This window comes from Lagopus muta, chromosome 5, assembly GCF_023343835.1.
Source record: "Lagopus muta isolate bLagMut1 chromosome 5, bLagMut1 primary, whole genome shotgun sequence".
Classification (NCBI taxonomy): Eukaryota; Metazoa; Chordata; class Aves; order Galliformes; family Phasianidae; genus Lagopus; species Lagopus muta.
Genome location: NC_064437.1, coordinates 50334800 through 50396028, shown reverse-complemented (window position 1 = coordinate 50396028; position 61229 = coordinate 50334800). Strand labels below are relative to the sequence as shown.

General features: G+C 38.4%; 1 protein-coding gene across 2 annotated transcripts; it reads right to left on the bottom strand.

Annotated features, from left to right (window-relative positions):
- Positions 1-1554: 1554 nt before the first annotated feature.
- On the bottom strand, positions 1555-38554 carry HECTD2 (HECT domain E3 ubiquitin protein ligase 2). Of its 2 annotated transcripts, none has more exons than XM_048946954.1 (21): positions 37374-38554; positions 32517-32646; positions 27344-27482; positions 25072-25174; positions 24255-24344; positions 23642-23706; positions 22525-22570; positions 21326-21435; positions 19793-19941; positions 17616-17739; positions 15173-15269; positions 14171-14278; positions 13531-13663; positions 11578-11666; positions 9713-9871; positions 8253-8327; positions 7172-7259; positions 6810-6916; positions 5528-5643; positions 4857-5045; positions 1555-4032 (listed from the first exon to the last, which is right to left on the bottom strand). In XM_048946954.1, exons 1-21 carry the CDS (start codon positions 37569-37571, stop codon positions 3912-3914), a joined length of 2436 nt encoding a protein of 811 aa, XP_048802911.1. In that variant the 5' UTR covers positions 37572-38554; the 3' UTR covers positions 1555-3911. The 2 variants fall into 2 exon arrangements, with proteins under 2 accessions (XP_048802911.1, XP_048802912.1); XM_048946955.1 differs by having other exon boundaries at positions 4857-5000; positions 37374-38540.
- Positions 38555-61229: the final 22675 nt, after the last annotated feature.

Genomic DNA, 61229 nt, shown 5'->3' with positions numbered 1-61229 from the left:
CTTCCATGTCATCTGCCATTGTGTCGGATTGCCTCTCTGCTGTCATCTGTCACATGGCAACAACATGGAATGGAACAGTGTCAGAGAGGTTCATCTCACCAACATACACCTCTGACATCACGGGACAACATAATAATCTAGGAGGAATTACTTTCAGAGCAGCCCTCAAGTCTAGTTTGTAGAACAAATTACTTTTGAACCAAATATTTATTGTACAGTTATGAATGCAACTACTCCAGGAAAAAAAAAATAATCACACTACAATAACCCTTTGCTGCTCCTGTTCCCTTGTGATGTTTCAAATAAAGCCATTTGGGCTTAAAGATCCTAATCAGAATTTAATTAAAAACTTGAAACATGCACATCTCCAAGGGCCTATTTTTCCCTCATTAATTTAACAACAAAATGCACCTGAATATGAATTCAAACATTATTAACACATACAAGTGAGGCATCTGCAGAAGTCCAAGCATTCCCATTGTTATTGATCTGAACGCTATGAAACTGTAGAAGTAGAAAGAATTTCAGCATATACATCATCACTGATTCTGAAGGAAAAAAAAGTAAAATCAAACTAGAATGGAAAATTATTTTTTTTCCTATTGATCAAGCATCTTGGAAGGGATATGGGTGTCTTAGCAGGAAAAACAAATGCTCTTACAGTCTTGCTCCTTCTGACATGAAAGTGACCTTTAAGGGAGCCATGAGATCTTTCAGTGTTTTCAGGGGATGATTCTGAAAGAATATTAAATATATCTATGAAAAACAACAAGAAATACAAGATTTGCTTTTGGAGCAAGTCAGCCAGTATCGCCTCTGATTACAATTACTGAGAAAGATCCTGATTATTTTTGGCCAAAAAAGAGGGAAAAAACAAACACACACCACTACAGAAGAAAAAAATACCATTACGGTTCTAAGCTGTAGCACCATCCGTCTGACACCTATTTGGAATAAGACAAAGCAAGCTAAGCTTTCTAACCTCTTTCTAAATATCAGCCTTGAGGCTATCTGCTCTTGCTGAGGCTTTGTAAAAGTCTCTTATTTATCCCAGTACACACAGCAGAGACTTTTCATGGAAGGAGAATTTATTTTCAAGAGCCAGTGCTGGGACAGAAGCAGTTTCTTTTCTCTCTACCATCTTCATTTACTAATTTATACCTGCTGATTTTGTTAATCTGAAAAGACTAGTGACAAACGTATATGAAGTTACATTTAAAAAGTGATTTTCTTAAGAATATATTTCTTATCTACAATGTCTAATCTTAGTTAAGAAGAAAGTCTGACATCTCATTAAGTGATTTTGATCCTCCTCTTTGCTGCCATCTGTAGGTAACTCAAAGGAGACAAGTAGCAAGTTTAAATCTGGTCAGATGTCAGCCCTACAATAGGGACCTGCAGTGATGGGAAAGCACGCTGTCCTTGTTCCCTATTCTTCCTGATTTAAACATTTCTGAAGTAAGATAAAAAGAAAAAAGCACAGATGTAGATCATGCTTTCAATCTGATTATGATACATTCTAGAAATCTGAAATGAAACTAATAAGACCAGGAATTGAAATATTTGATTTAATGACTGCACAATTTTAATACATAAAAATAGATACTTAGGAATGAACAAGTTTATACAAACCAGATTTCTTTTGTATGTTACAAAACAATGATGGAGAATAAAAAAAAAGTTGCTGGATTACAGGCAAACAACAAAAGAACAAAAAAAAGAATCATTGAGGAGAAGTTTTAAAATGATTAGAGGCTTGTTTCATAAATACAGTGCAATGCTTTCATTTAACAAATACAAAAATTTACAATTTATCAACATCAGGAAATATATAAAATGTTATTGAGTGACCATCTTATTTAAAAACCAATGCAAATACAATAGCTTTTTTAGAATTCTGAGGTAATATTACACAGTAAAATCAAAAAAGCATTAATAAATAAAACTAAACCCAAGGCAAAGTGCAATTCAGTGAAAATAAAATAAAGCTTTTATTTAACAATAATAGATAAATAGTTATTAAAAGTGGGCTTCAGCCATAAAAAAATATTTTGGCTAATTCGCCACATTTTCAGACAAACTGTATAGATATTTATTCACAAACCAACATTCTGTAAGCCCAGTTCTATACAGAAGGGAAAGGGAGGGGGCGTTTGTATATTCTTGTTCAGCTTCCAGCAATTTTAAATTTCTGTCCTGATCATTCAGTGCAGCAGCAAATGCTTCATTTTTTTCTTGACGTGAAATACTGTCAATTCAAATTTATTTTAAATCCCCATTTGAGAGTAATAATGCAAAATGCATGAGTTTGAAGTGCTGCTTTTAAAATTCTCTGTGCTAACCTAGCTTTGTCCCAGGCTGAAATCAATAAAAGTTTTAATATCAATTTTAAGTAAAGCACAATAAACAGTGCCAAATATCATAAAATACTATTTATCTCTCCTTCAATAAAACTGTAAAATCATCCATAACTTCTCTAGGAAAGAGAATAAAATAAAATTCACGCTTAGCTGCTGAAGAAACTGCACAACAGCTCTGAAACTACAAATTAGGAAGATTAATTTGTGAAACTGTTGATTGTAGAAGAATAATGTACTCTTATTACAAATAAATAATTGAGCACAGACACTACAAGCTATTTAAGCGTCCAACTTCCAGCAGAAGTCAGCTGGGAAGACTGGCAAATTGGATGCCTAAATATTTTGATAGATCTGGGCCTTGATCAAATGAAAGAAAGATCCATAGAATACACAGTAGCTATTCATATTATGAAGGTTTCTATACTGCATACTGATAAATTCTCTCAATTTAATGAATAAAACCTAGACTTACAATTACACCTGCATTTTGGAACCAGTATCTTCTCCAACTCCTAACTTACTAATTCAGAACACTCGCACCAAGAACTGTTTTAAGGTAGCTGTGAAGTGAAAACCACAACAAATTGTCTTTAAATGCTGGCCTTCAGGCTAAAGAGATCTTCCACATTCTTCTGTTACTGTATGCACTCTTGCCGTAGCTCACTTAACACTTTCACAGAAGTTCCTGACAAAGTGATTGGCAAGTAGACTATGTATCAGCTTTCTGTGTGTTGCAGATTTCATTATTTTCCTGAAATTTTTCAGTGTATGTGGAATTTACTTTAAATATCTTTGCTTGACACTAGAGTAGATCTGATTAGTCGCCATCAGTTTTAAAGAATGAAATGGAGAAGTTGCTCAGTACCTGTAGCTTGGCCTTGATTCCCTCATGGTGAATAAAGTACCTCTTAACATTCTCTGTACAGTCGATGCAATTGATTTGTAAAAGCCAAATATAGAACATCTAAAACCTGTTATTAATAAAAAATATTTTTAGCAGTAAATGGGACTATCAAAACTGTTCACAGGCACTTATTTACATGCTTCTTACACAGCCTGTTCAACTGAGAGGGAAACCAGAATATTAAAACTGCATACAGTTTATAAAGACTAAAATTCCTATTTGCTGTTGAAAAAATATGGCTACATGCTGTAAGTTATATCTTTTCTACTATTTATGTCAATGGAAAACATACCCTCACTGGGACTAGCTTATGACTTATATTATTTCTCAGATGAATACACATGATATAAAGTAATTACAATTAAAGTGCCATTAAGAAAAAAAAATTGAAACAACATACAACTTAGAAATTTTCTTCGAGTTTCTTTTATGAAATAGGTTAGTTTTTAGTATGAAGAAAATTACTTTCTGTGACAAAGCAAGCAGTGAATGTATTGCCTTTAAGGAGAGAACCACACACTTAATACTGAATTAAAAAATACGTATGTTGGATAAGACTTGCACAGTACCAAGACAACAAAAGCTTAAAGGCACGATCAGAAGAGAGTGAGTGCTACATAACAATGCTGTTTTTGAAGTATTTTGTTTTATTCTAGGCCAAAACCTTCTGCATTTGAAATTCCAATGATCAACTTCTGCTTCAACTCTTTCTTGTTCTTGTAAGGAGGGAGACAAAGCTGGTTGAAACAGGTATGGGCCACAGGCAACCTAAAAGAAAAACAAAATCCATGTCTTATTTAATAACACAACAAAAGCAGGGCACTGTCATCTGCCAGCATATTTTTATTTAAACAATATTTAAGTAAGAAACATCACAAATTGCACTACTTGTATGCACCTCGAGTATTTGGATGAAATTTGCCTGCTTCTTCTTTCCCAACTTTCTTTCCCTGCCTCTTTAAAAAAAACAATAAAAATTGTAAACATATTTATCCAAGTTTTTCAGAGTCCAAGTAGCCATATGACTTGAAAATTCGTTCTTCACTATACAAAATCTGAGTATAATCAGAATTCACAACATGAGGGAGGAAGCTTGGACGCAGAGTTGGTATAAATAGAGCTAGATGAAACACAGTTACTCTAAGGACAGAAATCAGAAAGTTTTGTTAGGTAAAAGGCATCCTCACAGACATATGTCTCTGGGATGAGCACCGAGGAGCTGAGAGAAGCCCTGGAAAAAGAACAGTTCACAAGTTGTGGTATTAGACAGCAGCATTCTAAGTTGCAAGTGTCTTCTGAAAGTTGAGATCTGAATGTTGTCAGTAAGGACTAATTAAACAGTTTCTTTGAATTCCAGATCTCAAATGTAAACGCTGACTAAAAAGTTGAATCTAACATAATAGATTTATGCAATCTAATTCTAAATTCTAAAAAATGAATTTAATAATAGTTTGAAGATAAATTAATGAACATTGTGCATTAGTTTGCTCTTCTTTAAGAAGACATTCAAAAGCAATAAGGACTCACAGGATATAATTCAAAAAGAAAAAATTGAAAAAAAAAAAACCCACCAACAGCAGAAGACTACTTACCAATTAGTGGATGTTTCACTCTTTGAAATCTTGAAATTCAAATCAGCCATACCTCCCACAGGTACTCTATCACTTCCTGTAGCAAAATGCAGTAACTTTTTTTGAAGGTCAAGAGAAAATCCAAGTACAACATCCCAGAAGTATCTGTGCTCAGATGCAGGAGAAGAAAATGGTTTATGGTGCAACATCCTGACAAAGACATGTTAGGATATAATACAACAAAAAGCATTGACACTCATTAGAAATTATTTAATGTAATATATAGGATATTAATATTACCCTAGTATTCAAGGTTAAAAAATTTCCCAAAGACTTGAAAGGCACAAAGTTTCATTAATTTCATAGTAATGTATTGGCAAACGATGCCCAAATCTATTCTATTGAAGAACTAAATAAAACTGCTTAGTATGAAGTAGAATTGATGAATAATAAAATTGAATGAGAAATTTCTTTATAGGACTGAATAACAAAATTAAAGACTCAGGTTTCATTTTCAGGGATTTTAAGTTTAAACAAACAACCTCATATCTTCGTTTTCAACTAATTACATCATTTTAAAAGTTCCTTTCTAACATTTCTGATCCACTCTCAGATCACACAAGAAGATTATTCCAACAGCCTACATGCTATGCTGATTTCAAAGTTTAGAAAGAAAAAACCATTAAGCTTACCGTATAGTAACATCAGTTTTCTGGTAGCCCTCATATTGGGTACTTCGCTGTAAAGCAGACATATCCAGCTCAGGACTGCCACACACAAGAATTTCAACTTCTTCGGGACGAAGCAGCTGCCAGAATTAAAGTATAAAATACTTTATTTCCATTACAAATGAGAAATAATGCTTCTAGAATCAGATCAACTTTCTTGCCTGATTGAAAAATTAAAAGATTATTATTCAATACAATTTATAAGTTAAATGTATACATATTATTTTTATAGAAAAAAAAGCTTCAGTATAAATTGGAGGAATCTTTTATTATGGTATGCAGTACAAAATGAAATTAATGGATAACAAATTTTAGTATATTCCTTTTGTTCTTCTCTTCCTTTTCATTCTTACATTCATTGTAATAACTTGTCTTCTGATTAGATTTCAATGAGATCATGAAGAAAATAAAGTTTTACATCTGGAATTCAGAAAGAGAATCTTGATTTTTATTTTTTTTTAAACAATCTCCATTACACTTGCATTGAATATCCTGATGTAATTAGAAGCAGCTGACAGAATTTACTCTTAGTTGTACTTACTGCTGTGCAAAGCACGTAATCATAAATCGTGGTCTGCAATCACTAGTCTTACCACAGCAGAACCTATTTCTCATTCATTTACTTTATCATCTTTTAAATGCCTGAAAATAATTCATTGCACTTCAATGGATTATTATCATTCTTTCCTGAAACTTCCCTGCAGTAAGTTACGTTTCACTTTACTGAAAGTCTGCCATACTTGTTTAGCTTCCTAGGAATGTGGAAATTCTCATGAAAATTGTAAGTCCTCTTCTTTCTCCTTACTTCAGAAGGAACAACGTAAAATACAAAACCAAAAAAAATTCCAAAAGCCAAATACGACTGAATAAACAAGAATATTTAATCTCAATCTCATTGAAAGTTCTTTCTGCAAATAATAACGTGATTTTCAGAGAAGTCAGGACAAACAGACATGCTTGCTCTATTGCTCACAACTGTAGTAAGTGCAGACAAGTTCTGTAGACACACACGGCAGCCTTTGAATTGTCTGTGAATCTGATCAACATAATATGGAGCTTTATTTATCTGTAGTATTCTATGAAAAGCAGTTATCAGCTGATTGCCAACTTAATTCTCCTTTTCAACTATACCCATTGACTAAGATTCTTTACGAATCCTAAAGCCATCCAGCTGAGCTACTACGTTACACAATTCAGGTCATGATCACATATTTGAAGCAGAAATGATATCTTCTTTCATTCTTACCAGTAATGCATACGAAGCACAGACGCTATGAAATCCATAATAGAAAGCTGCAAATTGTTTGTAGATTGATTTGTTCAGAAGAAAATCAACATAAAGTTGCACGTACTCTAAAAAAGAGAAAAAATAATGTACTTTGTTAGATTGTAATCATTGAAATAGCCATTTGCAGTGCTCTTCAAAATTGTACTGAATTTTAAAAATGAATGTCTTTTGTTTTATATACTACTAAGTTGTTAGGCATACCACAAAAGACTACAGGAATTTTTTCCATACTTTGTTAAGCAAAACGAATGCTTATAATAAGTGAAAAATTGATAAACTTAATACTGTCAAATGCGTGCAGCTAACATGTATTGAAGTACCTTTCCTATTTTGATTTGTGACAGGAATTTTATCTCCATTTGGCTTTAGGTTGTAAGATTTTATAACACCAAATTCTTCCTGAAAAACCTGGAGAAAGAGAAAACTGAACTTCAGTACTTTAAGCGTTCAAATACTTGCAAATTACAAAGCTTGTATTCATAACTCTATGTCTTTCTTCTCTCTCTTAAGAACGTTTTAATCCTGTCAATTTTTTTTTTTCCAGTTAAATAATACAGTTTTCAACAAAGTGCTTAAGAAATCCCATTTACAAAGCAGAAAAAATGTCGCTGCTAAACAGTGACCTACCAAACTGCAAGCTGTGGATTCAAAACCAAAGTTTAAAAGAATACATTTCTAAGAACAATTTAGGAATATCAAATATAATTAAGAAGGTGTTTCTTCCACTGTAGCTCTCTAGGAACTCAAAAACAGCCACTTTACAAGAGTTCTCACATACTTTCATAATAATGAAATAGAAAGCTGAGGCAAAAAAAAGTCAATACGAGTCCAACACAAGTTCCTAAACCAGCATGAAATTTTGCTACATAACATGCATGCTAAAACAAAGAATAACTGAAAAAGCCTTTCTTGATTGAATAGAAATACACTCATTTCTTAGATACACAAGTCTAGCAAAACTATTATAACTTGAACAAGCAAGTATAAGCTGTGAGATTTCCTGGAAAAAGCATATAAATTAACAGGAGTAAATTCTGTCTACCACCAGAGTTAGTCAGAAAAGGGATTGTTTTGCATACAAATTCCAAAAGCAGATCACTGACTGCAAAGTCAATGTCAGAGCAAGCAAAGGGCTGTAATGGTACCAGTAGTTGGGCACAGGTGCCCGGCAGTCAGTGCTCAGGTCCACTTACACTGTCAGGGAACAACAGCTTCAAGCTCCATAATGAAGCCAGCCGCTACGTGCCCCAAGCACTAGACTGGTTCTTGAAGCAAACTTTAATGCTCATGTAGGTGTATTACAAAAAAACAACCATATAGTAATAGACCACTCCACTGCAGAAACATTGGTAAAATTAATGAACTAGTTTGAGAATCACTTATAGTTGAGTACTTAATGACCTGAAAGGTGGAGTAAAAATCCTCTTCAACATTGCCTTCATAGGACAGAAGTTCACTCAGTCCATGGGCTAATTCCTACAATACAAGTACAAGCTCTTTAGCAAACCCACAGAGCAAAATTGACATACTTGCAAGCACATGCCAAAATTACTCTCTATAAACTACCTTGGAAAAAGCTGTATATTCAAAATAAGAATGTAGAAAAACAACAAAAACAAAAATGCTTAATCAGAGTACTTAGAAGAGTTTGGTTTTTTTTTGTTACTGAATTTCATATGAACTTAACATTTGCCTTTTATCATGGAAAAGGTGTCAAAAATGACATATCAAATTTTGTTATTCTAACTTAAGCAAACCTACATAAGTTCTGCTCTGCAAGAAAACATGGAGAAGTTACATTTTCAACAGAAAAAAGAGAGACTTGCTGCACCCTCAGCAAGTTTGCTGATGACACCAAGCTGAGTGGTGTGGTTGACACGGTTGAAGGAAGGAATGCCACTCAGAGGGACCTCGAGAGGCTAGAAAGGTGGGCCCGGGTGAACCTGATGTGGTTCAACACGGCAAAGTGCAGAGTTTTGCACTTGGGCCAGAGGAATCCCAGGCATTCATACAGACTGGAAGGAGCAGTCCTTGAGAGCAGCCCTGTGGAGAAGGACCTGGGGGTCTTGACAGATGAAAAACTTAACATGAGCCAGCAGTGTGCCCTTGTGGCTCAGAAGGCAAATGGTATCCTGGGCTCCATCAAAAGAGGGGTGGCCAGCAGGGACAGGAAGGTGATTGTCCCCCTCTACTCCGCTCTTGAGAGGCCCCATCTGGAGTACTGCATCCAAGTGTGGAGCTCCCAGTACAAAAAAGACAGGGAGCTGTTGGAGAGGGTCCAGAGGAGGACCATGAAAATGATCAGGGGAGTGGAGCACCTCCCTATGAAGACAGGCTGAGGGAGCTGGGCTTGTTCAGCCTGGAGAAAAGAAGGCTGCGGGATGACCTTACTGCAGCCATTCAATACCAAAAGGGAGCCTACAAACAGGAAAGGAATCAAGTCTTTGAAATGGTTGATAACTGCAAGACGAGGAGAAATGGTCTTAAGTTGAGGGAGGAAAGATTTAGGTTGGATGTCAGGGGGAAATTCTTTACAGAGAGTGTGGTGCGGTGCTGGAATAGGCTGCCCAGAGAGGCTGTGAATGCCCCGTCTCTGGAGGTGTTCAAGGCCAGACGGGATGGGGCTCTGGGCAGCCTGGTCTAGTATTAAAAGTGGAGGCTGGTGGCCCTGCATGTAGCAGGGGGGTTGGAGATTCATGATCCTTGAGGTCCCTTCCAACCCTGGCCATTCTGTGATTCTGTGATTATATCAGTTGGTGAGAAAAATAAGAGTCATTCTGAAACAGCTTATAATTCAAGCATTTATTAAAAATAGAACAGGTTCTAAACAGGTAATTTATCCTCTAAGGCTTAATACTTACAGGCATGATCTGAAATAGGTCATCTAATGTGATGTCACAGATGCCCACAAGTGTGTTATGATCACAGGGAACAATAGGAGGACTCAACAATTTCTTGTAACAACAAGGCGGGAAACGAATATCCAAGGTGATGCTATTATAGACAGCAAGGCCCATAAGCTATACGTGTCAAATATTAAGGGCAAAATCCACACATATTTATCATGGTTAACATTTTAAAAAACTTAGATATTTACAATTTTTACTGAGCATACTCTAAAACACGGCAAAGAAACTGAAGGAATGGAAGTTATCTAAATTTTTTTTTGGACTGCTGTTATTTTAAACACTATTACAAAATTGTGTTTAAATAACAGTTAAAATGGTCAAACGAGGCACGTTGCCAAAACACTTGAAAATCTTTATCACATTCTCTATAAGCATTTCCTGAAGAAATTGTTCCAGCATACTGTTAGGAAAAAGCTTTTTGTTCTGCTTTTTAAAAGAGTACTATAGATATGTACGTCTTCAATCAAAAAACATCCAGAGAGATGTCAATATAGAAATTTTTATTTGAAATACATTTAAAAGCATAATGGCAAACCTGCATTGGCACAACAGCTCATCAGCTAGCACACTGAAGCATACCTGGTAAGACACTGGTATGAAGACAGGCTGAGAAAGCTGGGCTTGTTCAGCCTGGAGAAAAGGCGGCTGCGGGGTGACCTCATTGCAGCCATTCAATACCAAAAGGGAGCCTACAAACAGGAGGGGAATCAAGTCTTTGAAAGGGTTGATAACTGTAGGACGAGGGGAAATGCTTTTAAGTCGAGGGAGGGAAGATTTAGGTTGGATGTCAGGGGGAAGTTCTCTACAGAGAGTGGTGAGGTGCTGGAACAGGCTGCCCAGAGAGGTTGTGGATGTACACATACCTGGTAATTCCAGAATTTGGGAAGTGGGGACAGGAAGAGAGTTAGGCTATCACTCTCATTTAGAAAGACCTGCATATACTAGAAGCAGATCCTTCCTCTTAGGCTTGTGTTTGTTAATATCAGGTTTGCTATTACAGTCTTTTGTACTCATATTAATTAGTACTGAATAGCTTAATTTTTTTTTTTTTTTTTTTTTTTTACACACTGCACTTCATTAATTTTTATTTCATAGCAAAAACTATCCTCAGCAAGTCATTGCATACAGCCAAAGACTAGTCATAATAAATGAGAAAATGTCATCCATGTCCTTACGATATTTAAAACAAGGCATAAACACAAAAAATGACAATTACCTGAATTAACAGATCATAATAAAAACTTGAAATTATTATAAAAAAAATAGAAGAATCTGGTTCATGATTCAGCTTCCTGCTAGTAAAATGGAGGCATAAGACACCACGTTATCTTAGTGGAGTTATAGGACTATATCAGCATTAATCATTTGTCTGAGGACTCCATAAATTAGCACAACAGAAGATCTGGAAACAATTTTATGCTCACGTGGAAAACACCCAGTTTAAAACAAAACAAAACAAACAGAAGGTCACATATGTCCCAACAGGAACTTAAAGAAATTAAAAATTAACGAACCCAGGGACAATTATAGTTACTGAATGAAAGCCAGAAGTGAAGTACATAAAAAAATTACAACTTATACACAATAAGGTTGCATATGTAGTCCACTATTATCTAACTGTAAAATGTACCATGCACCCGTAACAACCATTTTCTTATCTTTTCTTTAGTCTACTTGCTTAAATGTCATTTTTCATGCATTTAAAATGGAACATAATTGTACATGTGTCAGAATGAGTTCTGATCAGTCCTTCATGTCTTACTATATTCCCGTAATTAAATCACTGCTTTAGCACTGTCATGAGGACAAAAGGATACAGCTCCAACTAGTCGGAATTCAGAATAGTTATCGCACTTAAAGCTGCTGAACCAATGGCAGTGAGAGTCCTTGTGGTATGTGAACATGCCTGCAGAAGAGGAGAGCTGCACTTCAAAAAGCCTTCTTCACACGCCTCATAATCTGTGCAGTCAGAAATGTAACTGACCAACTAACATTTATCCTGCTGCAATGTGAGTCAATCTCCTCCCCCCTTCCTGTTGCGACAGCAGATGACAATCATAAAGTGTTGGCATGAATCCCATGATACAGACACCACAAACTTTGCCATCTTAGAATTGAAAGCTGTAAAATTTTATCTTGTGAATGAATATATGAGCAAAGAGTATGCTTTGTACTTATCTATCCAAAAAGCATACTAGACTAATTTTAAAAAGCCACACCACAAATACCCTAAAAGCACCACCCACAGGGCTAAATTACAAGTTAGATCCCATCAAAATCAAAACTGTGAACTAGCTTGACTTATATTTGCTTTAAGTACAGGTTGTTCTGTTTTAAAGAAAGCAAAAACCTACACAATGAACCCACATAAAAGCTTTAAGATACCCAGGCAAGAAGCAGCTCTCAGACAAAAAAGACAGTGCACTCCAGGTTAAGAGTGCACTAACAGCTTCTGACAAGCATCATTTATAACTTAAAAAATAACAACAATAGACTATAAAGTCCCCTGCCCAGGGGATGAGAACATTTCTGAACTCTTCCCACACTTGGCTGATAGCCATATCAATGAAAGAATTTACATTTTAAAAAGAGGAAGCATGCCAAAGCTGATGAAAACTCTTGAATGTTTTCAAATTCATCACTTACCAAGTTCTACTGACAAGATATTCAAAGAACTGTCAAACATACAGAATTATTATTTCTCCACAGAGCCCTTTTCACTAGAGTAAGAACTTTAAACAAATAATGATTCCAGCAGACTTAAGCAGATACTTCTGAACCTCTAGAAGGAGGCCAATAAACAATCAAGCACCATGCATTTGAGGGACACAAACACTTCCAGACAAAGACACACAAGCTCTCAGATTCTACAAAGGACTATCAGAGGCGTCATGCTGAAGTCCCTGGAAATCAATGTTTCTAAATATAAGTCAGCTTGGGAACACTTTAACACATTATAACATTAGTAATGTATCCACACAGAGCTGAGGAAAGCTGACTCATTTATAAAAAATTAGTGTGGGAAAAAAAAACACCCAGTTCCACCTACAGCAATATACAAGTACCTTAAACTGCTGCTTTAAGAACGTTCATTCATATCTTTTGGCCTCCTATTTACTCAAAAACTCTCCTCCCTTCCCCCCTCCCCCTCCTTGGGTCTGCAAATACTTGTCTTACTCTGTAAAACAATGGATGGTCTTCTCCCATTGACCAGACACAAATCAAGACTGTTTCTGGATACAGCTGGAAACACTAACACAACAGATACACCAAGAGAAAAAAACCTCAAGAGAATATTAACTGCTACTCTTGAATCCACTCTCCTCAGTACCCAGTACGCTCACTAGCCTAGGGATACTAACAAACCAAAACCAATGAGTCTCTGATAACTGAAATAATATTTAGCATGATAGAAGTCTTAAAAAGTTGAATCTCAATTCTGCAACTCCGAATTGATTAGAGCTTTGTTCACCCTCTAATTTCTATGAGCAAACAGAAATTTCATGTTTTCAGCCATACTTGAACCTCCTTGTCAAAAACCAAGATCTTGCAATCTTTTCAGTACTTCTCACACTCTTCTGCTATTTCCTATTTCAAAAGCTCTTCCCATACTCACGACATAAAATTTTAACTTGCCTGCTTTCATTTTTTTTTTTTTTTTTACGTCATTTAGTAAATGATCAGCTTAGTACTGGAATAATGAATAATTCCTATCCATCACTGCTTTGGTAATTTAAAATCAATAAATTTTCATGATGTACTTAACTCACCATAGTCTGGGTGAAAAATCTGGCGAATGAGAAGAAGAAACCACTCTTTTGTCAGGCCACCCATATCAAGACCAGCTTCTCCTACAAACGTGACTTTCAACTTCTTTTTCAAATCTGCCCTCTTCCTTGTTAGCTACAATAAAATATGCAGGGGGAAAAATATAGAGGAGGTTTAACATACTACCAGTATTTCTATCCATAGAGAACATGCCTCTCTTTCTATATCACTCCTGCTTTGTTTAAACTAGTAATTTGCATCACAAACTCTAGATGACCAGTCTGCTATTTATGCTCCTATCAAGGATCTGGATCCTTCACAGTTTGATATTCATGCACTGCAGTCATAAGACAAAAATTGCAAACATACGCACACCTTGCACATGCCATGTAGTATTCAAACATATTTTCATTATAAGCTTAGTTACAGAACAGGTTAAGGAAAGAAAATAACGTTCTGATTTTCTAAATCTATTTTAGCAGCACTCCTACTGTGATGTGGTAATTCAGTTTCTTTTGTTTTGAATTACATAGCTGTATTTCCTGTCTTAGCACAGGAAGATTTAAACATGACTTACCAAACTGAATTCTAAGTGCAATAACAATTTTGCAGCAACACCCCATTTAATTTCATTTTTGATACCTCATCAAGTGAATCACTAACGAGGTGTGTCCTCCTCACTTTCACATTTAGGAACAACATATTCATGTCAGGTTTCTGCCTGCGAGAGACTTTATCCACAAGGCTTTGCTATTTGAATGAAAAAGAAACATGCATGTAACAACTTCATTTAAAAAACAAAGTGCCATTCTTGTTAAACATAAGAAGTCCTTATCATCTTGCATTATAGAAATTATCTTAATATGACAGCTGCTTCAATACATTCTGGGAGATAGAAAGCGATGCAATCTCTTTTCTAGTGCAAACAACATTCACATAATGTAAAACTATCAGGATACATAAGTAGGGGGTAATTGTATGGCAAACTTTTAAACTCCCTAAATAGTTAAAAACACCCATAGGAATCCAGAGAATGGCTTGCATGTCACTTAGCTATTCACAAGACACATCTAGCAAGCCAAGAAGGGAGATATGGTGCTGCCACATACCAAGTAAACCAGAAACTGCCAGCACCTGATGAAAGTTAGCACCTAGACAAGCAGACAAAGCCTCTTTCAATATATGAGGTTGGAGTACCTCTGCACCTTGTAAACATACAGCTGTGTCTTGGTTTTCCATAACAACACAGATTCACAGAATAAAATAGGAAACAGACCAAAATTCTCAGGGTATTTTTCTTCATAACTAGATCATTCACTTAGTATCATGGTTTCTTATCGAACTCAGAGCAGTATGTTGGTTCCTCCAAAAGAAAAATGAACCAAAAGAAAACCAACAACACTTTTAACTGCAACCCTTTCCCCCAACACTGGTATTTAAAAGCATCTTAAAACTGAGCCTATTAAAATGAAAATTGCTGAGATGATCTAGCAGGAACCTTTGTAGAATATTAGTTGTAAAATGGCTCACTTTTTTTTTTCCAGATTAAAAATTGTGATGAAAGGCTGTATAGAATATTTAGCTAAGAAAAATTTATAAGATGTCAATTGATTAGACAAACCCATTTATCACTAAATTACTTACCCGTGCAATACTTATCATTTGTTGTTCTGAATCTCTTTGAATAATAACTTTTTTTGCTGCTATAGAGATAATAAATGGGTGTTGACAGAAAGAAAACCTGAATGATGAGAAAAAAAGATAAAACATTCCCTTTTTAGCATCTAGCATAGTATTTGTTTTTTAAGAAAATATGAATGAATTTTTACATTATCATTCAGTATTGTGGATTCATAGAATGGCCTGGGTTGAAAAGGACCACAATGACCATTGAGTTGCAACCCCCTGCCAACCACTAGACCGGGCTGTCCAAAGCCTCATCCAACCTGGCCTTGAATGCCTCCAGGGATGAGGCATCCACAACCTCCTTAGGTAACCTGTTCCAGAGTGTCACCACCCTCTATGTGAAAAACTTTCTAACCTAAACCTCTCCTGTCTCAGTTTAAGACCATTCCCCCTTGCCCTATCACTATCCATCCTCATAAACAATCATTCTCCTTCCTGTTTATGTGCTCCCTTCAAGTACTGGGAAACCACAATGAGGTCTCCCCAGAGCCTTCTCTTCTCCAAGCTAAACAAGCCCAGTTCTCTCATCCTTTCCTCATAGGAGAGTGCTCCAGCCCTCTGATCATCTTAGTGGCCCTCCTATGGAACCATTCTAAGAACTCCATGTCCTTCCTATACTGGAAGCTGAGCAGAGGGAAACAATCACTTCTAATTTAGAATAATTTAGAAATAGTTGGCTTTTTTTTTTTTTAATTGCATGCATAGATAATAAATTAGAACTCACATTGTTTAGTTAGAAATGCTACTAGGAATTCTACTTTTGATAAACATTCTGAATAAAACGCTAAAATTGTTTATCAGTAGATCTAACGAATTTGAATTTCTTCCATTACAAATGTCAAGAAGTAACTTCTGCTTTAAATATTGATTTCTAATTGCTACAATGAATTGAGAAAAGTGAGAATATTTTATTAAATACAAGCTGGATCGTTATCTCAGTGTTAGCAGTCATAGGAATACAGGAGATGTATTTCTGGCTTGGCTTATTTGTCTCTCTGGTTTCCAAATGCACAGACTTTCTTCAGGTCCTTCTGATTTAACTTAGGGCTTTATAGCTCAGGACTTGAAGATCACATGACAGCTATATTCCACCGCAGTCAAAGAATTTTTAAAGCTTTCTGAAATCATCAGGATAAAAGACTTTTTGGTCACTTGCTATTCTATTAAGTCTTTTGCTGATTAGCTCACACAGTGCCTAACAAGTTCACATTGAGATATTGGGAGCTTGAGACTGTGTGCACCTTGACTTCAGAATGTGTGGGCACGGAACACTGCCTGTGAGGAGCTCTGCATTCTAATGTCTTTAGGAAACAAAGCAAAATGAAAAAAAGATTCTCAGTCTGCTGAAAATCCAAATACAGAATGTTTTATCAATAAGTGTCAAGATAGTTGGAAGAACTACGTATTCCAAAATATTTCATATGCAAGGTAAACCAGAACTTCTTCATACTCATCCCTCTTAATTCTAAGCATTCAGTCTTGATTGTGATTTATTTTTTTAAACAGAACAACATAGATTTAGATGTAAAATTGGAAGTTGTAACACAGTACAAGAACTTGCTTTAAATATAATACAGCTTGTCTGTACTACTTCCAAAACTACGCATCGTAAAAAATTTGTTTTGATATATACTGATTTTCCAGCATCCCAGCTAACTGAAAAGAAGCAGGTGGAAATCTCACAGCTCTCTTGTAAGTTTGGATGTGGATGCCAAAGCAGCCAGATGGTGCTCGTGTAATAAATAAATAAATAAATAAATCTGAAGCTCAGCAGTACGCAGCAGTATACAGATTCCAGCACTTTGACTGAGACTACACAAAGCCTGCTGTGCATTTACCGCTGTCATAGCCGTTTCTTCCTTCCTTTCCAAATAAATCTTAAAACTTAGCAGAAAGATTTACTGCCTATTTCCTCATTTCTAGATCATACTTCTGGCTGCCCTGAACTGGTAAAGACTGAAGTTTCATGTAACAGAAATAAGCATAACTGGAACAAATGATCAGGCACACATACACACAGGATATTTATCTACCATTCTTAAGTGTTAAGTATGCATATAACACTTTCTAGGAATGTGTCAGAAGTTAAAATATGTTTGTGATATCCTGCAATTAACAAACAGGCATCGCATAATCTACGCTAATAAACAATAAACTCATGTTATTATGAACATTTTACACCTTTTCTTCAGTTTGCAAAGGTAGAATTAAAATTATTACAGTCAACCTCACATTCATTCAGTTTCTGCAAGTAGAAGTTACATCTTTCCAATAAAATGCATTATTTAATATGGCTATGTGTACACGTATATGGCATGTATACCATGTATACAAGTACATGTGTACATGTGGTGCTTTCACATACTACATACATGTAAAGAAACAACCAAGTTTTCCTTACCTGTGAGAATTTCCATAACATTGCCAGTTATGATATTCTTCCATAAGATCAATATGATCAAGAGTAGAATTATAGAAATCCGTATATGAAATAATAGGAGGGCTGATCAGACTATTTGCAGCATCTACAAAGAAAATACAAGAGTCTTTCAAAGTGCTCCTTGGGTTGAGTACACACATGCTTTCTAAGCATTGGGAGCAACACTGAAAGAAAAGAAACTAAGACAAATGGGCTACCAGTAACTTGGTTTCAGTCTTAAATACAGCACTACAAATATGATATTGCACGTCATGACAACATACTGATAGCTGTAAAAGCAGTAATTGCTGAGATCAGTCTGATTATGATAAGAGAAATGTAATACACTGTATATTATTTCTAACCTCAAGATCATCTTTTCTATGGCATTTGAATCCACCCCACCTAATGACATGCACGAAGTTAAGATAAAGAATGATGTATTCTGCTGAAATCAACGAAAAATGACAGATTTCTTAAACATTTTCACTTAATATCAAACATACCAATGGATACAATATCTGCGTGCTTTCCATTTAATATGTTTGAATTTGATGTCTACTTGCAAAAAGGATGGAAATGGAGAAGCACAACAAATGATGTTTTTCCTCATTTGCCTACTATACCACAAGTACAAAAATTTAGTACTCAATAAATGAAGAAAGACTAATTCACACTTAAATAGCTTCACTATGTAAAATTCACATAACATGTAACTAATACGTTTTCTCTAAGTAATTTAATTTTGATCATTCAGGCAGGAAGCAGTGCATTTTGAATTACTAAATATCTTTATCACAGTTTTATGTGGACAGAAAGCAATAAGCAACTCTTTTACATATGACTACAGAACACAAAAGTCTTGGTTTTGGATACTGTTGAGCTTGCATGTTCAAGCTGCCCCTGTGGATAGGTAGGACTGTACAGGATTCTTGTACAGAAAAGTTGGGTGTTTTTTTTTTAATTTGTTTTTAAGAATCTAGGGATATGAAAACACTCTTGTCCCAATCAATTTTCTTATGCTTTCCCTTTCTCCTAGAAAGCGTGAAGTAAATAAGGGTTTTCTACCCCTCAAGAAAAGGGTACTGACCTCAGGCCTTCCATTTTCATAGTAAAAGCTCTGAGCACTGAACTACTGAGGGTTGGACAAAGAGAAAGTTTGCATCTGCAGTGGCCACATTTGCTGTGTTCAATAATGAACTGGACATAAAATTATTTTTTCCAGACTGTAATTTTGAACTTAGGAGGTATAAACATTGTTTAACTCACCTTGATGTTAAAAACATCCAGGAAGCTAAGAAATTCTAGCAATTGCACATTCAAAACCACTTCTTTTACAAATCTATGGGAAACTTTTTCCACTGCTTACCTCTGTGGATTTTTCTTTGAATGATCTCCTGTTGTTATTACAGGAAAATGATTCCAGAGCAATTACCGTTTACAAAAAAGTGAGTATGAGGGCTTGCTAATAGATGCCTTTGCCCTTTAAATTTTGGCACTCTTTTATATTGTAGTCCATACTGTGCCACCACCAACATCCAACCTTCCCTCTTGAAAAAGAGAGGTACAAAACACAGATCATAGCCAGAGAGCAGTGGTCAATGGCTCAATGTCCAGAAGGAAATCAGTTCCCCTCAGGGGTCAGTACTGAGACTAGTGCTCTTTAACATCTTCATCAACAACACAAGCAGTGGGAATGGATGCACCCTTAGCAAGTCTGCAGATGACCAAGCCGAGTGGTGCAGCTGACACATTCAAGAGACAGGATGCCGTCCAGAAAGACCTAGACAGGCTGAGCAGCGGGCACAGGTGAACTTTACAAGGTTCAACAAATTCAAGCGCAAGGTCTTCCACCTCAGTTGTGGCAACCTCCATTAAGAGTACAAGCAGAGGAATGTAAGGAAAGCACAGCAAAGACCTAGGGGTACTGGTGGATGGAAAGCTGGACATCAATCAGCAACGTGCCCTCACAGCCCAGAAAGCCAAGTGTATCTCGGGCTGCATAAAAAAAAAGTGTGGCCACCAGGGTGAGGGAGGTGATCAAGCCTCTCTGGTGAGACCTGACCTGGAGTACTACATCAAAAAACATACACATATATACATACACACATATATTCACGTACATACACATAAATACACAATTTAAGGAAGAAACCTACTAAATAAAGCCAGGACTTTGGTTGCTGATGGAATCCACCAGGTACATTTTACCATTGGTGGAAACTCTTCAGGTTTTGCAGGAAACAGGCGTAAAGAAATAAATTGCAGCAACCTGTCCACTACCTGCTTGAATCTTCTCTGTGCGATCCTAAAACAAACATGCTGCAATTACTCTCATGTGATCACTGCCCACAATGAAGCCTATATTATTAGATTTCAGTGTTATGTTCTGAAGAACAAAATCAAAATATCAAAATAAAATTCCAAATAGAAAGTTTGCAGAAGCATATTTTGAAATACCGGCATGCAGCAATACTTTTCAGTGCATCATTTAAACTTCTTTTTAATTTCTGTAATTTTAAAAAACTTTACAAAAGAATCAATACTTATTCTCCTCTTGCTGAGCAGAAGTGAACAATAAATCATTCCTTCACAACGCATTCTGGATAATAAAAGACCCTTACTTTTTGGTTTTGAGAAGCTTAGTCCTATTGAATCAACAGTGGAAAATACATCATGCACTTGTGACAATAGCACATGTAAAGTTATATGCTACACAACTTCCAGAATACAGCAAAAACTTCACATATATGCATAGATGTAAGCAGATGTATCAAAGAATCATTTTGTAAACAAAAGCTGTTCTCTTCAATTGTTTCAGATTTCTAATAGATTTTTCTAAGAATATCAACATATCTTTTGCATCCTTAACCAAGAGGGTTCACCTGGTTCATAAACACTGATCCAATTAAATAATAAATCACCAAAACTTTAAGCAAATCTGGACATATTTCAGGAAAATGAGAGAAATATATGCATTTTCAACCTTGCAGAGAATATAATCTGTAATTAGCAGATTCCCCAGAAGGTAAAAACGTAAATACAATTATTATTATTATCATTTTTTAAACTCTAGACTGAAACTTTTGCACAGTCATAAGGAAGGTAACATACATACAAACTTAAAAGCCCCTCTTTGGGCAGTTACCTCCAAATGGCCAATGGCTGGGTGCTATCATTTAAATCTGATACCTTAGCTGTACTTTGTAACCATCTGCATTACACTATGAGCAAGGACTTGATTTAATTTCACATAATACAGGAAAGCTGTAGTATCTTTTGGAAATAATACAAGAGAAAACTTTATAGAAAGGAAGTCACAAAGATGTTTGTATTAATAATACAATCTAAGCAAGTATCTAGAACATGTACATTCATAATTTTTTTTTTGCATAAGTTACATAAAAATAATTTACACAAGTTATTCTGAAATCAAAGCCTTTTGCATAAAGATGATAACTTTCATACATTTTTACATCTAGTTTGCATCTATAAATCAGTATCACTTAGTGGACTATGTCCAAATGTACTTCGAAAACAACAAAAACAATCTCTGTAGTCAATTAAGTTAACTTTAATTTATATATAATATAAAACAGTCAACATCAACGGAATTACAGTAACAATTGTAATCCTAAAAATTGAATTTTAAATTTTTTTAAACTTTTAAATTTTTTTTTTTTTTTTTTTACTTTTTAGACCAGTGCACTAGGAAATGATGGTCAGCTTCTGTTAAGGCTGCTATCTGTCTTAGCAAGTGAGCATAGATGACATAAGTAGAAGTGTTACTAAATTGAGGATTCTGAAAAAGATTAAAAAAATGTGTTAGGTTAATAAACTGTATAAGAGGAAAGAAGTCATTAGGACTGTTTCTTGTTTTTGCCAATACAGTTATGTAGGACAATTATGCTGTGACAGTGGTAAAACTATAAAAAAAATTATTTGCAACTTCTATTCAAGTGAAAAATACATAACATAACTTCTATACTGTAAAAGCATGTGGTCCTTTTTTTTGTGTGTTTTGAAAGAAAGTCCAAGGGTAACAGAGGCAGTATTCAACATATTATTTCTGGATTATCATTTACTGTTAAGCACAATTACACTCCTCTGCACAATGAGCTTTTAATTTCAGTAATAAAGATTCGCCTTTCTTTCCACACAATCCAAACTTATTTTCCCTCTTACATATGAGTTCAAATTCCAACTTTTCAGAAGTATTTATTCCACATAATTCACAACTAATACACCCGCCCCAAAGACAACGGCTACTATCTCCAGAAATTATATAACTACCTGATTTTTTCAAGTAGCAACAGACAGATCTCTCATGTGAAGTGGTGTTATCTACACACGCATATCTTAAAGGGGAAATTTGGTATGAATGCAGAACAATTTTAGTAGGAAATTTCACTGATTAAGACAAACAAATCAGCAATGCAGTCAACAGACTGATGTAGACTAGTAGTAGACTGCTGGATAAATTGCAACACTAGAGAAAGTTATAGTAATACCAAAAATTGCACATACTGAAACTTCCTGGGAAGATCAGCATTGCAGCACCTCAACAAAGGAAATCTGACAATAAATTGGAAATATGAACTCACAGAGACATTAGCCCTTTCAACATAGTGCTAGGAAACAATTACATGTCTAATGCTTCTTCGTTCATACTTCTAACGTACGCGGCCTTTACCCATTGGCTATCTGTCATTAAGTCATGCATACCCTATGCTTCTTCCAAATGTTAATATATTCTTATAATATTATATAAATAACAGGAAATTACATGTGAATTTTTTCAGTTATACTATCTTGTTTGCATAGTATACTGGTTTATAGATTAGGAATTGTGCAGACACGTACCTAAATAAAAATACTGCATTTTTCTTACCTGTAGAAGTATACAGTATGCTCTAAGATCATCTTTTGTCCGTGGTCTATGAATGAATGAAATAGTAAATGGAATATATATATATATATATAAAATATAGACATGATATAAAATATATACAGACTAATAGTCATGAAATCACACTAGGATTTAACTTTTTTTTTGTCACTATGTGTTGAATACCACATTCAGGAGCTTCACTGCTCTCAGGAATTGAAAAGGACACTTGAAGACCCAGTCTTTTGAAGACTGACTACTCTTTAAAGGCAGCTACCTGTTTTAGGATCTGTCTTTCACAGTACAGTAGAAGAAAGAAAGAAAAATAGATTGAAAAGCAGATGTTCCAAAAGGGTACTCCATACTCATTATCAGCGATAACGCTCCAGAAGAGTTTGATTGCCCCATCTATGGTATTTCTTGCTAGAATTCTCCACACATTTCTATCACTGCAGCCTCTCTGTTTCCTCTTGCTTATCTGCCTCAAGGACTTAATGTACCCACAAACACACATGTAGCAACAGCACAAAAACAGCAGGCAGTGCAGAGAAAGGAATAACTAAGGGCTGGGTCACTGATGAGTCACTACAAAGACCTGTCTCCTCCTATATCCTTTTTGAATCAAACTAGGCATTCCCACTTCTATTATTTCTTGTTAAAATCTTGCCCTCTCCATGCTTCCTGGCTAGCTCTTTCTCCATTCTGTACTGCCCTTCCAGTGCTGCAGCCACACAAATGATATTGCAAAATGAACTTCAGGTAAAGGCATTATCTAGGTTAAAGCCTGTTAGCTGAGGGCAGGGTGAACATGTTTTACTCTAGATAAACTACTTAATTCATCTTACAGCAGGGATGCCTGAAAGACAGCCCTGGCAAAAAGCAGCTGAGATTTTGTAGGGGTTTATGTGGCAAAGTCTGCCTCTCAGAGGTTCAGCATCAGCTTACAGAGTTTGGGTATATTTCAGCAGATTTGCCTCCCAAAAGGACACAAGCTCTCATGAGTCAAGTATGATATTTCAAAACAATTTCCTTCTTTGTCTAGAACAATAAAGTAAAAAACAAGAAGTATACCAATTGTAAGTGTTGAAACAGTACTAACGCAAACACTGATTACATTTACCCTTTCCATTCTTGTAGCAGACCATTAATTATTCCCTTTAGGACTGATTTCTGAACATCTTGAGGCTGTGGAAAAAGGAACAGGGAAAAAAAAACAACACACTTGATCAAATTGTATATACTCTATAAAAGATACTGTACAAAAAAGCAAGCTTGTTTTTCTTGTAATTCAAACCAGATATAAAGTCTTTGACTATGGTGCTGAGCTCCTTTGTACCTTCCCTCCCAAGGCTTTCAAAACTTTAAAAATCAATTCAATATAATTCCTATTCTGAGTTTATTAGGCACAGTATTTACTTTTTGCAACCCCAGACCTCACATTTTCCTTATTTCCTATCAGTCACGTCTTAGCTTTCAAACAGTCTTTGAGATCAACCACAGTATGAACTGCATAACTACTAACAAAAGTTTCCTCATCTTTTACTTGAATGGTTTTCGTGACTCTATGGCAATTCACAAGGGATCATTTAAAGGATGTTTTGAGAGATTCTTCAGAAATCGTACCTATATCAAAAATTTTTCTTAGATAAATTGCTTCTTTGAAAATCTCTTTGCTGAAGAGATTGTTACAATGTTATCAAACACGAACTCTACTTCTACTCTCTTCTACTTACAGTATTTAATAAGGCATCATAGACAACATTCACAAATTTTGCATTGATTCCAGAGTCTTCAGTTGTATTAAATGGAGAATTGGCATCTTTCTGCAAGTTAGATAATACATGAAACATTTTGGTTTTGAAATATTTTGAATATGTCTTTAAAAATTAAATATCCAACAGTAAGTTAAAATGAAACACATACACACAACTATTTGTTTTCCTTATCAAAACATGGGAATCTAAGTTCACTTTCATTAATATGTGAAAGATGAAACTAAAGCATACTAATATTGCACATTGGCAGCTGTTCTATTTTAAATTCTAGGAGGATCTCAAATAATGAAAGCACAGAACATTATCCCATCTTTGCCGCAGATCCCTCATGAGATAAGAACAAGGTTGTAAGTATTCAATATTCATTAAGCAGCTAAGAGTTCATGGGTTATTTTACCTAGGTTTTTGTTTCTTTTGTTTTTAAAAGGGCCAGAGAAGAACTTCATTTCTTGATTTTACCTGGACCTCTTTATTAGCTGCATAAGGTTGAATCTTTTTAAACTGTAGTTTCTGTAGGAAGCACTTTATGCAGCCACGGTGTCAGAACACAAACTAAACACAGGAATTTTAAAGCTTCACATTTGCTTGAAGTATACTTACATAAACTGGAATGAATAAATCAATGCCATAACAGATCATCTACTAAAGATGGTTAAGATGATGAGAAGATGATCTTAGTGGGTTTGAGTAACCAGCTGCAAGCCTTTAACTGAAGTTTAACTGCTTTGCAAATCCAAATCACTGTAACTACGGAATAATATTATGAGTTTTCCACCTTAAATGCAGCATTTATCTCCAGGAAAGAATCAAATGTTGTAGAATAAAACTCATGTATGGCCTTCCAATCTCCTGATGATTTTGCCTTTTCCATATCATCCCTAGAAAGAATGCATTAAAATATTAGTAATATAAGAGTTGAATCTTCCCAGTCCCTCAGACTTCAGACTGCACTACAACTCCATGGTTTTCTCACTCAGCACACTTACAGGCAGATAAGTATAATATCAGTACCTCCCCAACACCTTCCTTGTCATTGCACAATCATGGTATTGCAGGAGAACAAAAGCACAGTTTGCGTTTGATGTATCTGAGCAATGTCTCTTATTCAAAACGTTAATTCACAGTGTCACAGTTCAGTACATTAAGACAAATAATTAGCAGAACAGAATCATGCTGAAGAAACACTAACATGATAAAACTTCTGAGATTTACTTAAATTAAGTACATATGCTGCTGTTAAAGTAGTCAATTTCATTACCACTGTACTGAATCATCTCCCATTTAAAAAAAAAAAATTAATCTTTGTAGGGGACTCTACACATTTTTTGACAACAAAATCTGTATTTACCCTTGAAGTCCTTCTAAAGTACAAATCTGAAGTAAAAATATGAAGAAATCAATGGGACATTAAAACAATTCTCCTTGAAAGAATGAAACTCTTAAAAATTGCATCACAAGACGGCAATCAATAGATATAAAAATCTGAATGTGGAAAAAATCACAGCTCTTCAGAACACCTGAATGCCAGCTAAGGATTTTCCACCAAATAAGTACACTGACCAATAAACCAGCATTCCTATTCTTCACTGAATGCACAAAATTTCAAACATTGAAAAGAGCAATGAAACGTATATGCTCACATGCCTCCTAGAGCAACTGTGATTCTTTTTTTCCCCCACCTGTTAGAAAAACAGAAGAATCAAGCTTCTCCTTAGGAACACTTTTCCCTATTTTCTAGCTAAGATTATCCTACCAGTAAAACACTCAAGGATATTACAGTATCACAACGCTGTTTTGTAGGTGCTAATGCTAAACAACAAATAAACAAGAAAGAAACACTCTGCCGATCAATGTAGACAAGTTCACGAAAGCAGGCAGAAGCCCCCAGTGCAAAAACTTTGTGCCACTGTTTTATTCATTAAGTTACGCCATTTCTGCAAGTGACAGCATTGATTTCGTAATTTTGGTGCACACTGCTACGTTAGCTAGAAAAAAAAATGTACTCTTTATTCCCTTACATACAAAACAAACTGAGCAAAACCCGGTAAATTAGTGGTGCAGACCTGACATCAGGATTGTATTAGTTTGTATTTAACTAATACAGATTGTATTAGTTAAAAACAGTTCTGCTGGTTTCCCTGGGGACTTCCACAAGTCCAACTAAGCCAACCAAGCACCTTCTTCTGCACAGCATGATATTGCTGGAAGAAAGCGAACATAGATACAGTTTTGACTAAGGGTCTATACTGAACTTGAACAAACAGAAGTGCAACTGGATGCTATTTCAACTCATTCTAATTTCCTTTTAGCTAAATCACAGTTACAGGATAATAGCGTAAGTATTGTCTTCACACTCTTAAAACTCTCCTTATTGAAGACAAAATATAGTACTTTCAATAGAGAAGTGCTTAAATAGCCTACATATACATCTGCTTAAAATAGTGGGCACAAAAGCAATGATATATGAATAAAAAGTTTCTGCCATAAACTTAATGCTGAAAATTAATGTTCTTTTAAACATAATGCATAAATAAAGGTCACCTGCTTTTTTTTCTTTTTTTTTTTAAAGTTAGAATGCATAGTCCACATAGTTATCCCTCCAGTCCTCAATCAAATACAGTGTTACAAATTTAGATGTCATATGTGCATTGTTCTATAGAAGACTGAAAAAATGCTCAGGACACATCATAGCTGGCAGTTAAAAAAAAAAATACTTAGCGCTGAAGGGTATTTTCCAACCTACCATAAGCTGTATGTATTTGTTCTAAAGCCTAACACCTACTCCATGTTAGAAACAGAATTTCCAACTCTGAAGTACAGACTCTGCCAATTCTTGACCAGAACAGCAAGCTTATGCTAGAGAAATTCTTTTGGCACTTTTCGCAGCAACAGTTATTCATCACACCATTACAGCTAACCTAACTACTTCTGCTATTAGACAGTCTTACTGAATTACTCTCTCAAGATGAACAAAAAACCAAGTGCATGAATTAGAGCAAAAGTCAAAAGAAGTAAAGTTTACATTTAGGAACATCAATGAAACTTACTGAAAGTCTTTCACAGTCTTGGTTCGGATGGGAAGGGCAGGTTGAGGAGGGACCGGTGCTTTGAGTTCTTGGGGCAGTGTATCTATAGAGATGCGCTGTTTTTGCCTAACATCGAGGCAAATAGGTGGTAGGTCTCTCACTTAATTTAAAAAAAAAAAAAGCAAAAAATAATAAATACAAGACAATTATATACATAACAGTTAGCTAGCAAAACACAAATGTAGAGGAACTAGAGAAGAAAAACGAAAACTCATACTGGTTGATTATATTTCACTAAAGACCAGCTCATCCAAGTACTTTTTCTGCTCATCCCAGACAGGATGGAAACTTTCACTAATTGCAGTGAAATAAAATCATACACAAAAACCCCTCTATGTTGAGCCTGTAACTATATCTTTTTGAACAAAGTGCTCCCAATGCCAAGTGAGGAAGAAAAATCGGCCCCCTCTGACTCCTGCCTGGGGCCTTCAAAAAGAAGGGAGTTTTCACTACCGCATGAATGAACTGTTGGACCACGTGGCAAAAAATTATTTGTCCATTACAAAAACAAAGAAAATCACACTGGATTTTTCACAGTTAAGTTGCTAGCACATTGATAAAAAAAAACCCAAAAACCTGAACAACCAGTCAGTGGTGTTCCAACTCATTATAAGGGAAAATAGCAAAATATTTTACTTTCAGAAGACAGACTAGTAATACATCTAGTGCTACACAACAGCACATCATACAAGAAAACTCAAGTTGAAATGTAGTTTCATTTTCACGAGTGCTGCAGAATTTTCATTTGCAGACACAGATGCTTGACCTTCTGAACATTAAGCCAAGTACCTTCTGAAGTCAGACTGATAACGAACGTGCCTATTCTGAACATTACATCCATATAAATCTATGATGAACTCCAGGTATGCAAGTTAAAACACAAAACAGAAAATCAAACGATGTCATGGAATCATAGATATCCAGGGCATTCCTGGAATATTTACTGCATGAAAGCCAAAATGAGCAGCCCACAACTGACAGCTATGGACCAAAAACATCAGCACTGCCATTGTATTTGACTCAAAAGTAACATACAAAATGCAACAGTAGCGTTTTCCAATATCTATAAAAATGTGAAACTTCACACCGAACAGATCATTTTCTAACAGAAAACAACAAATTTTCTATAGTCATATATTATTTTAGCTAGAACTGACTGTAAATTCTCTACAACTTCTCAAAATAATGTTGGCAGTAAATTAAATGGACTGTGCAAGTCTTCTGCACCTTTCAGAGAATCACTGCTGAAACAGTACTACATTTAAACATTTCTACTTGATAAATTTGGTTGTCTAATACTAAATTAATAATACTAAAACTAATATAGCAGCACTTTAATGAGGTCTTCCTCTTCTATTCCTTACTTAATTTTATCTGAAAACTCTGTACGGGGTTTACGTGGCAATGTTTTGATTGGGATGGGATGCGGCAGTAACAGCTTCTGTGAAAAGAACCCTGTGCTGCTCTCACACCTGACAAGGCCACGTCCAGACAGCTCCAAAATGGACCCACTGTTGGCTAAGGCAAAGCTGGCTGAGCTTCTGTGGCAGGCAAACCAAAGCTGGCTGCACTCCACGTGCACAGAAGTTCCCTGCTGCCCAGAAGATGCTAGAAGCAGCATCATGCAGAGCAGATCTCCACATGCAGCCTGAAGGAGGCTGCAGCACACAGAGTCCCAACACTGAGCGGGGCCAGGATAGAGCTTCAGCCTGAGGCACAGAGCCGGCTGGAGCAGTGTTTGGAGAGCAGCAGAATCCATGAGAAATAGCCACAGTGCAGCAGCTTATGAATGGCTCTATCCTAATGGAGCAGAGAAATGTCATAAAGAACGAGTAGAGACAAAGTGTAATGAATTGATCACAGTCTCTATCCCCCATCCTTCTGCACTGCTGTGTGGGAGGAAGTAGAGACTTGAGTTTGAAACTGAGCCTGGGAAGAAGGAGAGGTGGAAAAAAAAGTGGTTTGGGTTTCATCTCTCATGATCCTACTCCATTTTTAATAAGCAAAAAACCCAATTCTCCTCAGGTCAATCCCATTTTAAATGAGCTCCCTGTCCTTGACCTCGACCCACAAGCTTTGTTTCTCACCTTATTTCCTCCTCATTTGCTTGAGCAGGGAGAGTCAGCACTTGGTAGGCACCTGACAGTCAGCCAAGGTCAAACCACCATAAACATGAAAAACAGATTGGGACATCACGTACAACACAAACCCCCATTTTAATGTCAATGTCTTCTCAAATATCCTTATCTATGTTGTTTTTCTTTTTTTCCAGTGTGACTTACACTGCATATTTTAAAAGTATTTATATGAGTTAAGTCAAATATATTGAACCAAAATTCTCTAAGAATTGTCTAAGAACCCTCTAAGCCTTTTCTCTATAATTCCAAGAGTTTCTGTTTGGTTTTGTTTGCTTGTTTTTCTCCTTCTAGATTGATCAGGTTTTTTTGGTGGTTTTTTTGTTTTTGTTTTTTCCTTACATGAGCTAACAAAACACCAAAGTAGTATCAGTACTCTACTGCCTACCCCATTTATCACAGCAGAGAAATATATGCTAGTAACATCCCCAAAGCACAAATGAGATTCCTTTCCCTCATGCTAATGATAGGGAAACTGTCAGTGTCATTCAAATCAGATCAATGTTATTCATCAGATCAGAGCTGTTCTCACTCCCAAGCATGGCTTTAATTACAGCTGCTGAACCCTGTCATTCTCACAGCTGAAATTTAAGACTATTAAAAGAAGAGTAGTAATACAACAACAGTGGACACGTACTCAATTAATTCAAGCCAAGGTGCCCAACAATCCCACTAAGTCCTAAGCTATTACAGATGGGCTGACTTACAAGAAACTAAGACTATGCATTATTTTTTCTATTCCAAGAAAAACAAGTCATTTTAATTTAACACTCATTCTGTCTCGTCAGTTTTTGAATGGACTAAACACTGAATTACAAACAGCTGAATACACCAAGGAAAATATTTCCTACATCTGCAGAAGAGACAATTGCTGACGGAAGCTGTTTCTCATTCCAGTAACTGAGGCTGCAGGTGCTAAGCCTGGTAAACTCCACTCTGACAGTGATGCAATTTGCTTTGAAATACGCTGCTTAAGTTAGAAATACTAAAACTGTGTTTTAATAATACATTCAATAAATACTGTCAACTTCAGTGCATTTCACCATAATTCCAGTGCATTTGTAAATAGATTTACTTGCCTAACATCCAAAAATATTCATTAAGATCCATCAATTTAATTCCATTGAAGACAAACTTCAAACTTATATGTACTGAGTTGACAAACAGCAACAATTCCCTATTACAAGACAAGAACTCGTAATCATTTCTGGCTGCTTGCCCAGTCATGTTACTAAAAAGACTCAGCAGTGTATGACTGCTTAGGAAACTATCAAAAATCAGTGAAGGAAATCTTGTTGATACAAAGGAGAATTGACTACTACACAAATCTAGGGTGAATGAATCTAAACCAGAGATATTTTCAGTGACCAACACAGCTACCAGCAGATTTTCCAAGTATTTATGAATTTCCTAAGTAGTTAAGGCAAACAAGACTTATTCACAATTGAAACATCAAAAAACTAAAAAAAAAAATCTAGTTCATATACAGATTTAAAAAAAATAACAAAAAATATCTCTGTGGCAGCTATATAACAAACATAAGACCAGCTTTCATACTGTGTTTATCAACTTCAATTTATAAACACTTTTTTTTCCCCCTGAGAAATAATATTTTTCTAACTCAGGCTTGAAGTACAATAATATGTGCACACATACACATCCAGAGGGAGAGAGCAGATGTACTAAAACAAAAATCCATAACCAAGCATCACTCACAAATCCCAGATTACTAATAGAAGCATTCTAAACTGCGAGGGTTGTGTTGTTTCAATGTTACTTTTTTTCCCCCATGGAATACAAACATATGTCCTCAAATAATATTGAGTGGACCTTGGACAGTTAGACAAAGGAATCTATTTTCATACAGGCAGATTACCCTGATCCTGAAATTACCAGAACAAAATCATATTCAAACTCTCATTTACACGTAATTGCCTTTTTGTTTCAGTGATTTCCTCCCCTCTTTTCTGCCTTTTTTTTTTAAATAAAGTAGGAAGCACCTTCTTAGCGCATGACAAGTAACTGAAAAAAAGTCCTGCACTGACTTTTACATTTGCAGAACAGCCAGCAATGACATCAGTATTGCTTTATTAAGGAAACCAATTCTCCAAGTTAAGTCAATGTCCACTGTTTTGTTTCTAATTCATACTACTTAGATCTTTTAATTAGCACTATCTCTTTCTTTCTAGCCTCAAATACACTAAGAGCTGTAAAGACATAGGGAATCGTAGAATACTAAGGAACCTGCTCGCAGGCAAGGTCAGCTACACAGAACAAAATGTGACAAATGCTTATACAGGCTTTTATCAAAAGTCTGAAATTACTGGAACTCCATAACCTATTACCCTCAAAAAACACTTCAACAGTGAAATACATTTGCTATTAAAAATATCAAGTCTAACTATAATGTCACCTCATCAGGCTCTGTGATTCTAATTCTGAAGACTGAAGATACAGCTCCACACAGTATCTTTCCATTGATTACCTCATCACAGCACAGCAATATTCCTTCTCACCTATGAAGTTCTTCAGAAAACACCATTCTTTGCCTGTAAGTTTTATATCATGTTATCACTGGCCTTCATCTTCACTGAAGAACAGCAGGTCTCTTCCAACACAAAAGTGTTGTGCATGTCTCATTACTGCCATACTGCAGATTCAGTTAGAAAAATCTCTGTGAAGTTTGACAATTTCTAGAAAAATGTGCTATGTGACTGCAGTTACACAACAGTATCTGGAAATGCAGTTCCGAATCTGTAGCTTTCACATTTCAGATGATTATTTCATTCCCCAGGTCTGTTAGTCGTTCTTTTCCCGCTCGTCTCAACTGAGGATGGACAACCATAATGATTTACTGACTAAACAATGTAAAACACACTAAAATCTAATGAAACCTAGATTTCTGGGTTTCTTGGCACTAGTGCAGTAGAAATATTGGTGGAATGCTCAGCACCTTCTTAAACTGATGACTAAGTAACATAAGGCTGTTATTCTCTTACCGTTTTTGATGGTCGGTATAACAGGCTGTGTGGGTGAATTTCTGTTTCCGGTGCCTTCTTTCTTTTGGTTGATAGTTGTGATGAAATTGCTGAAAGTAGAAAACTGATTTTTTGCTCCTCTTTCCAATCCCTGTAATTAAGATGACAGTATGCTATAATGGGATAGAACATTTCCAACTAATTCTATCTTTCTCACTGCAGACAGCTCAATTTGAACAGATGCAAGTGTCACACATTCCTTTTTCAAAGGAAACCTTATACAGTTTAGACAAACTTCCCCAGATTCGAGATACGGAGACAAAAATTCTATGCAGACTAATAAAATTTAACTACTGACTACCTGATAAAAACACCTGATTCAAAGTTCTCAGCACCAGTTGCCAGTAAGAAATGCTATCCAACAAACATTTACTTAACACAATGCTAAAAAAAATCTGCTTAATATCTGCACCTCCTGCCACAAGACAGTCTGCTTAAGCTTTTGCTAAAAAATGCTGGGTGCTGCTGTGCTTTAAGAGTGAACAGAAATGAAGTAACACAACAGACTTCTAAAAGATTGTGCCAATCAACCTGTCGGACACCAAGTGCCAATAGTCACCACATGACTAGACAGATTTCTTTACATTTAGATATAGTCATTTACTTCAAAAAATTTGCAACACACGGGGAAGGTAGAAGGCTTGTCCAAAACAAATAACATAGCAGAACTTTTCATTTGTATCTGAGCTCCAAGTCATCAGCTGATGTCTAGTAAAGTAGATCTACGTAAAAAAACAAACACAATCTTCTTGCACACCGTGATTTTCAGCCTCATTTAAAGAGCCTAAACATGCATTGGTAAACGTAAAGATTCATTTGATCATTATGTGGTATCTGTTCTCTCAGTGACAAAAAATATTTCCATGCACATCAAAACTGTAATTCTACAAAGTAGAACAGAAATTCCAGAACAATTCACACATATTTTAAAAACCCATACATTTCCCTTTCCTCTTTAAAGAAATGAATTTTGACTTAAGACATGCAGCCAGAGCTCTGAGGAAAGTACTTCACTTCCACCACAACATCCTGAAACACCAACAGGAGGGTAATAATGCAGCCCATAAACCTGCCACACTGTGGTGTGTGCACATTGGTACACTGCCAGGAATTTTAAATAACTGTAAAACGAGCTATTTTTCCATGGCTTATAACTCAGCAAATTACAAATCTGAGCAATCAGCAGGATTTCTGGCTTAAAACATTAGAAACTTTCAGTTTCTAGCTCCAAATTCCTGATATGCAACAAATGTACAAACATAAAATGCAATTAGCAGTATTTTCACGTTACCTGTTTTTAAATTATTATTCTATAAACTTCAAAATATCATTAAGATGGCTCTTAAAACTTATCTGGGATGTGGCTGGAAAAGCCTCAACCCTGGATAAACACAGCAAGATGTGACTAGGTGAGAAAGGACTTTCAAAACAAATTCAGTTCTGAGGTTAATCTGCTGGGTCACAAAATGTATGCTCTAAAGGGAAAACATTCTGGATTTTGGATTAGTCCAAATATTATTAGTAAGGAAAAAGTAAATAACAATAACAGAGCTCTTATGAAGCAAGCTGTTGTGACAGATGTTTTGACTGACATAACTTTCCCTCAGCTCTCTAGGTTTTACTCCAGCCCCACCATTGCAATAGTATAGTTGAGAAGTTATGTTAAAAGGATTTGCTTAATGCCACTGTCCCAAGAAGCAATCAGAAAAAAAAGATCTCGCGCTATTCAGCTCCACTGTCCTGCTCCAAGTGCAGTTGCAACAACGGTACACTATTTAGATAAAAGTTTTATGGAAAGCCCTGGAGGAATACTGGGGAGCTACATGCTCATTAAAGACTATCACTGACATCTCCTGGGAAAGTAATGTAGGACAAGCATGCAGCACTGTGCCATACTTATAAAATTCTGTAGGAGGTCAATGAGCCTCTAGAGCCTAAGACACTGCACATACTGCCATCAGACAACCGAACCCCCACGTAAGGAGCAAGTATGCTCAGAGGAAGTAAGTTGATCAAAGTGATCTTTAATCCTCCTTTATAAGAGCATATTAATAACTCACAACACTGTTGGATTCTTCGTAGAATTTTTCAGAAGCGTCAAGTCTTTCATGAGGCCAGAGAGGTACCAGTCTTCTTACCTTATAAATTTATGTTTTTCATCATTAAAATTAAATCAGACAGTGAAAACAAGTCAAACTGTTTGTGAAGAACAGGCACGGAGCGCCTCCGGATAGCAAAGAGCATCTAGGAGAGTTTCTTGAACTCCTTGTTCTTCAGCTCTAACTTAGCTCACTCACACACATGGCAGGCAAAGGCCAATGAAGAGCAAAAGGTTTTCTTCCCTGTGCAAGAACATATAGAGGGCACTTAGATTACCCAAAAGCAGCTGCCAGCACAACAGCCTACTCAAGTAGTGAAGTTTTCCCTTCCTCTTATATCTTGAGAGGTGTATGGTAGGAACGCTTTTGCCTTACAGATTTTGCTTCTGCTTACAAGAAGGCAAGCTTTTAAAATTTCCACGTTTCTTTTCAGAAACTGACATCCAAGCCTTATGCCCTGTTCAACCCATAAGAAAAACTTTGATGTGCTGCAGGAACACATTAATTTATTCATGGAGTACTTCAATCTCCACAAGATTCCTTAGAAAGCAAAAGACAGACACCCTCAAAGGTCATCCTCTTTCAATAACTCCACATGGTCCTCAGCTGGAAATGAATGACAATATCAGCAGTCACCCAAACACTTGATTACAACTTGCAGTCAGATGTGACAACTTGCTCCATATGGGACATCTTTCACACATGTGCTCATCTAAGAAAAAGGATACTACTGTTTTCTGTTGACTTCCTTAAATTCTGACCCTTTCCACAACTACTGTGGAGACCAGAAGCTGTTTAAAAGATGTGTCATGCCTTCATGCTGCCTTCTAGGAAGCTTTAGTCATGGCATATCAGTTGCACAATCGATGGTGGGTCTCGAACACATTGAAGAAAATGTCAGTTACACAAATAACTTGGGGAGGTGTTCTGAGCAAGGACATCTGAGGCTCACTCATCACATAGAGACTAGGTAAGTCATCATACAATGGCTGTCAACTGGCAGAGAAAATGAGAAAATATATATCATCTGGAGTATCATTATGATTATACCAGGCCTTTGTTTCCAAAGGAGATAAATTTCAATGAAAAAAAATAACAACAAGGGAATTTATAAGTATTTTTTAAGACAGTAATTTCCCCCTTCTGTCACCATATCAAATTACAAACTTTTCTACAGCTTAATGAAGAAGATGGAAGTGAGAAAATGTCTATCTTTAAAAGTGCTGGAGATGATCTAATTAAGTGGTGCTCATTTTTGATGTTCAAGCAGAACGTTTAAAACATGATCTTAGCAACATACTCTCCAGATCCTGAATTTATATGCGTAGCTTGGTCAGGACAAGGGCTAAGCACACCAACCATCCGATATCTGCTTTTCTGCAGCCAATAAAGGTCTTGCAAAAGCATATTCCCTATTTGGTACATTTGGAGCAAAGACTGCATTCTGTCGCACACAGAGAAATCCAGGGCTATAGAAAGACCCATTACATCTCCCCCCAAAAATTCTCCCCCTGTAGCACACATTATAATCTCTGTAAATTCAGAACTCATGTACATCTGACAGTGCATGCTGGATTGAGCTCTGCAGCAGTCAGCTCAGCCCGCAGGCAGCAGCACAGAGACGCACACAGGACATCTAGCTGCAAACAAGATTTCTTTCCTGATTCTTTAGGGCAGCAGAAAATCTACATGGCAGACTAGCTGCACATATTTCTCATTCCTTAAGATAAGCCTGACACATTTTAGAGCATCGCTGGCATCTTTATTCTACAGGACTGGCATTTGCCAGTCATTTCAGAGTCTGAAATTGATGTTTTCAGAGGTGTAGATCACTCCTGGGTACTTGTTCATCACAGACTTCTCCCAAATCCCTATCTGAATCACAATAACAAACACATTCTCCCGAATTCTGACAGATTTGCAAAGCTGGAACATTGTAGGCAAAACACAAATTGAAAATTGCTCAAAGGAGTTTGCAGTTTGCCTACAATCACTTGGTTTAACATTACAATTATTTCATGACAGTCATAACCACTAGACACTCAATCACTTAGACTCAAATTATATATAAAGATAATTTCGAGTTAATCAGATACTCCTCAGAACCATTCAATTAAGTCTCATAACTGTATTACGGTGGGATGGGTGACGTTCTGGGGTGGGACTGAATTTGCAGCTTTCACGTGGAGCTACAGACAACGAGCAACTTATGCCAGGAAAAACGTATGTTTCATAACGCCGGGCAGCCAGCAGAAAGTAACTCATAGCTCAAAGACGGAAGATCTCGAATAAGGTTTCCGAAATGGAATTATCCCAGCAAAGAGCTCTCTCACGGCTTTTTTCCTACCTGTGTGAAGTCATTCATTGGACACAGCGTAGAAAACGGAAAACGTAACAAAAAGTTAAAAATACCGAGGCATTTTCCAGGAGGTTCTCTCGCCGTAAGCGCGTGAAAAGCGGACACCCTCCACCCCCCAACCTCCCCGAGCAGCGCTGCGGAGCCCCAGCCATGACTAACCCGGGAGCAGACCGCTGTAAAACGTTACAGAACTATAAGCAGATGGAGCCTTTCTAGCTTCGTTATGTCACTGCTGACAGACACAAGCGTTATTTTTAAGAAACTTGACTGAAAGCCGCCCAGCGGCGCAGAGCACGGAAGAAGCCGCTCGCAGCGCCCCGCGGAGCGACCCCGACCCGCCCCCGCCGGGCCCCGACCTACCCCGGCCGCCGCGCCGCACGCCGCCGGGATGGCCGGCAGCTCGTCTCGCTCCCTCTCCCCTTCTTCCTCCTCTTCTTCCTCATCTTCACCGTCCTCCTCGGCCGCCGGCGGAGCCGCGCTGCCCTGTTCTTGCTCCAGCTCCGCGCCGGGAGGCAGGCCGGCGGCAGCCGTGGCCGCGGGCGGGCTCTGCAGCGACATGGCCCCGCTGCCCTCACGGCAGCCCCCAAGCGCCTGCCGGTACCCGGACCCCGCGCCCTCGCCTCTCCCTACGGCCGCCGAAGAGCCCCGCCGGCACCCTCGGCGCCGCCGTTCCGCCGTAATGCAGCAAAGGAGCTGCTCCCGGACGCCCGGACACCCCCGCACGGCGGGGCGGAGCGCTGCCCTACCGCCCTCACCACGGCCCGGCGAGGAGGGGCAGCGCGGGACGGAGAGGCGTGGAGGCGGCAGGACACGCTGCCCCGGCGCCGTAAAATTACACCGCCGCGCCACCTACAGCCCGCGGGCAGCCGGAGGAGCCGTCGCCGCTGCCGCCATGTTGTTTATAGGCGCCTCGTAGAAACGCGCTTGGCGACCGGGGGCGCCGCGCGAGGGCAGCGGAGGACACGGCTACGGAAACGCCGTAGTGCAGGAAAAGGCGCGGGGCCGGGCGCGCGGCGCCGGCCGTACGGGAATACGGGCTGTTACGGCGGATTGCGCAGCCTTGCTGCGAGGGGCTCTGCTGGCAGGGTTGTGGGGCAGGAGATGCTGCCTGGCAAATATTTGAGCAACAAACAAAACTACGGATAAGGGACTTAATGGGTACCGGTGTGGCACTCCCATTCCTCCTCAGTGCTTGAGTGGTGGTGCATGCTATACTTGCTGTCAGTGTTTCCACCGGGTAATGCTGTCACAGTTTCAAATTGCACTCCTTAATGAGTAAAACACATAAATTAAGTATGAAAGGGTTCTCTCCGTATTTCATTGGCAAAGCCAAAGCAGGACAGGGCCCTGCTAGTGATAGCTGCCCCTTGGCCTGGTCTGAGCCCAAGTGTTGAGGCGAGCTGTTAAGTGCCCCTGTGCTGAAGCCAGGAACTGCTGAAGCTTTGCTGTACAAAACAAAAGAGGAAAAAAAGGAAAAAGTGATCTTCACGATATATGTTGCTGTGCAACTTCCTGACCAGACGTAATGCAATGATTGTCTGAGCACTAGGGGCAGTTGGTTTGGTAGAAGGGGGCCCTAAGGCTTTCTTGATGCAAGAGGGCTCTCGTGGCTGTGCACACCGAGCAACAAAACATTGAAGTCCTTCACACTCCTAGCTGCCATCTGAAACTTCCAGCCCACTCTTTATTCTGTCTAAAGACTTCCCTTCGCAGCACTGTGATCACAGGTGTGTGAATAGTTGTGTACCATTTAGAGCAAGTCATCAAGATGGTTTCTCGGGTGGAGGTAAACCACTCAATAGTTTTCCTCAGCGCTGGCATTGCACGAGTACCTCCTGAAGGTTGAAGCAGTGGTAAAGATCTCTGTAAGCTGCATAAAAGCAAGAACATAATAGCTACTGTGGCAGTAATCTAACACGTTGAAAAATGCTTTCCCTTTCTGAAGGAACTGGCAGACCTAAAGTATATTAGGTTTCATTAAGAAGCCCCTTTGTCTCCTTACCATGTTAAATTTGAAATTTCCAAGAAGTTCACTTCTCACTGTGCTTGCTTCATAGCAGCTCTTGGTGGTTGGCATGAATAAGTGGCCCACCACAGTGAAACAAAGCACCCCAGACACTCACTTATCTTTCTCCTTTCCTTGCCAAGAAATAACATAATGATAGTAATTGCAACAACTTCAGCACAAGCAGCTATACACCCAGTGGTAGTTCTCAACTGGAAGTAATTGGCACAGCTGTTCTGTGGAGCCATGCCAACTGGAAACATGGAAGGATCTGCTCCCTTGAGCCTGCAGAGGGGGAAGAAGCAGAGAGGAATGGAAATGTAGGAAAGCAAGTATGAAAACGAATTAATAATGCTTTTTTCTTTTTCTTTTTCTTTTTCTTTTTCTTTTTTTTTTTTTTTTTTTTTTTTTTTTTTTTTTTTTTTTTTGGCCATAAAGCTACAAAAGTCTGATTTTCAATAGCTTTAAAAATACTGAAGTAGCCCTTTACCAGGATTATTTCACAAAAAGCTAATGCAACACCAGAGCAAGATATCAATTTCTGCTGTCCACAGAATATTGAAAAATATCCTGTGCTATTTTAAGCTGCCATATTCTATTGAACTAAACTAATTTGGGGGAAATTTTTTACTCATGACAGTTATGAAAATAGGCAAAAACATACTGCTAAAAGTGTTTATTCTTGTTTTTGTAGGAGAGTAAAAAGGCCACACACTGAATGCAAGTGCATTTTCCTACTTCCAATAGAGGAAGCACACATCCGTTGCCTAGCATTCGTAATTGAAAGTATTTCAATGTAATTCATATATTCACAGTCCAGGAAGCAACCACGGATGGGAAAGATGTGTCTATGCTGGCTTTAAATTTGCAAGCATGGATGGATGCTAGCTGGCTGCAGCACTGCCACATGTAATGAGGCAATGCCTATAAACATGCAATCAGTTGTAGCCAAAGTGATAAACAAGGGTAGTGGGCAATGCAGAAGACACTGAATGGAGCAGTCAGGATAGTTTGTTTACTAGCAGACAAGATTGGGATATACAACATCCAAAACTTTGCAAAACTAAACAGAGATATGTAACTCCTGTTTAAAAGACTTTGCAAAGTTGTTAGACAAGTGGCTTGAAGCCTAGACAAAGTTCCATGCCCAGTCAGCACCTTTAGTATGAAAGTGTTTGCAAGCCATTTGTTTGCATCAACTTTCTTATTTCCAGTTCTTTGAGGTCAGTGTTGTTTTGGCTTAGCTCAGTGGTGGCTTTTTCATCCTCAGCACTCTCCTTTATCCTTCCAGAGACCGTTTGCTTTTTCGAATCTCACGTGAGCAGGTTAAAAATCTAAAATCACATGGTACCATCTCCTTCGCAGCATTTGGTGGAAGATGGGGTTCAGTCACAAACTGTTCCTCATGCCAAGAACATGCTGCCTGGGCCTACACATTTGCCATGGTTCCTGGATAAGTTTGCAGCCTGTGCTGGACCCCATGCTGGCATGCCCCACTGCTGGCTCAGAGAAGCATATGTAAGCTACAGTAACTCCCCTGAATGACTATGTGAGGGATACAAGCAGTGCATGACCCTGAACATATTTTCTTGATGAGAGAAAATATCAACTCAGTAGTGAGTCCCTTCAAGTTGGAGATGGCTCTGTCAAATTTTTAGAATTATCCTAAAAGTATTTATCCTATCCAAAAAGTTTGAGTTGTCAGGAAGGGAGAAAAGTCAACTGCACATCTCTGTGCAATGACGTGGCCAGGCACAGACAGAGACAGGAATGACAGATGGAAACAAACCAACTGCTAACATTTGTTCACAAATGATTAGTAAATGCTTACAAGTAATAGGCTCACAGCGAATGGCATTTGGGAATGATACACACACACATGTACACACAAAGTTTAATTTCCTGACTAGTATTTTCATGACAAATAATTGAGTGCACCTGGTCATGTCTTCCTATACAGTCTGAATTCAAAATTCAACCATAGCCAAATTCAGCTCTGGTTTAATGCAGGAATGTTAGTAGTGGTTTTTTTTTTTTTTTTTTTTTTTTTTTTTTTTTTTTTTTTTTGCCAACTATGGTGTTGCTTTGCTGGGTTTTTTTGTTTTGTTTTGTTTTGGTTTTTTATTTATTTATTTATTTTTTTAAGATGGCCCTCAAATACAGTTAGTAGTGTTTGCAAGAATATCGAAGATCTCTGAGACAAAAAAAGGAATTGAAATGGCCTTTGTCCTTTCGTAAAGATGGGCTGAACTCATGTTTGGTTAGTGATACACTCTCATCATGCAGCTGTACTGTGTCTTTTTATTTGGCAGTACTTTTTCTTCCTCCTCATACTTTGAAGATCTTATACTTCCTAGTACGAACATATCTGGACCCTTTAACAGATGCATGCTTCATGAGAGGGACCCTGAGTGGGCACAAGAGGAAGCATAGGAGGGTTGATGCATTGAAAGGGGAAGCAAAAGCTGGAGACAATCCATTTCTTCTCTATGGGAGTAGGAGAGACATAAATGGTTGGGAGTTTTCCAACACAACAGGTTTTCAGCAAAACATTTAATTTTCAACAGAAAGACCTGATTCATTGAAATGGAAATGTTTTACAAAAAAAGCATCTTCTTCAGTGACCTTTTAGCAGAACTCAGGCAGGATTCCATCAAAATCCACCTGTTACTCTGCCAACACAGTTGGAAGGTTCACTACAGTTGCTGTGTGAATCGTATCAGAAACAGGGACTTCGTGACTTCTGAACTCCTGAGCTGCTTTGCCCTCCCATGCCATCTACCCACATCACTGATAAGCCAAGATGGAAGGTCACATCTGCCCCATACCTGTTTTGAGACTGCATGGTCTCAGCACATGTGAGGAATGACCCCACTCTTGCATGACATCCCCTGGTGGCAGCCATCCATTTTCCTTCAAGTTAGACTAAGGTAGAATTGTGACTTATGGGATCTGAATGATTGTAAACCCTTCTACCATTGCTGATAACCTAGTTCGACTATGTTTGATATTCCTGCTAGAAATAGCAATTTATGTCAAACTTGAGCTTGTCATAGTTTAGCTTTCCATCCCTGGGTCACACGCTTTGATCTGCAAGGTAAAAGAGCTCCCTCTTTTCCAGGAGGACACGTGCAGTATATACTCAAACTCTCCCCAGCTATGTCTGCATTGTTCCCCCTGTGACTAACATTAGATGTACTGATCTATAGGTCTTTCCTACTCTTTGCCAATCCTCCAGTGTTCAGGGATACCCATTTTTACAGTGTTTATAAACAGGAAAGCGATGTAGAGAACTCAACAGTGAATTCATCTGAGACAGTTACATGCAAGTTACCCAGCCACTGTTTTGTACTGTCAGATACTCAGTTTTACCTCTTTGGTAAATGGCAAATCTTTGATTGAAGATACATCATCAGATAGGTTACATCCTGCTTGTGCATTCCCAGTACAGAGAAGGAAGAGCTAATAAGCAGTTCTGTCTTTTCAGCCCATTACATTTTCATTTCAGGTTCCTTGACATTACTGCCTGATGCAGTACAGCATTTGTACCAGCAAACTGTAAAAGGCTCCTGGTCACTGGTGCCTAGGCAACAGCTGATTTTTTAGGTCACTGATTAACTTTTTTTGTTTTTGTCTACCAGAGTAAGCTGAATTTTAAATTATCCCTTGCCAGGGAATGGGACCTTTGGGTTGAAAAAAATAATTAGTCTTTATTTTTAAAAACACTGTGGATATTTGAGTGATGTTCAGAGTGAGGATATCTCCAATTATAACATCAGAAGAAATGATGAGAGAAAAAAACACCAAGTGAAGAGAGCAAACTTACTAACCATACAATTTTAATAAGGTTTCCAGTTTTTCTTTCCAGAAAAATGGCACTAGTTGGGAATTGCTTTTGTCCTGAATATACTTTAACCACCGTGTTCAATGTTAAAAATTCAGTCTTAGCTAACTTCACTTAATCTCCTGAGAGATGCAGTGTGGCATGATCTTCCCCCAGGTGCTGCAAAGTAAAACAGCTGAGGCTCAGAGATACACTGTACCTTTGTTGTGCCTCACCTGGAATTTTTATTTTTATTATATGGGATAGAAGCAGACATTAGATGCAGGATTTTAGTTTCTATTCAAACACAAAGAGAAGTATGCCATGTTTAATGGGAAAAAGTATTCAACACTGATTAGAATTAAGATTTCTGTTCAGCTCAGCTTCACAGATTTTGGCTTACTTATCGGTGTAGAAAACTAACATGTCTCGCTTTAAAAAGAGAGAACGTTCTTGAGCTGAAGCGACAGCGAGAGATGCCGTACCCAGCAGCCCTGCAGCGCTCCCTCCCTCTGCACTCGCGGCTGGCGGAGCCGGCGTAGTGCCCGTGGCGGCAGCTCCCTCCAGCGCCCGTTCGGCGCTTCCCACCCTGCCGCCCCGCTCTGCACGGATCTGTTCTGAGTTTGCGCTTCGAAAATAGGAAGTCTGGGATCAGATCACGTGTGCGATAATTCGCGTGTCTTGGGAGCTAATCGTGCCTATGTCACTTGGCCTATCATCTCATACGTTAGTGTCGGCAGGATTAAGAGCTGGATGCCTGCAGGCTATTGAGCAATTTCTACCTTTAATGCGCTCTCTGATATTCCCTTTGTCATGTCGAAACGTGATGGATCTCATTCTGTTTCCTATTTCTTAAAAAGACAGTGACTATTATACATGAGAGAAGTCTGAGCAACATACAGAAGTCTTGAAATGCACGGGGGAGAAAGGCTGGACAGCTGCAACAGAGAGTGCAATCAGAGGGCAGGGGCAGTGCCCCCACACACTGAAAGGCACTGTTCTTGCTCTTGGACCTACTACTTTCCTGCCTTTCTTTTCTAGCTGCTCTGTAAGGCAGGCCAACCCTCCTTTTCATTTGTTGTTACAAATCTACAGGAACCTAAAGCAGAGGGGCAGTTTCTCCTGCTGGATGCTGGAAGAGCTTTTCCTGTAGTGAGTACATCCCAAGGATGTTTTTCCCTAAATTCCATTCCTCACATTCAGCTGCAGCCATGTGTGAACCCACCTGTGGCTGTACTTCACAGCACCCTTCAGGATGTGTCCTCAGGCAACCAGAACTTCTTTCTTCCTAAACAGTTTCTATTCTAGTAAACCTCCTTTTTGAACTTAAAGCACAATAACATAATAATAATAATAGTAATAATAATAATAATAATAACAACAACAACAACAACGTAAACATCGATGAGCATGGAACAAAAAGAATGATGCTAACACAACTGAATAACTTAAAGAAACAGTTTTTCTTCCACTCCACTCCAGTGGTAGAAATTTATAAAAACCAAGCATTGGTCTAGATAATAGGACTGATGTATCTGACTTCTTTCTGAGTAGTACTCTTTTAAGAAATACTTCCCTGCTTCCCCTTTGTGTTTTTCCTGAACTTATTCTCCTTCAAAAATAAATCTTCCTGCATTTTTCACAAAGATTTTCACCTCTATATAATCTTGTAGACCCCCACCAAGTCGATAAATCCTCACTCAATGGAGTCCCCAAGACACACAGCAAAGCAGTAGAGAATCCTGGCATCACACTTTTCATGTATAAATAAGAGATATTGGAACTAACAGCTATGCCAGGTCCCTATATAAACCATTACTAGTCTCGAAACTGTAATCTGTCTCCCAAAAATTAATATGAAAGCTTTTTTTCTTGACTGGCTTCATCTCAGCATTGTTAGCCAATGCTAGTGTACCAGAACATCACTTTCCTTATAAGTCTGGGTGATGGATGGAGCTCATCTCACTCTTCCATCCTGCACTCTCCCCCTGACCTCTCTAGGAAAATAAATGAGCAGAGGAGGGGTCTTGCAAAGCATTCTATGAGCCTCTGCCCAGTGGAAGAAGCAGATAAGCGGATGGGAGTAGATCTGCCCTGTGTTGCAAAGCCTGTAGAGGGGCTGTGTATATAGCACCGTCTCCCATATTTTCAGCTGATAATACAGAATTTGCTGATGCTGAGTATAGAGGTATCTGATCTGTTGGAGATCACAGCTAGAGTACAGACTCCTTCCTAAGGCAGCAGCACCAAGTTATAATGTCATTTGTATTCAGCCAAGTTGTTCTATTTATAATAACCTTTCAGGTGACCCAATCATATACTTGGTGCAGTACTTCTAAAGAAGGAGATTGCTTTCTGTCTTTTCAGTGTATGAAGTAGTGTACTATATAAATACTGCAGCTTAATTACCATCTATTTGGAATGTCAGTTAGGATCAGGTACTGTTTATAAACTCCTGATATTTCACAGTTTTTATCTAGGACCGCTCAAATTTTCACCAAGCTGAAACTTGGGATGTAAGCTGTCAGCACATATGCTTGGTTTATTCCCAAAATAGAGTGTAAATAAAGTTTTTAAATGTGTGGAATGGCTTATTTATGCACTGGTTGCAGATGTTTTAGTCACTTTTAACTAATGCAGAAGCTTACTGTATCACCTCCCTCCCTCCCCCATTCTCCAACATTACAGTTCTTATCAGCAAAGAGCAAGAAGTGATAATTCCCTAGCAGCATTCATTAGTAGCGTTCATTTTGGGTGAATAGAAATATCCTAAGGGGTTCACCAGAAGTGATAGAGAGAGGGAGAACTCTTCAAGTGGACATAACATCATTCCAAATAATGACATATTACTGACGAAATCCTCAGCACCATAGCCTACTGCTACCAATTAGGTAAGGAAGAGCCTCCTCCCAGAGATAACTGTGACCGATGTCTTCTTTATTCTACCCCTCTTGGAGAGGAATACTCCATCTGTTTGTAAAGCAAAAAGAATTTATCAAAAATGTTACAGAAAAATATTTTTTAAGATTAGATCTCTTCATTCCATGGAATTCAACTAGCTTCAAAAATGAATAAAGACAAGATTATACACTTGCTTATACATAATGTAGTGTACCCACTGCTCAATCTTTTTTTTTCCTCTGAAGAATGACAGAATTTCAACATTCATTGGCTATACTTCTTTATAGAGGCATTCATCAGTAATTACCTCATATTATGTTCAGCAAAGTCAAAATAACAGATAATGAGACTGCATCACTAGCACTTAGTAGCCAAGATTTAGCAAAACACACCTATGGTAATCATGACATGCAAATGTTTTAGGCCCTCCTGTCAGAATGAAGCAATATGAAGAACCTGAGTTAATTTATTTGGGTTTCAGACAGCTGTGGATGAGAACTAATTTATGGCCACTTTTTGAAATCATATCAGCAGGAGCTTGCTTTTCAAACAAATACTCCAGTATGCTGTGAGGAAGGCCACACAGCTCATGCCATCATTTGATGGGACCCCTGTCAGGAGGTCTTCTCTCCTCCTGCTCTCCTTGCGAAATAGCAAACATTTTCTGATCACTATGTGCTCTGTGAACTATTTCTGCAAAATCTTATTTACAGAAAACTCAGGGATTTGCTTTCTTAACCCTACAGGTTTGGAGGTTGATCCAAATCATATTTGTTTTAAAAATTAAATCCTCAGTGTTGTACAAATCTGAACTTCAAACTGTTAAATTCACTTGGCAGTTAAAAACAAACTAACAAACAAACAAAAACAACAGCAAAAAAACCAACCAAGCCCACGAGGGGTTCTTCTTTACAAACCCTTTCCTTTTGAAAAAATAAATGAAAAATTAAGGATTGCACTTTTTTCCTAACTTTTTTCCTAGTGTGGGAGCTTTCAATGTTTCTAAGAGTTTCTTTTGTAGCTGTCTTCAAGTGAGACTAATATAAGCTGGGGCTTTTCTTTGTAAGTTATCCATTCTGGTGATAGCCAGCAGAGGCTGTAATACCGCAAAAGCTTCCAGATAGTAGAAAAATTCTGCTGTTGAAAGAAGCTGTCCACCCTTCCTGCCTTCCAGCTACCAGCTCTCATTCCACCACTTGCCCTCCCTTGTGTCTGCAGGTATGCCTTTTGCTGTCGCGTGGTTCTGCTGCAATGAGGGAAAACCAAACAAGGGTGGTAGAACATTCATGAAAAGATGTCCCGATGCTGCAAGGACTAGCAGCAATGCCTGGGCCCAGCAGTCCTTCTGTGTCTGTACTTCAGGCACCAATTCCAGGTTGGCATCCGCCCCATTGGTGCAGGTATTGTACAACGAAGGGCACCAAGGCTGACCCACAGGGGAGACTCAGACAGGGACCCCTTTGACCTGGGATTTGGAGTCCAAATCCACTTCTGGCACCTAGCTGCACAGGAAGGGAATGCTCATATATGTTTTATATTGTGAGAATTGCCCAAAGAAAGTACAGCGTGTATTTTTTGCTCACGGTGTAATTTGACACATGATATGCCACAGCAAGTTTCTAGTGCAAAGAATGCCATCCTAGTATGTATCTATATGATATAATTAAGGATGTATGACTTAATTACCAGCACATGGCAGCAATCTGAAGTGATACCACTGGAGTGAGATACAACATTGTGGCTTTGCTTCCTATCTAAGGAATTGCAATATGTGCTAAAAATACTGTTGAGTACATGGAAATACAGTGTGTTATCGCATACGGAGGGGAAGAAGGAATGTCAGACCCATTAAAAGCAACTGCAGAAGAGGGACAACTTAGCACTGAATGTTCTGAGGTAAGGCTTTTTAAGTTGCCAGAGGGATAAGCTGGGACTTAAGCTGCCATTCTTTATCCCTTCCTCCCTTTTGTCCCTCACAGGATGAGAAAGCAATCTGTTTGGAAGCGAGTCGTAAGTAAAAAAAAGCTTACAGGTAAGCTTGTGAAACATATTAAATATCAGTTTTCTGCCACATGTTTTATCTCTGTATTCCTTGGGGATGTTGTTTTGTCACAGGAAGAGTCATTTACTGTTGAGCTGCCTTTAGAGTCACTCATCTCTGGACATACATGGAAGGGGATGCTGTTTGATACAGGAGGACTGCAGTGACTCTTGCTCCCCTGCAGCCTGTCATGTGTCCTGGCTCTGCTGTCCCAACTCTGGGTGGCACACAATGACTGTGATTTAAGAGAGCAGCAGAAGAGAAAGGTGATTCTGACAACCTTTTTAGAAAAAGTACCTATGACTCTTTGTGAAATTCAGATTACAGAGGGCAGCATCCACTAAATTATTTAGATTTGTACATTCAGGTATTACAGTCATATAATCAGGAGAGTTACTTGTGAAGGACAATAAAGTAATAAACAAAATGTTCTGGATAAATAACTAACTAAAGAACGTGATGAGATTTCAGCCTTGTACAGTTATCGAGCTAATTCCTGCCCATTTTACTCATATCAGTAGTTTCATTAAGAGCAAACTGCTTCTTAGTAAATTGCTAGTTATAATAAAAACAATTAAACTTGTTGTTTTAGTTCTTGTTCCACATTTTTATAATTCTAGTCATAACCATTAAAACTTGTACTTTTATACTCCCTTGTTGCAAAATGCCCTTCACATCACACTGCCAAACCGCTCAGTTTCCTTGCTCTGTAGGACTCTGGGTTTAGCACATGCAAAATAGAGCACAAGTAAATACATCCAAAACAGGTGCACAAGAGGAAAAATACAATTGTCTGCTCACTCTGCTCACAGGAGGTACACGGCGCTGCAGAGCTGTGAGGATGGTGGATCCAGAAAGTGGGACCTGGTGAATTCCATACCAAAATGTTGCAGCATCTGTTGCACACAAGAGGTATGCTGAGCATCCAGAACTGCCTGTCCCACTGAACACAACACGACACAAAGACAGTAATCATTTATTGGCCATAAAAAAACTGCTGTGTCTTTTCAATGTATCTAAAAGGTGCACCCCCAAATCAACACAATGATAAAAGTTTCGTAACTTTAATAATTAATTTAGAAAAGTTGCCCTCCCTTTTCTTATCTCTTAAGTAGCAGTATTAATGTCATAGTGACTTCTGTCAAGTTTTTTTATTAACACTACCTTTTTTTTTTTTTTTTTTTTTAATTTGTCATGCTTATAACAGCTCTCCATGCTACATAGAGAAAGGGGTGACTACAAACATATTGGCCTTGAGCAGCAAGTTTCTTTTAGAAGAGTTGTTGGAAGTTGTTTGTCCTGCCCATGAGAGGTGACACTCCAGAACACTCCTTTGTGCCTGTTCTACTCAGTGGCATTGCTGAGAGGCAGACTGGCTCTGTGTGCAGTGCGACAGCTATGGAAGGAACAATTTCCCTTTACTGCCACTGTGTATGAAAAAGGAAAAGGAACGTAAGAAAATCTGGCAATCTGCATGATGCAGAAAACCCCAAATGAATGCTAATAGTTGGAAATAAGGACATAGGCTGCTCAGTGATCCAAAGAAAGAGTTTGCAAGGAAGATAAGAAAGGGGAACTTATTTTCTAGCAAAAATATAAATTTCCAAAAAGTTCTATATTTTCTTATCTGGTGGGAAATTCTCCAGGAAGCCAGATGGTGTTTAGTGAGTCTGAAGTACTTAATCTTTACTTCTTGCGTGCTTGATGAACAGTTATGGAAACCTCTTGGATGGTCCTAAAACTGGAATCTCTGGATTAAGGAGGGAAATGTGGTCTGTGTCAGGGCTGAATGTGGTCCTGCCGAAGTTCTTCATCGTACACTGTGGTGGTGCTCTGCAGCCAGAAACACAGGACTTCTGGCTCTGGTGCAGATTTTTCACGAGAATCAGACAGAGGACTCTCTGAGCATCTATGGGTCATAGCAAACACATCCCAAACTGAAAAGGTCTCTTGAGTCTGTGTACTGCATGAAGTCCTGATGCATACTGGAACTCCTACATGTTTCCGTAATACAAGTAAAAATTCCCGATGGTAACATATTGCTGATAAACTGAAAGCACAGGTCAAGGACACAAGGCATTCTTTTCCCTGTAGTTTTCCATTTGCTCATGTTACAATGACTACCCGTTCCTGTGGCTTGTTCCTTTCTGGTGAGCAAAGCACTCACTGTGCTGAACATGGAGCTCGTGAGCTCAGCTCACATGGGAAAGCTGATTCCAGAGGGCAAGTCCTTAAGTTGAGTTGTACCACTGTGCCCTTTAGTTTCTGTGGTATAAACCTAGACCCATTTACTTTAAACAGTTCTGCCTAAAATTGGTGGCATAGTGGAGTGCTGAAAGGTGGTTGAAAAGGGAGATAAAAAGTTAGTGATATGAAGTGAAGCCGAACTATAAATGGTGTGAACCTTGTTTTCCTTTTCAAAGTAAATTTAAATGTATGCAATCTAATTTAAAATGACAAGATGCTTTAGAAATACATATATATATATAGAATATCTCATTTTAGTAAGAAGTCTCTCTGAAAATCTTTTTCACTACCAAACAGACATTTGGATGACATTGCCTGGCAGCTTGCTACAACACGATACAAAGGGATTTTTGTCAAACATTGCCACAGTATGAGTTTTTTGTTTTTTGTTTTTTAAATTGAGATCTTATTACTATAAAGCCAGTCACAACTGAGAAGAATTTCTCGTGCTTTATGTGGTAACAAATCTTCCAGAACAATGCTAACCAACTCTTGGGTCAGTCTTGCTAATTTACATTACTTAACATCTTACAATACAGATTGCTGGAATGAGAGAAAGGAGTTAGGTATAAATTTCAAACATTTCCTTCTGAGTTTTGGTCAGGTTCATAGGATTTTCCAAGAGAAATGTGAAGGGATTAATCAAAAATACAAACATGGCAAGCTGCAGCTGAAGGCTTTAAGTTAAAAAAGAAAGCAAAACCAAAACAACACTTCCTTCTCCCCTTTCCCTCTTTTTTCCCAACAAAATGTTAGACAGACTTTGAGAGAAGTCTTGGAACAATTTCCTTTTTTGACACTTCTAATTTAAATGACTTACTAGAAATGAATATTTCATGGAAAATCAGTACTCTGCTCTTCAAAGTTTCTTCTCTTTAGTGCTAATTATTTCATCAAGACCTATATTAAAAGCAAATCCTGTCACTTCTCTAGATTGTCTGCATTTACATTATAAAACTAGCTTCATACAGCAGTTAAAGATCTTATGGTGTTTCCTAATTTTTACTTTCTAGAAACTCCCACTTACAGTACTGACATAATTTAAAGTGACAGAGTTTGGAAACTCAGTAGTTAACCAGCTACAGCCTCATTTAATTGGAAAAAAAAAAAAGAAAAAGAAAAAAGCAAGACTACTAAAATTTAATCTTTATCTTCTTCATTCTTGAAACCAAAGCCATCTTTGATTTCTGTACTAGAAATTCCAAAGGGAGTATGTATAAAGTCATGTTTAACCCTCCAGGTCAGTTTGAAACCATGTATTGATTGAGAAAGACAACACAGCCTGTTTAGACATCTGCAAGTGTGAAGATAAGAAACTTAGTTCCTGCTAGACTTCACTATTCTTTTCTGAATAAAAACAAAATCAAGAAAACCCTCTACCTGTAATAATTTCACAATCTGATGGGCCCAGAGGTAATAAAACAGCCTTCTAACACTACACTTATACAGAGACTGTCATTTGATCAAATGGAAAGCTGGAAATTTTTTCCACATGCCTTGACCAAGGTCAAGACAACTCTGTGTACAGCCAGATCTTCATAGCCCGGGTTGTCAGTGTTTCAGATGAACTTTTGGAAGCTCTTGCCACAATCCCTTAATATGTTGTACACACTTTGGAAAATGTGTAAAGCAAAGCCCACACTCTTCATCTCACCCTTTCTAGCTCCTTCTTCTTTATCTGGTCACACTGAACATTCGGCAGACCATTTCTCATGATCTGCAACTCAGTAAGAATCCTTCTGTGTCCTGGCACAGATTAGCTGAGCATGTAGGTGGACCCTTGCATTCGGAACCTGAATAACAAAAGCAGATGTAAGTGTCCTACACTGTAGGCTCTGCAGTTACACAACACAGAGGCTCACAGAGGCATTCTGCCTGTCCCTTGCTGGTATAACCCTCCAGGTGAGAGCATTAAGTGCTAAGGGCTGCTCTCTGTTGCCGGAATAGCAAAAAGTAAGCGACAAACAGTATGAACAACAGTGGTGATAATCTCTGCACTCATGTCATGAGCAGCTTGAAGCTGGGGAAATACCTCAAAGGAGGAAAAAGCTGGAATTTCATATTTCCACTGTTTGTCCTCCAACCTATGAGCTGAGTGCCCAAGATCAATTTTGTCTTTTTAAAATTGCTATTCACAGGAACCAGACTTCACTGCTTCAGATAATCCAGTCAGCTTTTCCCTCAATAGCCACACATGGCCTTTACAGAGGACCACTACATTTTCTGACTGAGAGCTAGAATACTTTGCTTGCTCTGACCTTTACATGTTCTTACCACTTCCCACAGCCAATCTCCTAGGTGCCTGGCATCTTTATTCCCAGTAATCAGGCATATGAAACAAGTCAATTCAAGTTTTATGAAGTGCAGCTTTCTATAAGGATGGAGTTATCATCACAAAACAAACTGCTGTTTATTATCAGACTCTACAGATTCTGACAAGTTTATTACTTTTAGATGTGGAACTTAACTAACTCCCATTCCTTTACCATTACAGAAGTGACTATGGCCTTTTAAGCACTAATAAAAATGATGAAACAACAAACTAGCTGAAATGGAAGGAAATGCTGTAGGATTAGCTCTGCATTTAAAATGAGCTTTTACTGTATTACTTAGCAAACATATGAGTAAATGCTTGACAGATGGTTCTTTTGAAAGAGCAGAACAAGTAGAACAATTTGGGGGGACACAATATGTTTAGGATTAAGTCTTTTAAAGGAAAATCCCTTAAAACACTGTAGCTGAAAACAAACAAGACATAACATTTTCCATTTGTCCATAAAGGATATTGCAACAATTTCTGTAGCAAAACTGAGATGGTATCTGCAAACACAAATTTGGAACTCTTTGTGGTGTGACCTTAATGGTTTTAAGTACGAACACAGATGATCACAGAACTGTAGGGGTTGGAAGGCCCCTGTAGAGATCAAGTCCAACCCCCTTGCCAAAGCAGGCTCCCTACAGCAGCCTGCACAGGTAGGCATCCAAGCGGGTCATGAATATCTCCTGAGAAGGAGACTCCACAACCTCACTGGGCAGCCTGTTCCAGTACTCTGTCACCCTCACTGTGAAGAAGCTCTGTCACAGATTGGTGCAGAACTTCCATTTTATGGCCATTCCCTCCTGTCCTGTCCCCACAGACCACTGTGATGTGATGATCTTCAAGTGCAAAAGATTGCTTCTCTATTTTGCATGAAGAAACATTTCCAGTAGTTCTATGGCATTCAACAGCACTATTTATAAACAAAGGCCAGATTGAACTATCTGTGTTCACAGCTACTTAGCTTTTATCCTCAGCCCTTCTCAATTTTTCTTCAGTTTTATCCCATTTGTGACCATATAAACTACATGAGCAATTGTGCTTCTGTCAGGCTGGTGACCCTGCTGGAACTGCTAGAATCAAACTGGGCTGATAAATCTCAGTTTGGTAGCTGCTGCCAGACATAACAAGGACATTCACTGATGTCAGTGAAGCTCACTGTGAAGTGAGGTGCCTCTCAAGGGGAGTAAATGTATCTTGTGTTGTTCTGCTTGCTAGCAGTTTGAAAATCGGGGAAGCAACAGGAGACAATTATTAAGAAACCTTTTTGAGTGGTTAAGCACATATTATAAATACTTACATTAATCAGGTACAGGCTAAATCAATTAAAATGATTCTTCACATGAAAGCTGAAGCACAACAATGAAAAAAATTACATATTCTAACAGAAAATCCATCAGTATTTACCTCCTTCTGGTAATACAATCATATTTTAGGCTAAGCTCATCATAAAACTTAAATGAACTGGAAAAAAGAACATTCTGTTTTGCAACTGTTAAAAACAATTGACTATGATGTAAAGTTCTCCATCAGCTCTGGCAGCAAGTCCTTGCTCTTTTAAACTCCTATGTACACACTTTTTAATCTTTTGTAGTAGGGACTTAAAAATACATTAATTTGGCTTAGTTTGCATGGGAATGATGCAATCTAGAGAACAGTGTTTAAAAAAGATTGTTTGCAAGGTTGTACTGGGTGACAGCAGCAAATAGATCTGTCAAAAATCTGACACATACACTCACCCTGGGAAAGACTGGAACAGGGAAGGAAAGTAAGGTGATGCGGGTCCCTGAGCTACAGCTCCAGAGTCCTATGGCATGTGGCCAGGCCTGTGGGCAGGCCCAGAGCACACCAGCTTTCTCCATTAGAAGAAATCCCAGAATAGATCTGATACAGAGCAACAATAATTCTCACTTCATCTGGGCTGCTTAGCAAATAAGCTTGCTTAACTAATTTTTCTTGAATCGTGTTCTGAACTAAAAGAATTCTTGCTTCAGAGAAACTAGAATAAGGGGAATATTCTAAATGCATCAACAACTGATAAGATGAAGAAAATGACTTCCATGTGTATGTGATTATTATAAATGTGACTTCTCTTTTAGAAAGAGTGCTGTAAACAAATGCATAATCCAGTTTATTAACTGAAATTGGCTGAATTACAGCTTGAAAATAAGATACGCATGGTGGAAATTAGCATACTTCACAGCAGTTAGGCCTCTAAAAAGCCTAGTTCATATGTTTTCCCTGTAGGAATTGGAGTCATTTTTAGCTTGCCTCACTAGCAGATTTTCAGGAGCATCTTTTCAGAACGCCTATGCAAGCCTGACCGTTGATTCATCATGGCAGGGCAGACCTAGGATCTGTCACTTGCATGAGTTGACGAAGTAGTTGCAAAGGTAGATTTATTTTTTTATATTATTTATTTTTAATATAAGCTTTCAGATAAAGGTTCTCTACTCTGAGTTAAGAGAAAAGATCTTTTTGGGCAGCAGTAGCTGGCATTCAAGGCACTTGTAGAATGGTCGGCCAAGTTCTTGCTCTGTTGCTTGGCCCAAGGACTGTTGCCTTGCTGGTGTATAACCCCTGAACACAAGGCCACTGGCCATTTTGGAACAAGCCTCTCTCAGGAGGAGAAAGCACTCACACTATTAAACTGACAATTCAGTGCATCATGTGATTTATGCATGCTCTGTGCTGGGATGTACTGGCTGGAGGGGAGGGAGTAATATAGAATCTATGGAAAGGATCAGTGTTACAGGCCTGAACCAGAGCACCACATTCAACCTAAACAAATGACTATTGCTGTGGAGTTTGGACAGATAGCTGGCAAAACCAGGCAGAGGCAATTCAAAGATAATATTCGTGTGATGTCCCACTTCCCCACATTAATCCACTGCTGGCACTAATCCAGCTCTGGGCTAGGACACTAGAAGGACTCAAGCAGAAAGCAGGGATGAGTCTCTCTCAAACTTTACTCTCAGAATGCAAGGATGTAGCAGATGTAAAAATAAATGATGAAGAAATGCTTTTTTTTTTTTTTTATTATTAAATTTCCCCTTACAAAATTAAGTTGTGGAACTCATTGTTGCAAGGTGTTAGTTGTAAGTCTAAACAGGCTAGCAAAGGAAATTAAAAAAATGTAAATGGCTGAGACTACTAAGCATAATAGACAGAATTCAATCTTGTATTCACAAACTTCCCAAACTGCTGAAAAATGCATCAGGAAAATCATAGAATCATAAAGGTTGGAAAATACCTCTAGGATCATCAAGTCCAATCATCAGCTCATGCCATCATGTCCATTAACCATGTTCCTCAATGCCACATCTGCACAGTTCTTGAACCTCCACGGACAGTGATTCCACCACCTTCCTGAGCAGCCCATTCCAGTGCCTCACCACTATTTTTGATTATTCATTCCACAGACCACAGCCCAGATATTTCAAGAAGATCACATAGGTCCTCTTAGCCCATGCCCATGTACATGCTGTTTTCTTTCCTACACCATCTGAGAAAGAATGTGCACTGTAGGTACTGCAGCTGAATCATACTTCAGACATCAGGTCTGGTAAGCTTCAAGCCAATAACTGAGAGCAGAACAGCTACCCACCTGTCCAGCCACAGACTGAAATCTTTCTGTTCACTTTACTTAGGCATGAGGTGGGGCAGCAACAGGACTGTTTAAACTAAGACAGGGGAGATTTAGGTTAGATATTAGGAGGAAGATTTTCACACAGAGGGTGGTGATGCACTGGAACAGGTTGCCCAAGGAGGTTATGGATGCCCCATCCCTGGAGGCATTCAAGGCCAGGCTGGATGTGGCTCTGGGCAGCCTGGTCCAGTGGTTGGCAACCTGTACACAGCAGGAGGGTTGAAACTAGATGATCATTGTGGTCCTTTTCAACCCTGGTCATTCTATGATTCTATGATTCCCAAGGTCTGGTGATGCTGCTGGATACTGGATGGAGACTTCTTGTACAGCCTGCTTTGTACTGAGCAACTCATCTGTCACAGACAGAAACCTGGGACCCAAATCTGCCCCAAGCCTATGGTAACTGTCAACACAACAACCAATAATGAGACAGTGCTTTACAGACATTATTGGAACAATAAATTTTAAGTATTGCTAATCCTATTCTGGAATAACTAACACACAAGAAGGAGAAAAATAGGCCTTACCTCTCCCATCATATCATGTGACCTAGAAAACAAGTGAATCGCGACAACAGATACAAACAATCACACCAATAAACCTCTGTATCTGATTGTCTCCAATACCAATGGCTCATGGTTAAAGCAGCTGGAAAAGCATGAAGACAAAATGTCAAGTTTAAAGCTAAAGGAACTAATCCTGGCCTCAGCTGGAATTCTAAGGTGGCATCTCCATGACTAGAAAGCTCTGCTTAGTTCATCCCAAAGTAACTGCATCTACAGGCACGAAGGAACACCCCATGAAGGAGCTATGGCAGCCCTGTCCCCCTTCCTGCACAGCACAAGGATGGCCATGCATCAGGTTAGCTCATCATGCTGCACTCTGGGCTTCAGCGGGGGTAGTAAGAAGCTACTTTCCTACAACACATGGGCTAAAATTACACTGGGGCCATGCCAGTCCCCACCTGCCCTGAGCTGATCAGAAACAAGAAGATTTTTCCCTGTCTTATATTACCACCTTCCTCTAGTTGCCAGAAAACTTCAGATTATTTTGGGGTTTGGTGCTGCTTCTAATGTTACTTTTCAGTAGAATGAAATAAATTGTTGCTTGCAAAAGGGGTGGAGTTAAAATTGAACTTGTCATAAATCTTATAGAAAAAGCTGTTCAACTGACATCAGATAGGAGGGTGATTTGAAAACTCTCTGAAGGACCTTAAGGACAGCATCAGGAGACAGATGCCATCCAGTTACTCTTCTAGTCCTACTGGCATTCACAACTACACAAAACAGCAACTTAGGAGGGATCAGAAAAGATGATAAAGAATAATGAGGAAAGGACCCAGGAAAGTGAATGTTCCCATCTCTCTTGCTACTTCATTTCAGTCTACAAAGCCAAAAATTGCTTTCTTTCCTGTAGAAAAATGAAAGAAAGCCCTGCTCTATTCAGTTTCAAAGAGTGATCTTCTCATACCAGCGATCTGCTTAGACAAGCAGAACATTTCAGATAAATCTTTCTAAGTGGCTTTTTTCCCCCCTTTTCTGTAGGGCTCAATAAATGGTTGAGATATTTCTTGGAAGAATAGTAGCTGATCTTTTGTGGTGCCTCTGGGTTTGTGGCTGCTAATTGCTGACAGTGATTAAAAATTATTGCCTTGAAAATTGTTTTCATTACCAGACTAGTTTATGGGTTGGAGGGAGGCAAAGGTGAACAGGGCCATGGCGTGCAGTGCATTTCTCAGGTTGGCAGCCAGCACTAGCACTATTGCTGCTATTTCTTCCTGTGAAGGCTGTGCATGGAGCAGCACTCTGCAACAGGACTGGAAGCATGCAGGTCATGTTGTGGCACTTCCAAAGTGCTGGCATAGCAATAGTCCCTGCATTTTTGTGTCCTCATCTTCACTGCTGTCTAGGCTGAGCCAGGAGCCAGTGGGTGGCTTTATGGTCTGCTGGGTGGATCAGCAGGACATCATGACTAAGGTTTCATGGCAAGCCCCAACAGGCTCCTGGTGGCAGTTCTGGCATAACTTTCACTAAAGTTAATGGAAACAAAACCAGATACAAAGTGATTTACAGAAACAAAGCCCCCAAACTGTAATCTCTAAAACTTTTTCTTTGATACAGCTCATGCACAGCTCCATGGAAGCCGTAAGGAGGTCTGCTAAATCATTTACAAGACTGAAGGTGGCACACAGCAGAGGGAAGACACTTCAGAGTGGGCCTGCTATGAAATTTCTACATAATTCAAACTTCAGCAACTGTTTGACATCTGTTTGACATTTCTTCAGGATCTATAGCCACAATGTGTTCCTTTCAGACCAAGCATGGACATTCTCAAAGTGAAACAGTTTTCCAACCAACACTGCAGGGGGGCTTAAAAAAGAAAAAAAGGCACTCATCCCTTACATAATTAAGGGAAACCTACAATGAGAAAGTCCTAACAAATACCTCACTTTTATACAAAAACTCCGAGGAAAGAAGAGCAGATGACTGAGTATAGCACACACAGTAAGAAACAATCTTTAAGAGGAATGAAATGTTAGATTACTTTCAAGGATACCCTAAGCAGATATTACTGTAAAAATGGCTGTAAGTATCTTGTGCTACTGTTCCAAATTTAACTGGAAGCAGAATTTTGCCAGTGATGTAACCGTTGCTGTGAATACTTCATATTGGAGAAATGAGTTCTTTGTAGCTAATAAAAACACGTATTTAAAGACAGCATACTTTCCAGGTCAGCACAACATTTCTCCCCCAGTTTCCCCTTTTTTTACATGCCCTGCACATTTCTTTTTTGCTGGAGTCTGGAATCCTTGGGAGAGAAGGTAGTCAGGGTTTATGAGCCTAACTGTATGAACTTGTCCTTTTTCTTTCTTTCCATTTTTTTTTTTTTTTTTTTTTTTCCTTTTCCAAAATGAGACCAAGGAGTTTAATGATTTACAAGACAACACCTCTGCTTAAGGCCTTCTTTCAGCCTTTATTAACTAAAGGTGCAGATCTTTGGTAAGAGGCATTGCAAGTTCCAGTATATTTAACAGAAAGCATCAGACAGATGCAGTCTGGGGACTTCATGTATTACCCATTTAGAAACAATTGAAAAGTCTAATGCTTAAAAAAACTTCAGCATGTTATAGCAAGCCAAACAAGGGAAAAAAGAAAAAAGAAAAAAAAAGCATTCTCTCAGGAATCTGTATAAGGAAGTTATGGGTGTAACTTCATCTCACTTCGGCATTGGTGAAAATCTGTAACAGGAAGTACTGTGGAATGTCCCTGGGGAAATGTACAGAAACAAAAGCTAGAAAGTTAAAAGCTATAGATAAGAGAACTTATATAGATCCTTCAGAGAAATGAATCATCCCATGCTGATATTTTTTCAGTTATGGCTGCAATGGCAATTAATGAAAGAAAGAACTTCTAAGCCATCTCAGGGTTCTGTGACTGACACTCTTTTATGGCTTGTATAAGCTGTGCAGGACTCCACAACTCACCCACCTCACCACTGATGGATCCCAGTGCTGCTTGCACCATGGTGCCATGAAAGCCCATGCTTTCTGCTGGGGACATCGAGTCCCAACAGATGTGGTCAGACAACATTCAAAGGATTTGTGTGGTCTGGAGTCTGACTTATTTTTCTAACAGTTGGAGTTACTTGGTTGTCTACTGAGGAACAACATTTTTAGCTTTTTATCTGAGCATTCAGCACAGAATTCATTGGAATAAAAAAGCAGATATGTGCTAATAAAAAATTTCAATGTCCAGTATCTTATATAAGTACTTCTGCAGCATCTCTCAAGCCCCAGGGACTGACCGATCCAGGTAGTATTGACAATAATTGCCTAATAGCACTACAACAGCTCCTCAGAAAGATTCCACATTAAAAATCCCCTGCTGGCAGACTGAGGAGGGAAGAAGCTCAGGCAGAAATTCTGCTTCCTACACCTAAATCTTTAGGATATCATGTGGACCTAAGCATGTGAAGAATACAGCTTCCACCCACAGATGGCGATGAACACAATCTCTGTCTTTAGAAAGACAAAAAATTACATATTTAGACTCGAAGAAATGCCAGCATATACCCTGAGGAAAGGAGATCCGTGCTGTGTTGAAACAGAATAATCAATTTGGCATGAAAAAGCTAAGAGTCAGATTGGTATAACATCTCATCTGTCCGCTCACCAGGCTCCTGTGCAGCACAGAAAAGCGCAGACTCCGACATGAGCACTGCCTCACCCTAAAAAGGCAGAGCTGTCTGCTGGCGACATAGTCTGGATGCCTTCTATATGAACTAATGCAAACCATCGGGAGAGCTGCTTCTGTGTGGCTGAGGAGCCCTATCAGCTTTCCATCAATAACAAAGTACGGTCATCTTTACAGAATTATTTGTGCTGAGTTGCACATAAATGCTGTGCTCATAGGCATGCTGTATGAAAATCTCATGTTACAAGAAAAGGCACTTACTGGTGTCCTGGGTTACCCTCTGCATCTCCTTCAACTGGAAAGCACAGGGAAAAAACACAGTCATCATACCTGAATAGCAAGCATTATTTCTGCTCAGGGAATATGAAGTTACTGCAAATATTTGATTTATTTTTGCTTCTGCCTAAAATGTTTCTGCTTTTTAGTTTGACTTGTCAGACTCGTCAGGACTTTTCTTTGTTTAGATTTAACTTGATATGACGGAATCCTTTAGAAATAATAGACGTGTTTTGGAAAAGAAGCTCTGCACAGAAGGGCACCTATCCAAACAACCAGACCTCTGCCTACAGCTGAGAGGAAATGGCAGGGTATCTGTGGAAGTAGAAGCTATGGCCCCCTTGTTTTGAAGAAATCACTTTATTTCTTGATATATTTATAACATTCATATCCACTACTTTAATGTGTTTCAGAGAGAGCCAGATCTCCCCACTGACGTCAAGAGGAGCAGCTGAAAACAGGCCAATAACAATTTTTAGGCTTTAAAGCAGGCTCTGTGGCTGTTCAGGAAGGAGGAGATTTCTTGTTACAAGCACAGATAAGAAGAAAGCCATTTACAAGAAAGAAACTCAGTAAATCATGTCCAAATTATCCGTGTTTTGCTGTAGCTCTTATATTTTGTTGCCAAAATAAGGATCCTTCCTGCAGCAAGATTTTCATCTGAATTATTTGGAGATTTACTTGATTAAGGATCGCAAGTGAGGTTTACTCCAAATCTTTGTTTGTCTATCTGCATTTTTATTTTCATCTATCTGTGGGCTTTT

Bases quoted from the DNA above. Each gene is read 5' to 3' on its own strand.
- HECTD2 (XM_048946954.1), bottom strand. From the start codon at position 37,571: ATGTCGCTGCAGAGCCCGCCCGCGGCCACGGCTGCCGCCGGCCTGCCT. The intron at 21,436-22,524 runs GTAAGAAAAATG...AATCTTTTTCAG, and splicing joins CATACTGTATACTTCTACAG to AATCCTCAATTTAGTAACAC. The intron at 19,942-21,325 runs GTAAAAAAAAAA...TGTTTGTTTTAG, and splicing joins CTAGTGCACTGGTCTAAAAA to GATCGCACAGAGAAGATTCA.